This window comes from Panthera tigris, chromosome X (assembly GCF_018350195.1).
Source record: "Panthera tigris isolate Pti1 chromosome X, P.tigris_Pti1_mat1.1, whole genome shotgun sequence".
Lineage (NCBI taxonomy): Eukaryota > Metazoa > Chordata > Mammalia > Carnivora > Felidae > Panthera > Panthera tigris.
The window spans coordinates 99,279,069-99,351,157 of record NC_056677.1 but is presented as its reverse complement, the minus strand read 5'-3'; the positions used below and the strand labels follow the sequence as shown (position 1 = coordinate 99,351,157).

General features: G+C 35.7%; 1 protein-coding gene, 1 long non-coding RNA gene and 1 pseudogene across 2 annotated transcripts; 1 reads left to right on the top strand and 2 right to left on the bottom strand.

The window, feature by feature from the left end:
* The first annotated feature begins 19,415 nt into the window (after window positions 1-19,415).
* LOC107179061 lies at window positions 19,416-19,891 on the top strand (annotated as a pseudogene).
* Window positions 19,892-33,665: 13,774 nt separating this feature from the next.
* On the bottom strand, window positions 33,666-57,231 carry LOC122235444. Its single transcript, XR_006213524.1, has 3 exons — window positions 57,158-57,231; window positions 54,602-54,718; window positions 33,666-33,823 (listed from the first exon to the last, which is right to left on the bottom strand). It is a non-coding gene; the product is annotated as an uncharacterized LOC122235444 (long non-coding RNA).
* Window positions 48,423-49,595, bottom strand: LOC102963805 (39S ribosomal protein L20, mitochondrial). The gene is given in 4 exon segments (XM_007076235.1): window positions 48,423-48,484; window positions 49,222-49,314; window positions 49,317-49,359; window positions 49,362-49,595. Coding segments are annotated over 4 exon segments (432 nt in total).
* Window positions 57,232-72,089: the final 14,858 nt, after the last annotated feature.

Here is a 72,089-nt window from a genome sequence, read left to right as displayed (position 1 = left end):
ACCAGCCCTACAAGAGATCCTAAGGGGGATCCTGTGAGACAAAGTACCAGAGACATCACTACAAGCATAAAACATACAGACATCACAATGACTCTAAACCCGTATCTTTCTATAATAACACTGAATGTAAATGGATTAAATGCGCCAACTAAAAGACATAGGGTATCAGAATGGATAAAAAAACAAGACCCATCTATTTGCTGTCTACAAGAGACTCATTTTAGATCTGAGGACACCTTTAGATTGAGAGTGAGGGGATGGAGAACTATTTATCATGCTCCTGGAAGCCAAAAGAAAGCTGGAGTAGCCATACTTATATCAGACAAACTAGACTTTAAATTAAAGGCTGTAACAAGAGATGAAGAAGGGCATTATATAATAATCACAGGGTCTATCCACCAGGAAGAGCTAACTATTATAAATGTCTATGCGCCAAATACCCGAGCCCCCAGATATATAAAACAATTACTCACAAACATAAGCAACCTTATTGATAAGAATGTGGTCATTGCAGGGGACTTTAACACCCCACTTACAGAAATGGATAGATCATCTAGACACACAGTCAATAAAGAAACAAGGGCCCTGAATGATACACTGGATCAGATGGACTTGACAGATATATTTAGAACTCTGCATCCCAAAGCAACAGAATATACTTTCTTCTCGAGTGCACATGGAACATTCTCCAAGATAGATCATATACTGGGTCAAAAAACAGCCCTTCATAAGTTTACAAGAATTGAAATTATACCATGCATACTTTCAGACCACAATGCTATGAAGCTTGAAATCAACCACAGGAAAAAGTCTGGAAAACCTCCAAAAGCATGGAGGTTAAAGAACACCCTACTAACGAATGAGTGGGTCAACCAGGCAATTAGAGAAGAAATTAAGAAATATATGGAAACAAACGAAAATGAAAATACAACAATCCAAACGCTTTGGGACGCAGCGAAGGCAGTCCTGAGAGGAAAATACATTGCAATCCAGGCCTATCTCAAGAAACAAGAAAAATCCCAAATACAAAATCTAACAGCACACCTAAAGGAAATAGAAGCAGAACAGCAAAGGCAGCCTAAACCCAGCAGAAGAAGAGAAATAATAAAGATCAGAGCAGAAATAAACAATATAGAATCTAAAAAAACTGTAGAGCAGATCAATGAAACCAAGAGTTGGTTTTTTGAAAAAATAAACAAAATTGACAAACCTCTAGCCAGGCTTCTCAAAAAGAAAAGGGAGATGACCCAAATAGATAAAATCATGAATGAAAATGGAATGATTACAACCAATCCCTCAGAGATACAAACAATTATCAGGGAATACTATGAAAAATTATATGCCAGCAAATTGGACAACCTGGAAGAAATGGACAAATTTCTAAACACCACACTCTTCCAAAACTCAATCAGGAGGAAATAGAAAGCTTGAACAGACCCATAACCAGCGAAGAAATTGAATCGGTTATCAAAAATCTCCCAACAAATAAGAGTCCAGGACCAGATGGCTTCCCAGGGGAGTTCTACCAGACATTTAAAGCAGAGATAATACCTATCCTTCTCAAGCTATTCCAAGAAATAGAAAGGGAAGGAAAACTTCCAGACTCATTCTATGAAGCCAGTATTACTTTGATTCCTAAACCAGACAGAGACCCAGTAAAAAAAGAGAACTACAGGCCAATATCCCTGATGAATATGGATGCAAAAATTCTTAATAAGATACTAGCAAATCGAATTCAACAGCGTATAAAAAGAATTATTCACCATGATCAAGTGGGATTCATTCCTGGGATGCAGGGCTGGTTCAACATTCGCAAATCGATCAACGTGATACATCACATTAACAAAAAAAAAGAGAAGAACCATATGATCCTGTCAATCGATGCAGAAAAGGCCTTTGACAAAATCCAGCACCCTTTCTTAATAAAAACCCTTGAGAAAGTCGGGATAGAAGGAACATACTTAAAGATCATAAAGGCCATTTATGAAAAGCCCACAGCTAACATCATCCTCAACGGGGAAAAACTGAGAGCTTTTTCCCTGAGATCAGGAACACGACAGGGATGCCCACTGTCACCGCTGCTGTTTAATATAGTGCTGGAAGTTCTAGCATCAGCAATCAGACAACAAAAGGAAATCAAAGGCATCAAAATTGGCAAAGATGAAGTCAAGCTTTCGCTTTTTGCAGATGACATGATATTATACATGGAAAATCCGATAGACTCCACCAAAAGTCTGCTAGAACTGATACATGAATTCAGCAAAGTTGCAGGATACAAAATCAACGTGCAGAAATCAGTTGCATTCTTATACACTAACAATGAAGCAACAGAAAGACAAATGAAGAAACTGATCCCATTCACAATTGCACCAAGAAGCATAAAATACCTAGGAATAAATCTAACCAAAGATGTAAAAGATCTGTATGCTGAAAACTATAGAAAGCTTATGCAGGTAATTGAAGAAGATATAAAGAAATGGAAAGACATTCCCTGCTCATGGATTGGAAGAATAAATATTGTCAAAATGTCAATACTACCCAAAGCTATCTACACATTCAATGCAATCCCAATCAAAATTGCACCAGCATTCTTCTCAAAACTAGAACAAGCAATCCTAAAATTCATATGGAACCACAAAAGGCCCCGAATAGCCAAAGTAATTTTGAAGAAGAAGACCAAAGCAGGAGGCATCACAATCCCAGACTTTAGCCTCTACTACAAAGCTGTCATCATCAAGACAGCATGGTATTGGCATAAAAACAGACACATAGACCAATGGAATAGAATAGAAACCCCAGAACTAGACCCACAAACGTATGGCCAACTCATCTTTGACAAAGCAGGAAAGAACATCCAATGGAAAAAAGACAGTCTCTTTAACAAATGGTGCTGGGAGAACTGGACAGCAACATGCAGAAGGTTGAAACTAGACCACTTTCTCACACCATTCACAAAAATAAACTCAAAATGGATAAAGGACCTGAATGTGAGACAGGAAACCATCAAAACCTTAGAGGAGAAAGCAGGAAAAGACCTCTCTGACCTCAGCCGTAGCAATCTCTTACTCGGCACATCCCCAAAGGCAAGGGAATTAAAAGCAAAAGTGAATTACTGGGACCTTATGAAGATAAAAAGCTTCTGCACAGCAAAGGAAACAACCAACAAAACTAAAAGGCAACCAACGGAATGGGAAAAGATATTTGCAAATGACACATCGGACAAAGGGCTAGTATCCAAAATCTATAAAGAGCTCATCAAACTCCACACCCGAAAAACAAATAACCCAGTGAAGAAATGGGCAGAAAACATGAATAGACACTTCTCTAAAGAAGACATCCGGATGGCCAACAGGCACATGAAAAGATGTTCAACGTCGCTCCTTATCAGGGAAATACAAATCAAATCCACACTCAGATACCACCTCACGCCAGTCAGAGTGGCCAAAATGAAGAAATCAGGAGACTATAGATGCTGGAGAGGATGTGGAGAAACAGGAACCCTCTTGCACTGTTGGTGGGAATGCAAATTGGTGCAGCCGCTCTGGAAAGCAGTGTGGAGGTTCCTCAGAAAATTAAAAATAGACCTACCCTATGACCCAGCAATAGCACTGCTAGGAATTTATCCAAGGGATACAGGAGTACTGATGCATAGGGGCACCTGTACCCCAATGTTTATAGCGGCACTCTCAACAATAGCCAAATTATGGAAAGAGCCTAAATGTCCATCAACTGATGAATGGATAAAGAAATTGTGGTTTATATACACAATGGAATACTACGTGGCAATGAGAAAAAATGAAATATGGCCTTTTGTAGCAACATGGATGGAACTGGAGAGTGTGATGCTAAGTGAAATAAGCCATACAGAGAAAGACAGATACCATATGGTTTCACTCTTATGTGGATCCTGAGAAACATAACAGAAACCCATGGGGGAGGGGAAGGAAAAAAAAAAAAAAAAAAAGAGGTTAGAGTGGGAGAGAGCCAAAGCATTAGAGACTGTTAAAAACTGAGAACAAACTGAGGGTTGATGGGGGGTGGGAGGGAGGGCAGGGTGGGAGGGAGGGCAGGGTGGGTGATGGGTATTGAGGAGGGCACCTTTTGGGATGAGCACTGGGTGTTGTATGGAAACCAATTTGACAGTAAATTTCATATATTAAAAAATAAAAAAAATAAAAAAAAAAATAAAAAAAAAAAAAAGAAAGAAAACATATGGTATCTGTCTTTCTCAGTATGGCTTATTTCACTTAGCATCACACTCTCCGGTTCCATCCACGTTGCTACAAAAGGCCGTATTTCATTCTTTCTCATTGCCACATAGTATTCCATTGTGTATATAAACCACAATTTCTTTATCCATTCATCAGTTGATGGACATTTAGGCTCTTTCCACAATTTTGGCCTGAAGTTTTAAAATCAGTTAAGAAAATACCTAGAAGCATGACTGCTATATAAAAAGGTAAGAATATGCTTAGTTATGTAAGAAACTAACAAATTGTTTTCCAGTTGCTTTACCCTTTTCCATTCCCACCAGCAACGAATGATACTCCACATCCTCGCCATGCATTGGCATCATCAGTTATATTGTATTTTAGCCAATCTAACGCGTGTGTAGCTGAAATACGTGGCTGATTCAATTTTCATTCCCCTAATCACATAGAATGCAGAACATCATTTTATATGGTTACTTGTCTCTAGAAGTTATTTGGGGAGTAGTCTGGTAAGGTCTTTCATCAGTCTGTAAAACCTGGTTGGTTTTTTTACTGTTGAGTTGATCAATTGACAATGTTTGCAAATATCAAATGATTATGTTGTATACATGTAATTAGTATATATGTGAATAATACCCAAATAAAAAATAGTTCTTTGGTATGTGTTTGGTTAAGTCTTTTAGGGGTTATATGTTTTATAAATATCTTGTCCTGCTTAGTGGCTTGTCTTCTCATTTTTTAAACATTTTCCTTTACATAGAAGAAACTTTTCATTTCAATAAGATCCAAATTATAATCCTTTTTGTTCATGGATGATGCAGTTAGTATCGAAATCTCATCACCAAACTCAAGGTTACATAGATTTGCTCGTATGTTATCTTCTAGAAGTTTTATAGTTTTAGATTTTGGAGTTAAGTCTATGATCCATGTGTAGTTAATGTTTGTCAAAAGGTTAAGATCTATGTTTAGTTACATTTTTTGTGTGTATTGATATCAAATTGTTCCAGTACCATTTGTTGAAAAATCTACACTTTCTCCATTAAATAACTATGGTGTCTTTGTCAAATATAATTTCATTGTATTTGCTTGAATCTATTTTTAGATTTTCAACACTACTATGCTGATTTAAATGTCTTACTATTTTTCACCAAATCCATACTGTTTTGGTTATTTATTATTAAAGAAATCTTGAAATTTTATTGTGATATTCTTCCAATTTGGTTCTTTACTATTATACTGAATCTTCATTTTCCTTTTTATATAACTTTGAGAATCAGTCTTTCAGTATCTTCAAAATAGCTTGGTGTAATTTTATTTGGCTCTGCATTAAATCTATAAAATTGGGAAGAATTGACATTAACAATAATGAGTGTAACAATTCATGAATTGAGATTTATTTAAACGTCCTTTTTTTCTCTTTTCCCTGTTTTTTAGTTTTCTGCATACAAATCAAGTATACTGAACTAAATTTATATTCCAGTATTTATTTCTGGTGCCATTGTGAATGTTACTATTTTTTTTAACTCTAATTTCAAATGTTAATTGCTGGTATATAGATAAACAATTCACTTTTATATATTTATTCTATATCCTGAAAACTTGCTATATATGCTTATTAGCTCCAGCAGGGTTTAATTTGCTTTACTTATTAACTGAATCAGGAAATTTTGGGTAGTTTTTCAGGTGGAGTTTTCTACATAGACAATAATATATGGGAATAAAGGCTGTTTTATTCCACCCTTATAATGTGTAAAACATAAAAATGAAATCTTATTGTAATAGCTGAGCTTTTCATTATGAATCAGATAAAAGTGGTAAAGAAGAAAATCCATGAATTTTCTCCAATCATAAAAGTAAAGTGTCCAGTATATCAACATTTACAGTAATGTTAGATGCACATTTTTAGATGTCACTTATCAAGATGAGAACGTTCTTTTATTTCTATCTTGCTGAGAGTTTTATCATGAGTGAGCAAAATACTTTTCCTATATGAATTGATATGATTTTCCTTATTTAGCTTGCCATGATAGATTACACTCATTGAATTTTTAATGTTGGACCAGTCTTACATATCTGGAACACATCTGCTTATAATTTTTTAAACAATTTTTAGATTCAATTTACTAAAAATTTGTTGAGAATTTGTGCACCTAAGTTCATAAGAATTACTGGTCTGGAGTTTTCCTTTTCTGCAATATCTTTATTGGGTTTTATTAATCCTAGTTACACAGAATGTGCTAGAAGTGTTCTCTCTACTTCTGTTTCCTGGATAGATTGTATAAAATTGCTGTAGTTTCTTCCTTAAATCCCTTACAGATTAACCAAGAAAACATATATCACTTCCCTTCTGGAAGGTTATTAATTATTCACTCAAATGCTGTTATGTACTAACACTATTCATATTAGCAATTTCCCATCATGTGAATTATGGTAGTTGGCCTATCACATAATTGGTCCACTTCAGTAAGCTATCAAATTTGTGAGTTTTCTTCCAAACCCTGAGAATCTCTGTCTTCCACTGGTGCATGCAGATCATTCACATTTAAAGCCATGTGGATTATAATTACATTAATATTTACTATATTTATAATAGTTTTCTACTAAGTGCTTTTTAAAAATTTCTTTTTCCTTCATTTCCTGCCCTTTATATTTTCATTGAGCAATTTCTCTATTTTCACTTCATATCCTCCTTTTTAAAAGTTGTTTTCTCGGTTGCCCTAGAGTATACAATACAACTTATTAATAATACAAATCCACTTTCAGGGCACCTGGGTGGTTCAGTCAGTTAAGCGTCCGACACTTGTTTTTGGCTCAGGTCATGATCTCACGGTTTATGAGTTAGAGCTGTGCATCAGGCTCTGTGCTGACAGTGTGGAGCCTGCTTGGGATTCTCTCTCTCCCTCCTTCTCTGCCCCTCTCCTGCTCACTCGCTCTCTCTCTTAAAATAAATAAACTTAAAAAAAATTTAAAAGTATAAATCCACTTTCAAATAACATCATACCCACTTCATGTACAATACAGATACCCTATAATATTTTGCTAATTCCTCCTTTCTATTGTCACATTGCTGTCATTCATTCCACTTGTACATGCTATAATGACCCAATACATATTTTCTACATTAAGTAAACAGTCATCATTTAGGTCAACTAAGAAAAATATTTTAACTTCATTTATCTTTCTCTGATGCTCTACCCTTATTTAAGGAAATGCAAATCTAAACATCAAACAAATATGATTTTCCTTCTGCACAAGAAACTTCTTTTCATTTTTCCATCAGGAGAGATCTGATAATGAATATTCTCAGTTTTTGTCTGCTAATTTCTCGTTCTGCTTTGAATTAATTTCTCTGGATGTATATTGTTACATGTTTTATTTCTCTCAAGTCTTTACAGCACTCGATTAACTTGCTGCTTGAATAGTTCCAGAGGATAAGCCCACTGTATTTCTTCTGCTTGTTTTTTTAAATAATTTTCTTAATGTTTATTTACTTTCGAGGGAGAGAGAGAGCGCGCGCAAGCAGGGGCAGAGCAGAGAGGGAGGGAGTCACAGAATCCAAAGCAGGCTCCAGGCTCTGAGCTGTCAGCACAGAGCCTGATGTGGGGCTTGAACCCACGAGCCATGAGATCATGACCTAAGCTGAAGTCAGATGCTTAACCGACTGAGCCACCCAGGTGCCCCCTCTGCTTGTTTTTTTATAGGTATGATTTTTGGTGTATCATTTTTCTTTATTTTTATTATTTGTTTTTTACATTAACCCTTTTGTTATAGGCTAGCAATGCTCCAAATGGCAGAGCTTCTACTGGTCTTTCAACTCCTCAGTCTTCTGATGGCAGAGTTTATTGTGACAGCAGAAACGGGGGTGTAGGTTCACACACCACCAGCTATGATGTTCATACAGGAACCACAATACCAGATCACCATAGCTTGACTTTTCATCTTTGTTCTTCCATAGTAGGAGCAAGTCTACATGGCATGCTCAATTATTTTACTCCTCTTCCACATTTTCCTAAGGCAGCAATATAACAGGTCCTGCCTTTACCGAGGATTCTGACTTTCTTGGTGCGTTTACCCAGGTCACATGTTCTAAACTAGGTCTGAGCCCAGGCAGGAAGAGACACGGTGTCCGGTGTATCACGTTTTAAAGATTTTCTCTATTGTGATTTTTTTTTATGCAGTTGGAATATATATCTAGTTGTAGGTATGTTTTTTAAATAACACTTGGTATTTCTTGGAGTGCCTAGGCAGCTCAGTCAGTTAAGCATCTGACTCTTGGTTTCAGCTCAGGTCATGATCTCACAGTTTATTAGATCGAGCCCCACTTAGGATTTTCTTTTCCCTTCTCTCTGTGCCCCTCCCCCTCTCATGCACTCTCTCTCTAAACTTAAAATAATAATAATGATAATGATAATGATAATAATAATACTTGGTATTTCTGAGTATACTGGACCTGTAGTTCATTGTCTGCCATTAAATTTGGAAAGTTCTTATATATTACTGCTCCAAATATTTATTGTACTCATTATTTCTCCTCCTGGTATTCCAGTTATATGCATCTTACAACTCGTTATATTTTCCCTAGATGTTCTATTCTGTATATTCATGATTCTCTGTCCATGTGTTTCAGTTTGGGAAGATTCTATACACCCATCTTCAAAGTCAATGATTATTTCCTTTACCATATCCAGTCTATGTTGAGGCCACCAATGGCATTCTGAATCACAATGGTTATTTCTTACCAGCATTTCCTTTTGATTCTTAGAGTTTTTAACTGATTTTCTTTTTCATCTTTTCTTGTATCTTATCTACTGTTTCTATATTTCAGTCCATAACATAATCGTACTGATTTCAAACTGCCAGCCTGATAATTACAACATCTGTATCAAGTCTGAATCTGGTACATGGGCTATTTTCTCAATACATAAAATTCATATTGTGTTTTCTCATGTTTATAACACCCTTGTAAATTGTTCTTGAATACTGGAAATGCATCAGAAATATGAATGGAGATATATACTCCTTTCTAATTAGGCTTTATTTTACTCTTTCTATTGTGTTTTCCATATTCCCTTTCTATAAGTGACTGATGCTTCAAATTACTTGAATGTCCACTTTTGTTTCCTATCATCACAATGGGCTTCCTTTTGTTTCCCATCATCACAATGGGATTCCTTAAGTATTATAGTCAGAAAGAATCTGGTTCCTATAGCAATTTCAGGTTTAATCCATTTTTATTATACTGGTGCTCTATTGTTATGGTTGCAAACTGTAAAGCTGGGGAAAAAGTGTGAAGTTGGGGGGATTTGAAGAATCTTATGATTAAGGGGCACCTGGGAAGCATAGTTGGTTAAGTTCCTGGCTCTTAATTTCAGCTCAGGTAACGATGTCATAGTTCATGAGATTGAGCCCTGCATCAGGCTCTGTGTTGACAGGGTTGAACCTGCTTGGGATTCTCTCTCTACTTCTCTCTCTGCCCCTCTCCCACTCATGTGCATTCTCCCTCTCTCTCAAAATAAATGAATAAAATTAAAAAAAAGAATCTTATGATTGAATCTCCATCTTTTAGTGGGCCTATATTGAATTGCTTTGACATTCAAAACTGTTACTCCATTTGTGTAGCTTTTTTCCTCAGTTCATTTATTCTGCAATGCCTGGCTCCAGCATTCCAGTCAATTTCCTTGAATCCTTCAACTCTTTTGACTACATCTTTTGCCCACAGGTGAAACCAAAACACTAAAGGGATATGGAATCAACAAAATACCCTTCACACAAATGGACTAAATACCTGAAGGTCTTTAACCCTGGAGTATGATTTTGTTATGAAAAAGGCTCTTGATATATTTCACAATTATCACTCTTCCCTAATTTTTTCAGAGACGCGAGTGGACCTTCCTTGGATATGCATTATGAAAACCTGATGGGCTTCCTTTACATAAAACCATGAAAGCATGGGAAACTCCTGAAACACTGAAACACTCAGGAATTCTTTACTGTCATGATAGTTACAAATCGACCTCTAGCAATTCATCAAAATGATCATTTAAATTGTCCTTCTAATTTATGGCTTTAATGGCTTATGAGACAAATCAAGCTTAACAGTGACTCTTCAGAAACACACATCTGTCTAGGTTTGGGGATGTTTGTTTGCTCTATAACCTAAGTTATATAATTAGTCTAAGGAAAATCACAGATTTTAATTTAGTGTAATTTTCTTATACTAAATTTGGAAATGTTGGTTTTTAAACTCTACTTTTTGGGAGTTGAAAATGTAATTCCAAGTTGACATTAAATAAAATCCCAAAATAGAAATACAGTAGAAAAATAATGAAGCAATTCAAAAATATGAAAAATTATTCCAGAAAAGAAGCTTAAAAATAGTAGAGAAAAGTGAAACCATCATAAAAATAAATGCCATATTCAAAAAGGAAAAAAAACATGAGGAGCACCTGGGTAGCTTGGTCAGTTAAGCATCTGGCTCTTGATCTCAGCTCAGGTCATGATCTCACAGTTCATGGGATCAAGGCTTATGTCAGGCTCTGTGCTGCCAGTGCAGAGCCTGCTTAAGATTCTCTCTCTCCCTATCTCTGCCCCTCCCCAGCTCATGCTTTCTCTCTCTCTCAAAATAAATAAACTTAAAAATAAATAAATAATAAAAAATACAGAAAACAAGCCTCTGAAAAGTCAGCTGAAAATAGAGAGGAGAAATTAAGTAAAGTACTATCTAACATATGCAAAAAAAAATGTTCCTGAAGAAGATGAAAGAAATGCAAACATTTTATTCAGAAAATCATTCAGACTAAAAGATTTAGCTGTAAGATTGAAAGTTTCCTTTCACTCAGATGAAAAATTGGTACAAAAGAAAAACAAAGATAGCTTAAAATACTCCTAGTCTTTGAGATAAAGGACACTGTGCAGTGAAGCAAAAGATGAAACTTAGGCCCATAAAAAGAAAATATCAGTCTGGCTTCAAAAATCTTCACTGCAACAGTCACTGATAGAATACAGGGAGCAATGTTTACAGAAGAAAGTAACCTAACCATTTTATACCCAGATACAGTGTCACCTCGTTATAAAGCAATAGACAAAAAAAAAATTGAACTATGCAGATTCCCGGGAAGAATCAAAGTAGGCATGAAGTAATTCCTAATTCCTCAAGTGGAATATCAAGAGATTAAAAACTCTCACACCTCCCTTTTGGTAGATTACAGTTCTAAGAATCTTAGCAAGACAATGGCAAAATCAGTGTTGGGTTTGTGGTTTCCAAATACCATTATTTTCTAACTTAAAGGTACTATTAGGTGAATATTTTGGTACTTCATAAGACTTATAGTTGCATACAACATAGAATGGAGCATAGCCAACATCACCATGAGGTGGACTAATGGTGATTCTTTTCTCTGCCTTATTTTAAGTTGTAACTTCCACTCCACAATAAAAATACCATTTTCCAGGGTGACTAGGTGGCTCAGTCTGATAAGTAACTGACTCTTGGTTTCTGTTCGGGTCATGATCTTGCAGTTCATAGGATTGAGCCTCACACTGGACTCTGTGCTGACAGCAAGGAGTCTGCTTGGGATTCTCTCTTTCCCTCTCTCTCTGCCCTAAACCCTCTCACACTCTCTCAAAATAAATAAACTTTAAAAAAAAGAAAAATACCATCTTCCCATCTAGATTCTGGCAATCCATGCACTGATACGCAGTTACCCTTTACCTCCTACTACTCCATACAAACAACAAGGAGTTTTTCCTCCTTGGACATGGGTTAATGTGTTACGGAGGCAAATTTGACACCAACACTCATTCCTCACCTTGCCTTATCCCAAATTTAATTCCTGTGGACCTACCAATTTAGCCCCCAACGCTACAAGTCATCACCCCCCTCTCTTTTTTAGGACAGATCTCTTACATTCTTCTTTACTTTCCATCAACAGAGAACTCAGAGATACATTCATTATCTCCTGCAAGGTTGGGCTCCTCTCACCTTATTGACTTTAATCATCACCATCAATTTTCTAAGTTGGAGTCATATCTTAGAATGGGGTAGTTCTGCACCATCCCATGGACCTGGTATAGCTTGGGTTCCTACACACTGGGTGGTAATGGACAAAATGTGCTGCCCTTCCCCCTGTGGTCTGCTGTCGTTAAGTATGTGAAGTTTGGTAGCAAGATATATTACATTAACTCAAGTGAAGCAGACTTTTTGTTTTTTGCTTATCTCCTACAATTAGAACAAGAGGGTAAGCTCAGAAGGGCATTGGGTAGGGAAAAAGAATACTCATTTTATCAGAAAGGGGGACTTAATGAGAATGGGTTGAGGCTGAAGAGATGATATGTGCCAGGCAAGGACAGGGTGGAGTCTTGGAGGGGAGACAGGCAATGAAGAAGAGAAGATAGGATAGGATCATCTGACCTTGTTACCATGTCTGAATCTGAGTTTAAAGGTCTTCATATTCCTTTTGATGCTTGTGGATCTTAGTCTCCTAAGTACACTAGGATCCTCTATTTCATTGTCACTTTAGCCATGTTAAAACTTCAGAATTTCTACCAAAAAATATTGCCTTGTCCTTAGATACCATTCCATAGCACGCTAAAGACCACAGCCTTTCAACATTGTGGGGTCATCACAGTACTTTCCTTAGCCAATGGCAGCTATTAGAGATGAACAGCTCACAAGTCACCATTCTGACACCACCCTGGAAGGCACGGATTCTGGAGGGGAAAATGAAGTGTAGTTTGAAATAGGGGATGTTTCCTTAGCACCCCTAAAATGCCTTCCCAGTTGACCTCCCACTCTTTCTCATCTTGAAATGTCCACTTCTTATGGTACACAAGTCAAGGATGTTTCCTCTAAAGCATTAATCATGGCCACCATCCATATCCCTAGTTAATTTTCTCTCCCATCCTTCACTATCAAGTACTAGTTTGGAATACAAACTCATTGGATATAGGAGTCATCCCATTTCTCTCCAACTAATTCCTTTTATATGTTTTAAACATTGCTCATTTTGTGGGGCACCTGGGTGGCTCAATCAGTTGAGCATCCGACTTTGGCTCAGTTCATGATCTCACAGTCTGTGGGTTCAAGCCCTATGTTGGGCTCTGTGCTGACAGCTCAGAGCCTGGAACCTGCTTAGGATTCTGTGTCTCCCTCTCTCTCTGCCCCTCCCCCACTTGCACTCTGTCTCTCTCAAAAATAAATAAATTTTTTTTTAAATTTAAAGACTGTTCATTTCCTACTACCAGATAATTTTCTCATCCTTTCTTTCCACAGTGTCCACGTAGATCATATCCGTTTTCTGTTTTCCAGTGTGAACTCACTTCCCCAGACTATCAAGAATCTGATGGCAAATCTTGCTATATAGGTATTGTGGTGTCACTCCAAATATAGGGGTTCATGTTCACTTCAATAGCTATAGTAGCCAGATGTGCTTTGTACCACTGTGGGAGTACATACAAATATTTATCTGGTGGAAGGTGTTCTAGGTATTTGTATGCAGATAACAACAACATATGGATGACAAATACTCTCAGTGAAGAGTTTGGGCTAATCAGGCATGACATACATGAAAAACTTTGTAAATATATGTCAGCACTTAACAGTAACTTTTATAAACCTATTTTACTGCTGGTACTATTTCCATCCTATTTACCTTCACTCTTCTGGAGAAATGGGGCTTATCTTATGACTGGTGGCATTCAATTTTATGAATAGTGATAGCAAGCATCCAGCTTCCTAGAGGAGACAAGTCCTCCAAGATGAAGTTCTCTCCAATTAACTCCCTAGATAGAAGAGCTTTAATTCAGATTTTTGGCTCTGAAGGAAAACATATGATAAGGTTAGCTACAGGTCTATGATTCTAAATTACCAACTATATTCATATAGCTTGTGGCCATTACAACCTCTAGACCAAGCAGGGTTTTCCTGAGTTTCCCATGGGGCACTCAATTCCTGGTGGAACCCAAAAACGTTCATGACTTAATGCCCATGTACTGTTAAGTTACATGGTGACTGAGATTTAAGGCTACAAAAGAAATTAGGGCTGTTAATGAGTGGACCTTAAAATAGGGTGATTGTTCTGAATTATCTCTATGTGTTCATAAAAGTGCAAGAGGGGAAAAGAAGTCAAAGTAAAAAGTAAAAGGAACAATGAAATTAATGCAATGTGATACTAAAATTTGCTAGCTTTGAATATGAAAACAGGAGCCTATAAAAGAAATGAATATATTCTCAAGAAGGAAACACAAAGCAAGAAAACGGATTATACCCCAGAACCTCCAGAAAGGAATGCAGCCCTAAGGATACCTTGAATTCATCCCAGAGAGGCACACATTGGACTTATTCTCCCAAAAATCCTGTTATAATAAAATTGTGCATTTTTTATTGGTAAGTTTGTAGGACCTTGTTAAAGCCATAATACAAACATAGTACAGGTCACAAAGTATATTAACTCATTAACAATTTATTGATAACCTGCTTTGCATAAATACTGATAGGGGCATAGGATGACACACTACTGAAAAACACATGATCCCTAAACCCAAACAGGTTCTAGCTCAATAGAACAAAAAAGTCTTGAAGGAATATCTCAGGATCATAAGTCAGTTTCTGATGACCCCATTCTCCAAACTTCTATTCCTGTTATTGTTCCCTGGTCTCTGTTCTCAGGCCCTCTTCCTTCATTACTCTCATAACCATCCTGGGACATCATCACTTCTATTGAGAGCTATATATCTGCTTATTCTAGTGTTTCCTGTGAGGTTCTCCCCAAAGTTGGTATAGATCTTCATTGAGACAATCCCCTGATAGCAAAATCTTGGATTCTAAGACTGTCTCAAACCAGAAAACAACCTATTTGTTGATAGGATCTTGTCTTTTCTCTGTATGTCTCTATTATCTGCCAAGGATAATACTTCATCACTATAAATGCTCAATACATCTTAATTCAGTTAGCAAATGCCACCATTATTATTACTACAGAGTCAGTAGGTAGGTTCCAAGGACACAATGGTCACATTGATTTTGAGGTCAGAGAAACCCGGGCATAAGAGGAGAAACTTAAGCCAAAGCCTTATGATGACTTAAAATCTACAAAGCTTGAGGCTCGGTACACTTCTTGATGGATACAGGAAGGAACAACAGGTTTCACAGGTTATGTGAAAGGACACTGGTATAATTCAGAAGCAAACAAATTTAACTTGAGTTGTGGATCATCAGCGAATTTTGTAGAGCTAGGTCACAGATTAGTGAACATAGAATGTTCAAATGTATAGGGCACCTGTGTGGCTCAGTTGGTTGAGTGTCCAACTCTTCATTTTGGCTCAGGTCATAATCCTAGAGTCATGGATCAAGCCCCGTATTGAGCTCTACACTGAGCATGGAGCCTGCTTAAGATTCTCTCTCTCCCCCTCAGCCCCTCCCCAGCTAGCGCACATGCATTCTCTATCTTTCGCACTTAAAAAAAAAAAAAAAAGAAGAATGTTCAAATTTATTAAACAACCATTCTAGTAACTTCTCTGAAATCTGGTGAATCATATCCAACTCCTTCCCTCAGAAAAAATTCAGGGGTTAACACATATGTCCAAATAAGTGTGACAAATAATGTGTAATAAAACAGGAGACTCTGGTCAAGAGGTAAGGGGTTTTCTGAAATGAAGCCTCAAGAAGTGAATGCCATCCAGTGTGCAGAGAGCAGGTTTATAAACACATAAACTTTATTGTCACTTCTAGGTAAGCTTATATACTTACTTCTGAGCATCAGGTTTATAAAAACATAAATTTTATTGTCACTTCTAGGTAAGTTTATATACTTACTTCTGAGTATGCATCCAAGAGAAACACTCGTATAATATCCGAGCAAACGTAAAAGGCTAGTATTCACAGCAATTCTGAGAAAGTGAATATTTAGAGACTTGGTGTTCATCTATGGAGGTAGAATTAACTAAATGACTCACTCTGAAATACTAGCCAGTAATTCAAAGTAATGGACTAAACAACAGGCCACATACAGAGCACCATGGATATCACATTGACATAGACCCTGAATGAAATTAATAGTGAAAATGATATGGTGGCTGACTTTGCTTTACAAATACTCTAACAAAAATATAGAAATAGGTGGGAGTTGGATAAAATATAAATAATAAAGTATTTACAACTGTTGAAGTTAGATAATGCACACATTATTAGCATACAAAATCTTTTCAAGTCATTTGCCAATTTTTTATTGTACTAAAATACCTGTAAGATTGAATTCATCATTTGAACCATTTTTAAATTTAAGTATTCAGTGCCATCAAATATATTCACAAAGACATGCATTCATAATCACTATTTCTAGAATATATTCATTGCTCAAGCAAGAAAACCATAATGATTAAGTAGTGTGAATGCAAGCCAAGAAAATATCTTTAAAGTGCATAAAGGGAAAAGAAAAATGTCAACCAGGAATTCTACACCATTGACAATACTTCCAAAAGGAAGAAAAAATAAAAATTAAAAAATAAAGAAATTAAAAAATTAAAAACAAGTCATCACAAACAGACCTCCAATACAGGCCATGTAAAAGGAATTCCTTCAGCAAGAAAGAGATTTCCCATGGGAATATGTATCTACACAATACAGTGAAAACACTGTAAAATAGAAATATTTGGAAAAATATAAAAGGTTTTTCATAATTTTAAAAATCCCTTTGAAAAATAGTATTTTAAATGAAACAATCGTAACAACTTACTTTAGAATTTAATGCATATGTAAAAGTCAAATAAATAACAGTAGTACAAAAGTCATAAGGGGAGATAAACAGTAGTATATTGTTATAAAAATATTATTGATGAAGTGTTATCACATAAATGTGGACTTCCCGAAGCTATAGTTGGACAACCACTACAATATCAACATAAACAACTATAGCTAATCAGAACAAAAGATATAGGGGTGCCTGGGTGGTTCAGTTGGTTAAGCATCTAACTTGATTTTGGCTCAGGTCACGATCTCAGTGGGCTCAAGCCACACATTGGGCTCTGCACTGGCAGAGAAGAACCTGCTTGGGATTCTCTCTCTCCCTCTCTCTCTGCTCCTCCCCTGCTCACGTGCTCTCTCACTTTCTTTCAAAATAAATAAATAAACTTCAAAAAACAAAAGGAAAGGGGTGCCTGGATGGCTAAGTCAGTTAGGTGTCTGACCTCAGCTCAGGTCATGATCTCACGGCTTGTGGGTTCGAGCCTAGCTGACAGCTCAGAGCCTAGAGCCTGCTTTGGATTCTATGTCTCCCTCTCTCTCTGCCCCTCCCCTGCTCACACTCTGTCTCTCCTTCAAATAAACATAAGAAAGAAAGAAAGAAAGAAAGAAAGAAAGAAAGAAAGAAAGAAAGAAAGAAAGAAAGAAGGAAAGAAAAGTGGCACCTGGGTGGCTCGGTGGGTGAGTTGAGCATCTGACTTCGGCTCAGGTCATGATCTCACTGTTTGTGAGTTCGAGTCCCGAATCGGAATCTGTGCTGACAGCTCTGAGCCTGAAGCTGGCTTCAGATTCTGTGTCTCCCTCTCTCTCTGCCCCTCCCCAGCTCGCGCTTTGTCTTTCTCTCTCCCTCTCAAAAATAAACAAACATTAAAAACAAATAAATACATAACAAAAGAAAAAAGACATAAAGCAAATTAATGAATATAACTAACTTAAGAATTTAGAAAAAGAGAAAAAAGTAAACAAAGTACAATGTAACAAATTGAAAATGAATATAAAATGATAGATTTACAACTAATCTTATCACATTAAATGTTAATAGTATAAATATCCCAATTAAAGGCAGAGATTATAATAATAAATTAGTAAAGACAGGATGCAAATATATGAAGAAATAGAAAAAAAACACTTCAAATATAAACACAAAGATAGTTTTAAATTAAAGCATGGAAAAATAATGTGACAACATCAAGAAGAATCTGGAATAAGTGTATTAGTATAATACAAATTATATTTTGGTAAAAAGATTGCTATATATTAGTAATATTATGTAATATTACTAGAGATTAAAAAGGTCATTTTATATTACTAATTAAACCAGTTCATCAAGAGGACATAATCATAATATCTTAATCAACCAACAGAACTTCAAAATACATGAAACAAAAATTGATAGAAATATAATGAGAAATAAACACACAATTATAATCAAAGATTGAAATGCCATTCTTTCACTGAATTATTGAACAGACAGAAAATCAATAAAAATATAGACAACATAAAACACCATATGAATCAAATGGACATAACTAACATTTATAGAACACTCTTCCCAGCAAGAGCAGAATAATCTTTCCAAGTAAACTCAGAATATTTACCAAAATAGATCATATTCTGTGCCAAGGAAACAATTCTCAATAAATTCGAAAAAAAATTTTTAAGGTTTATTTATTTTTGAAGGAGAGAGAGACTGAGCGTGAGCAGGGGAGGGGCAGAGCGAGAGGGAGACACAGAGTCTGAAGCAGGTTCCAGGGTCTGAGCTGTCAGCACAGAGCCTGACACGGGGCTCAAACCAATGAACTGTGAGATCATGACCTGAGCTGAAGTTGGACGCTTAACCAGCTGAGCCACCCAGGCACCCCTCAATAAATTCTAAAAGATTCATCATATAATCATTAATATCCAGAATGGTATTAAATTAGATATCAATGACCAAGAGATGTTCATTTATCATTTATCTTGTCCATTAAGTTCAAAGTATTGAACCTCCCCTATTTAGATGATATGACTATATATATAGAAAACCACAAAATATCTAAAAATGTTCTGAGAAGTATCAAATATAGCTAGTTCAAAAGAAACAAAATCAACATGCAAAAATCAATTTTACTTCTCTATAATAGCAATGAAGAATGAGAAAATATTATTAAGTACCACTTGAAATAGATTCAAAAAATGAATTATTAGGAATAAATCTAAGTGAATAGATATAAGAAAAGTATGCAGAAACCTACAAAACAAACAGAAAGAAAATTTTAAAACCCTAAATAAATGTAAATACAGACATTTTATGTTTCTATAATATGAAAATTCATATAAGAACTCAATTTTCTTGACATAAACTTTCTCTATAAATTGATATATCGAATGCGATCCTAGCAAGGTTAATTTGTATCTGTAAAGACGCTTGAATGAAAATTTACAAGAGCTTCCTTTCATTTGGAACTTCCATCTTCCAGTAATTCGCCAAAATGAGCAACATAAAAGGAAAAAGGAGAGGTACCCACTGTATGTTCTCCAGGCCTTTTAGAAATGGTGGAGTTGTTCCTTTGGCTAATTACATGCAAATCTACAAAGAAGGTGATATTGTATATATCAAGGTAATGGACAATGTTCCAAAAGGAATGCCCCACAAAAGTTACCATGGCAAAACTACAAAGCTATGCAGCATGCTCTTGGCATTGTTGTGAACAAACTTGTGAAGGGCAAGATTCTTGCCAAGAAAATTAATATACACATTGAGCATATTAAACACTCAAAGAGCCAAGAGAGCTTCCTGAAGCTTGTGAAGGAAAATGATCAGAAGAACACGGAAACCAAAGAGAAAGTTACTTGGGTTCAACTAAAGCATCAGCCTGCCCCACCCAGAGAAGCACACATTATAAGAATCAGTGGGAAGGAGCCTGAGCTACTGGAACCCATTCACTATGAATTCATGGCATAATAGGTGTAAAAAAAAAGAAAGAAAGTCTTCAAAACTGTAAAAATTATACTCTTGAGTAGAACTGTGCTGTTCTCTCCCACAAAGAAATATTTAAAGCAAAAAAATTAAAAAATGAACATGAAATAGAAAAGGAGGTAGATTAGCCAAAAGAATTATTTAAAAGACTACAAAGCTAAAGTACATACATAATTTGAATTATTAACATAAAGCTGGAGAATTCAAGAAAGTTTAATATTAGAAAAGGGTTTAAAAACAGATAAATAAAAGTGAAGACACAGTCCAAAATTTGAAAAAAGACACATGTTGAATGATTTTTTTAAATGTGTAAACATAATAAAATGAAGAAAACTTGTTATTTACAATAAATGATGCTGTAATACCACTAAAGTAACCCACTAAACTGTTCAGTGTAACTATTGACCATATAAAAAAAAGCATGACCAATAAAAGAAAAGAATTGATAAATAGGAATTCATCAAATTAAAAAACTTTAGACATGTAGGGGCGCCTGGGTGGCTCAGTCCATTAAGCGTCAGACTCTTGATCTCAGCTCAGATAACAAGCTCTCAGTTTGTAGGGTCGAGCGCTGACAGTGCGGAACCGTCAGCACAGAGTCTGCTTGGGATTCTCTCTCTTTGCCTCTCTCTCTCTCTCTCTCTCTAAATAAAAGAATAAAATAAAATAAAAAATTTAAAAACTTTAGATATGCAAAACACACTAGAAAGGCAATGAAAAGTACATCATGGGGAATATAGTCAATATTATAATAACTTTGGTGACAGATGGTAACTACATTTAATCATAGGGATTATGTCATAATATATATAAGTGTCCAATCACAATGTCATACATCAGAAACTAATTTCATATATGTGAAGTGGACTTCAATAAAAAAAAGACTATATCCTCTGAAATAAAAAAGACTATATCCTCTGACACCAATAGAATTAATCTTTAAATTAATTTAAAAATGTTAAGTAGAACATACCTAAGGGGTTGGAAATTAAGAAACATGCTGCAAATAAGCCATGTGTTCAATGAAAAAAAAATTTTAATAATTTTAAGCAGGGTGCCTGGGTGTCTCAGTTAGCTGAGTGTCCAACTCTTGATTTTAGCTCAAGTCATGATCTCATGGTAGGTGGGTGTGAACCCTGCATCAGGCTCTTTGCTGAGCACGGAGCCTGCTTGTGATTTCTCTTTCTCCCTCTCTCTCTGCCCCTACCTTGCTTGTGACTCTCTCTCGCTCTCAAAATTAATAAAATGTAAAAACATAATAATTTTACCTAGACAATAATGAATATATCACATAGATCTTTCAAGATGTGGATAAAGTTGTACATAGGAAAACCCATAACCTTGAATGCATATTTAGGGAAAAAGGTAAGGCTGAAAAACAAGTATAGAAGTTTGCATCCGAGAACACCAGCAGGTTGATCCTAAGTAATACAAAAGAAGAAAATAATAAAGAGTAGAGTTGAAGTCAATAAAATAGAAAATAAAAACATTCTATGGCAAATAATGAAAAACTTGTTTATTGCAAAGATTAATAATATTAAAGCACTGATAAAATGATGAAGAAATGTCAATATATAGAGACTATATATGTATATACTTTATATATCAAAAACTAAAAAAAAGAATGTAAAACTTAGAAGTGATGCCATTTATAATAACATCATAGATATTATAAAATCAAAAGGCTGTTTAGAAACTCAAAATACTAGTAAGGAAAGATATGCAAGAACTTAACACAAAAAAATTACAAAACATTACTAGTAAGACCATCCCATCAGACACAAGAAAAATCGTTTGACAAAATTCAAAGCCCATTCTTGATAAATGATATCATAAAAGAAAGCAAAACATTAAATTTAACAAAAACACAAGCCCTGTACAAAGCCAACTAAAAATATTTTTAAGAGCAAGTATGAGAGAAATAGTCCAACTTCATGGATTACAGGAATTAATATTAGATAGTTCTCCTCAAATGTGTCTAATATATTCAATGCAATTCCCATAAAAGTCCCAGAGGTTGGTTTATAGCTATTGGGAAATGAATACTAAAAATTATATGAAATAGCTATTTGGAATAATCAAAACTATTAAAAAATAACAAAATGGGGAAGGTATAACACCTGATAACAATATTTATATCAGACTAATTGGAATTTTTTAAAAAGCCTGTAAAAACAGACAAAGAAGACATTATATAAACATAAAGGAGAGAATCCAACAAGAAGATATAACAATGGTAAATATTTATGCACCCAACATGGAAGAACCCAAATATATAAAACAATTAATAAAAACATAAAGGAACTCATTGATAATAATACAGTAATACTAAGGGACTTTAACATTCCCTTACATCAATAGATAGATCATCTAAAAAGAAAATCAACAAGGAAACAAGGGCTTTGAATGACACACTGGACAAAAATGGACGTAACAGATATATTCAGAACATTCCATCCTAAAACAGTGGGATACACATTCCTTTCAAGTGCACATGTGACATTCAACAAAACAGATCACATTTAAGATAACAAAACAGGTCTCAACCAATACAAAAAGACTGAAATCATATCATGCAACTTTTCTGATCACAACTCTATAAAACTAGAAGTCAGCCACAAGAAAAAATCTAGAAAGACCACAAATACATGCAAGATAAACAACATGCTACTAAACAATGAATGGGTCAACCAGGAAATCAAAGAAGAAATAAAAATACACAGGAAACAAATGAAAATGAAAACACATCAGTCCAAAACCTTTGGGATGCAGCAGAAGCAGCCCTACAAGGGAAGTATATAGCAATACAGGCTTACATTAAGAAGAAAAATCTCATATAAACAACCTAACCTTAAACCTAAAGGAGCTAGAAACAGAACAACAAATGAAGCCTAAATCCAGCAGAAGGAAGGAAATAATAAAGATTAGAGCAGAAATAAATGTGGGGCACCTGGGTGGCTCAGTTGGTTAAGCGGCCAACTTCAGCTCAGATCATGATCTCACGGTTCGTGAGTTCGAGCCCCTCATTGGGCTCTGGGCTGACAGCTCAGAGCATGGAGCCTGCTTCAGATTCTGTGTCTCCCTCTCTCTCTGCCCCTCCCCTGCTCTTGCTCTGTCTCTCTGTCTCTCAACAATAAATAAATGTTAAAAAAAGAGCAGAAATAAATGACACAGAAACTATAAAACAGAAAAGATCAATGAAGCCAGGTGTTGCTTCTTTGAAAAAATTAATAAAATTGTTAAACCCCAACCAGTCTTATCAAAAAGAAAAGAGAAAGGAACCAAATAAATAAAATCACAAATGAGAGAGGAGAGATAACAACCAACACCACAGAAATACAATTAAGAGAATATTATAGGAATAACAATGAAAAGAACCACTCTATGCCAACAAGTTGTACAACGTGGAAGACATGGATGAATTCCTAGAAACATGGAAAGTACCAAAAATGAAACAGGAAAAAATAGAAAATGTGACCAGACAGAAAAGCAGCAAATAAATTAAATCTGTAATCAAAAAACGCTCAACAAATATTAAATCCAGGGCCAGATGACTTCAAAGGTGAATTCCACCAAACATTTGAAGAAGAGTTAATACCATTTCATCTGAAACTATTCCAAAAAATAGAAAAGGAAGGGAATTTTCCAAATTTATTCAATGAGGCCAGCATCACCCTAACACCAAAACCAGATAAAGAAACCACTAAAAAAGAGAACTACAGGCCAAAATCCCTGCTGAACATGGATGCAAAAAATCTCAATAAAATATTAGAAAACCAAATCCAACAATATATTAAAATAATTATTCACAAGGATCAAGTAGGATTTATTCCTGGGTTGCAAGGGTGGTTCAAGATTCACAAATCAACAGTATTACTCCACACTAATAAAAAAAGGGTAAGAATCATATGATCATTTAATTAGATGCAAAAAAAGCATTTGACAAAGTAAAGCATCCATTTGTGAGAAAGGAAAACCTCAAGAAACTAGGTTTAGAGTAAACATACCTCAAAATCATAAAGGCCATGTATGAAATACTGAGAGCTAATATCATCCTCAATGGAAAAAAAGTGAGAGCTTTTCCTCTACGGTCAGGAACAAGTCAGTAACGTCCACCCTCACCACTGTTATTTAACATACTACTGGACATCCTAGCTACAGCAATCAGACAACAAAAAGAAATAAAAAGGAACCAAATTGGCAAGAAAGAAGTAAAACTTTCACTATTTGCAGACATCATGACACTCTGTACAGAAAACCTGAAAGACTCCACCAGAAAACTGCTAGAACTGATACACAAATTCAGTAAAGTCACAGGACACAAAATCAATGTACAGAAATCTGTTGCATTTCTATATACCAATGATGAAGCAACAGAATAGAAATTAAGGAATCAATCCCGTTTACAACTGCACCAGAAAACAAGATACCTAGGAGTAAACCTAATCAAAGAGGTAAAATACTTGTACTCTGATGAAAGAAAGTGAAGATGACATAAAGAAATAGAAAGACATTCCATGCTCATGGAATACCCAAAGCAATCCACACATTTAATGCACTCCTTACCAAAATGCTAACAGCATTTTTCACAGAACTAGAACAAACAATCCTAAAATTTGTATGGGAGCACAGAAGACCCTAAATAGCCACTGTGACCTTGAAAAAGAAAAGCAAAGCTGGAGGCATCACAATTCTGGGCTTCAAATTATATTACAAAGCTGTAATGATTAAAAACAGCATGGTACTGGTGCAAAAGTAGACATATAGATCAATGGAACAGAATAGAAAACCCAGAAATAAACCCACTATATGGTCAATTAAGTTTCGACAAAGCAGGAAAGAATATCCATTGGGGAAAAAAAGTCTCCTCGACAAATGCTACTGGCAAAACTGGACAAAAACATGCAAAAGAATGAAACTGGACTGCTTTCTTATACCATACCCCAAAATAAATTCAAAATGGATTAAAGAACTAAATTTGATTCAGGAAACCATCAAAATCCTAGAGGAGAACACTGGCAGGAACAACTTTGACATCGGTTGTAGCAACTTATTTCTACATACGTCTCTAGAGGCAGGGGAAACAAAAGCAAAAATAAACTATTGTGACCTCATCAAAATAAAAAGCTTCTGCACAACAAAGGAAACAATCCACAAAACTAAAGTGCAACCTACAGAATGGGAGAAGATATTTGCAAATGACATATCTGATAAAGGGTTAATATCCAAAATGTATAAATAAATTATAAAACTCAACACCCCAAAAAACAAATAATTCAATTAAAAAATGGGCAGAAGACATTAATAGATGTTTTTCCAAAGAAGATCTACAGGTAGCCAAGAGACACATGAAAAGATGCTCAACATCACTGATCAACAGGGAAGCATAAATCAAAACTACAATTACCTCACACCTGTCAGAATGGCTAAAATGAACAACACCAGAGACAACAGGTGTTGGCGAAGATGCAGAGAAAGGGGAACCATCATGCACTGTTGGTGGGAATGCATCGTGGTACAGACACTCTGGAAAACTGTACAGAAGTTCCTCACAAAGTTAAAAATAGAACTACCCTGAAATTTAGCAACTATACTCCTAGGTATTTACCCAAACAGTACAAATATAGTCATTCAAAGGAATACATGCACCCTCATGTTTATAGCAGCATTATCTACAATAGCCAAATTATGGAAAGAGCCCAAACGTCCATCAACTGATGAATGGATAAAGAAGATGTGGTATGTATGTATATATGTGTGTGTGTATATGTGTGTGTATATATATATATATATATATATATATATATTCTTAAAAAAATTAATGCCTTGAGCAAATGACAAGTGGAAGTCAGAATTAGGAAGTAAAGGGAAATGAACATATATTATGCTAGATGCATATGAATATACATGTATATGGCCTTAATTTAAATCTTGTACTAACCCTGCAAGGCAAATTTCTTTTTTTTTTTAATTTTTCTTATGTTTTATTTTATTTTTGAGAGAGAAAGAGTACGTGAGCTAGGTAAGAGCTGAGAGAGGGAGACAGAGGATCCGAAGAGGCCCCCATGCAGACAGCCGAGACCCAATGTAGGGCTTGAACTCGTGAACCGTGAAACCATGACCTGAGCCAAAGTCAGACACTTAACCAACTGAGCCATCCAGGTGCCCCGGCAATTTTCTATCATACAGTACATTATGCATTATACCACTTCAATTATTCGATTGAGGAAACTGAGGTTCTAAGAACTTAAGATTTTTTGCCAAAGTCACAGAGTAAATGGCAAAAGAGGATTTAAAGAAATTTGCAAATTTCTATTTCGTTATCAACCTAAAAAAATTATCTGGTTTTATGAAAGATAGTCCAAGTAGAAAGTGAATTGTCTGTGCAATCATCTCCAAATAATGAAGAAATTCTCAATAATTCCTTCAGTTTCAAATGCTGGTGAAACCTTTTTGTGAAGTACAAAGTGCGGCATTGGCCAGCTTGGCTACACTAAAGCCACACACAGTCAGCATTTCCATTCTTAATGCTGTAGGGGCACTCTGTAACTCAGCCATAATCAATCTATGTTGGGCTAAGGTTTGGCATTAAAGGTCATGACTGAAGAGCGCCTTTAAAATAAAAACTCCATTTAACCAACTTAAATAGGAATAGGGCACATGAACAGAGGCTGATTTTCCAAATGATTATAATTCACAGCCAGGTGTCAGATGTAAGTATTTGCTTTATGCTTTCCAGAAGATTGTTGCTGTTTATTTGCACCTGCAAAAAATAATCAAACAGCAGGAGAAAATAATTACAGGTACAGCTAAATCAGGCAATGCCCTTATCCAAAGATACTATGAACATTCACTTCCATTTTCAAAAGGCTTATCATACTAAAATCTCAAAACCACAAACATTGCAGATACCAGTGAAAGAAAATGAAGATGAGAACATAGGGCTAAAGTAAGTAAATATTCTGACCCGAAAGTTGAACATAACAACTTGACAGTGACTTGAGGAATGTAAGAACTCCATAATTGTCTAAAAAAAAAAAAAGGTATGAATATTAATGAAATGAAGTACTGGAAAAAATTCCAAAATTGCAACACATCCTGGAAGACTAGTCCTAATGTCATCTAATAAAGACGTTAGTATAATTAGGCAGATTCAAGCAAGTTGGCCATGAGCAGTGGTGTACGTGTAAAATAGCTCTCTACAAATAGACCCTTTCTTTGTATCCTTCGCTCATTTCTGTGGTAGAAATACCCAAAATACATGAATTTAAAGGTATGAATGTGACACCACTGCATGCAGGATTGAAAACAGATGTTTACCACGGGCTCTACTAATCAGATGTTAGCCACCTATGTCACACTGATGGCTCAAACCAATAATATAATCTTCTACCATAGGGTAGGATATTAATAAGAGCAAATTAAACCTAAAACATACAAAAGAAAGAAATTAATAAAGATTAGAAAGGAAATGTATACAATACTGAATAAAAACAACACAGAACAATCAATGTAACCAATGTTGGTTGATTTGTTGAAAAAAATCAACAAAATTGACAAGCAGTTGGCTGAATTAAAATGAAAAAAAGACAGAAGAGAAATCTTATTAAAATAAAAAGTATTGGGTGCTTGGGTGGCTCAGTCGGTTGAGCGTCTGACTTTGGCTCAGGTCATGATCTCACAGTCTGTGGGTTAGAGCCCTGCGTTGGGCTCTGTGCTGACATCTCAGAGCCTGGAGCTGCGTCGGATTCTGTGTCTCCCTCTTTCTCTCTTCCCTCCCCTGCTCATTCTCTCTCTCTCTCTCTCTCTCTCTCTCTCAAAAATAAACATTAAAAAAATTTTAATAAAAAGTATTATAAGGAAATATTATGAGTAACTACTTCCCAAAAGTAAAGGAAATGAATAAAGGAAATGCACAAGTTCCTGGAAAGACACAAACTAGTGAAAATGATTCAAAACGAAAGTGAAAACCTGAAAGAACCAATAAACAGCAAAGCTATTGAATCAGTAATTTTGTAAAAATTCCATACTAAAGAAAAGTTCAGGACCAGAAGGCTTCACTGGTAAATTCCTCCAAACATTTAAAGAAGAACTAATACTAATCCTTCATAAATTCTTCTAAAAAACAAGAAGAGAAGGGAACATTCCCAACACACTCTACAAGGTTAATGTTGCCCTTATACCAAAACCAGACAAACATATTAGAAAAAAATTACACAATAATATTTATAAATATTGACACAAGATTTTCAACAATATATTATCAAACCAATCTAGCAACTTATAAAAGGGATTATACTTCATGAACAAGTGGGATTTATTACAGGATTGCAAGACTGGTTCAACAATAAAAAGTCAAAGTAATACAACATACAACAGAATTAAGGGCAAAACCCACATCATCATATCAATGAGGGAAAGAAGAAGCATTTGAGAAGATCTGGTACTCTTACATGATAAAAACACTAAAAAATTAGCAACAGAATTGAACTTATCAGCCTGATAGAGGGCATCTACAAAAACCAACCTCTAGTCATGACATAACACAGAAATCATTCCCTTAAATTCAGGAAGAAGACAAATATATCTGCCTTCACCACTTCTATTTTCTTTCTTTCTTTCTTTCTTTCTTTCTTTCTTTCTTTCTTTCTTTCTTTCTTTCTCTCAAGAGTGTGCAAGTGAGAGAGGGGCAGAGAGAGAGGGAGAAAGAGAGAACTCTACAAGGAGCAGAGAGAAAGGGAGAGAGAATCCCACACAGGCTCCACACTGTCAGCACGGAGCCTGAAGCAGGGCTTGAGCTCACTCAATGCAAGGCTCCAACTCACAAACCCTGAGATCATGACCTGAACCAAAGTCAGATGTTTAATGGACTAAGGCACCCAGGCACCCCCTGCCTTCGTCTCTTCTATGTAAAATTACACTATAAACTCTGGCTAAGGCAACTAGGCAAGAAAAAAATAAAGACATCTAAATTGGAAAAGAAATAAAACTCCCTCTTTGCACATGATACAATCTTATATGTAGAAAATCATAAGGAAGCCACTAAAACAACTATCAGAATAAATGAGTTCATTAAGGATGCAGACTACAAAATTGACGTACACAAATTAACTGTTTCTATGTATTAGCGATGAAAAATCAAAAAAGAAATTATACAATTATGTAAATTTCATTTATAGTAGCATAAAAAATACTTAGGTGTATATTTGTCAAAAGAAGTAGAAGGTTTATATATTCAAAACTTCAAAACATCACTGAGAGAAATTAAGTAAGTACTACACAAATGGGAAGACATCTGTGATCATGAAGTGGAAGACTTAAGACCTTGTTAAAATTGCTATACTACATAACTGATGTACAGATTCAGCATAACCTCTATCAAAATAGCATCTAGCCTTTTAGAAGAAACAGAAAGATTATCCAAAATTTCATATGAAAATACAAGAGACCCAGAATATCCAAGAGAATTTTAAAAAAGAATGATCTTGGAAGAGACATATTTCTCTAAATCAAAACTTAGTACAAAGCTATAGCAATCGAGAAGAGTTTGGTACTTGCCAATAGAAAGACATATAGACCAAAGGAATGAAAATGAAATACAGAGATAAAGCCTGTATATTTATAATGCATTAATTTTTTATGTTTATTTATTTTAGAGAGAGAGACAGAGCATGTGGGAGGGGCAGAGAGGGCAGGAGACAGAGGATCTGAAGCAGGCTCTGCACTGACAGCAGAAAGTCCTATGGGGGGCTTGAACTAATGAATTGTGAGATCATGATCAAGCCAAAGTCAGACGCTTATCTGACCGAGCCACCCAGACACCCTATAATATATTGACTTTTGACAAGAATGCCTTGATGACTCATTGAAAAATAATAACCTTTTGAACAAATGATTCTAGAACAAATGAATATCCACTTGCAAAAGCATGAAGGTGGACCCCTACATCACACCACATTCAAAAAGTAACTCAAAATACATCACAGACCTATGTGTAAAATCTAAAACTATAAAATTCTTTGAAGGAAATCAAGGACTAAATACCCATGATTGTAGATTAAGCAATCATTTCATAGATATGGCTTCAAAAGCACAAATGACAAAAAAAAAAAAAGAGGATAAATTGGACTACATGAAAACTAAAATCACTTCTGCTTAAAGAACTACCATAAAGTGAAAAGATAATTCACAGAAAGGATGAGAATTTTTGCAAATCATATATGTGTCATAACAGAGTTCTATCAAGAATATATAAAGAACAATACTAACTTGATACTAAAAAGACAACTCATCAGATCAATGGGAAATTAGATTTAAAGGAAAACCTTTCTCTAAACACTTCTGACACCAAATGTTAGGTTTTTCCCCATACCAACTGATTTTCCAACTCCCTGGACACCAATAGGGTGCCCTATAATGAAATTCAACATTACTCCAGGTACTTAGTGTCAGACTCTAAAGGTTTAATGGCTCTGTTTCACCGGACTACCCTCACTTCAGATGCCAGCTGCACGTAATGGTCCCCAGGATATTCACATTTCTGTCCCACCCAACCAGAAACTTGAAGGTTCCCGTAACCTCCCTGCCTCAAGATTAATTATTTGTTAGAATGGCTCATAAAACTCAAGAGACATGTACTTATGTTTAGCAGTTCATTATAAAGGATATTATAAAAATATAGATAAACAGTAAGATGAAGAAGTACATAGGACAAGGTCTGGAAATGTCTGGAGTATAGGAGCTCGGGGTGCATCATCCTCCAAACACACGCATGCATCCCCAATCCTGAAATTTCTCTAAACAACATACTTTCAGAATTTTTATGAAGGCTTCATGACATAGGCATAAACAGGTATTCACTACATTAATCTAGACAGCTCTTCCCTCTCCTTCCTGTAGGATGTGGGTGGTACTGAATGTTCCAAGCTTCTAATCATGGCTTGGTCTTTCTGATAATTAGTCCCTGTGCTGAAGCTACTCAAAAGCCCACCAATAGTTGCCAGATTTGGACCAAAGACCCTCCTAACACCCAGGAAATTCTAAGGGGTTTGGAAGCCCTGTGCCAAAAACCAGGGATACATACCAAATATATATTTTGTATTATGTCACAAGATTTGGAGCAACTACACATAAAAAAATAGTCAAAATCATTAGTCATTTAGGAAATGTAAATCAAAACTACAATGAGAAAGCACTTCACACCTGCTAGGAGAGGTAACATTTAAAAAGAAACAAATACAACACCACACGACAAGTGTTAGGGAGAACGTAGAGCAGCTAGAACCCTCAGACATTGCTGGCGGGAATATAAAATGCTACAGTTGCTTTTGGTAACAGTTTGCCATTTCCACAAAATTTTTCAACATGGAGTTACATAGGACTGAGTAGGTATATACCCACTCCTGTGTATATACCCAAAAGAAATAAACATAGAAGTCTGAACAAAACTTGTACACAAATGTTCCTAGGAACATTGTCAATACTAGCCACATAGTAGAAACAACATTTATCAAATAATGATGGGCAAATAGCATGTGATATGTTGATGCAACGGAATATTACTCAATAGTAAAAAGAATTGCTGATGCATGCTATAACATGGATGAACCTCAACAGCATTATTCTATATTGTATGATTCCATTTATCTAGCTGTCTAGAATTGCAGAATCTGAAATATCATTTCCTAGAGCTGGAGGTGGGGGAAATGGGGAGTTAATGCCAATGGCAACATGTTTATTTCTAGGAGAATAAAAATGCTTTAAAATTAGATATGGTAATGGTTGTACGTGAATTTACCAAAAAGCCCTAAATTGTATATACTAAATGGGTGAATTTTATGGGAGTAAATTATAGTATCTCAGTAAAGCTTTATAAAAAAAAGTAAAATCAACTAACATTTACAGAGTATTTATTAAGGCCCAAGCACTATGCTATTTATTTTATACTTCTTATCTGACCAAATTCTAATGATAATGCTATGAGTTAGGTATTATCATTAAACTTGTTTAAAAGAAGGATAATCTAAGGATCAAAAAGTCAAGTATTCCTAGGTCTGACAGCTAGCAAGTAGTAAAACTGAATTTCAACCCAGGTTTGTTTTATTTCAAAGGCCATGCCTGCAATTTAACCACCGCCTGGTCATTGGGAAAGAGAGGGTCACTGAAGAATAAATGGACATCGTGAAAGTGTGTAGAAAGAGCAAGCAAGGGTCTATGGAGGGAACATTGGGAAACTATCGTTTGAGGGGCCAAATAGAGGAAACAAAACAGAGAGGATGAAAAAGATGAATAGAAAAGTGAGAGAAAAGTAGCTCAATGGAATGATATTAATTATATGTGCTTATCATATGTTAGCACACAGGTGCTGAGAATACAACAATAAATAAGACATAGTTACTGTCCCCAAAAGATACTAGAGAAAATAGATAATTATTTTCTTTAAAAGTCAGAGTCTAAATGGAGGTTTGACATAGCACCTGTAGACTTCTGCCGGATGCTATTCAAGGACGTATTCACATGGGCTTCAGGAAAGACAGCAGAGGCAAATTTCAGTTTAAATGGCTGTCTTCAGCATCACATTATTGATCCTTTTTGTATTACTCCATCTCACAAAACACCTTCCCTTAAGCTCCCTTACCTTTCCGATGCTTAGCAGTCTATTTTAATTTCTTCCCCTTGTTGTCTGCAAATAACCAGCTATCAGTCACTTAAACCACAGCGTGAATGAGTTAGTATTATGTGAAACTTTGGTAGAAATGAAGTGAAATAAATCACAGGTCTTATGAAAATTCTCCAAAATGTAAAGATGCAAAGTGCTCAGAATAATGTATTATTTAGTCTGTACCATTTATTGCATAATCTATATAAACATAATCTAAGTATCAAAAAGTTGATATATATATATATATATATATATATATATCATGTTTTTCAGAATATTCTATAAATACTTTGAGAGCAAGAACCATATTTTCTATATACCCTAGACATATACTTCGCAGAGTACCGATGCAGGAATAAATATATGCTCACGGCTTGTTTGACTGATTAGGAATTCTGTTAATTTTATCCAAATAATATTTCATGATATTTTCCAGGGAGTGAGAAATAGGTTTGATTTACTTATGCCCTTTACCAAAAACCAGAGGAAATTATAATTCCCTTCCCATAGTAATGATTTCTGAATTCACATTTTAATAATTGTAGGACTTTCCTTTTGATTATATCAATATTTTAACTCTAGTAAAAATAATGGACTTTCAAATGCACTACATCATTCTCTCTTCACAAAGAAGGGCTTCTTATATTTTTGAAATTCTAAGCTGTTGAACTAGACGAAATGAGTGATTTGTCCCTTAGAAAAGGCAGATGTCTGTAGGTACGTTGTTTAAGAAACCCCTTGGGGCAAGGCTGGAGGGAATATATGCTAACTTCAAACCTACATATCTTCAAAACTCTCTTGAATAAAGAATATCTATACACAGTAGGCCAAGTCCTACAGGTCTTTCTTAGGAAAAGTTCCCTTTGGACTCAGTAGGAGCTTTCTCTGCATAAGGATTTCTAGCTCAGTAGAGCCTGAACTGACAATAAAAAATCCTTCACCCCTGCAGGCAAATCCTCAGATTAAAGTATATAAAGAAAATTAGAAACAAGGAGTTTCTGGTGAAATATCCCCCTAATCAGGTTTGGAAGCTGCTGAAACCTATAGCCCCTTAAATTTGTACACAAAGAAAAAGTACTTAATTCAAAGCTTACCAGGAAGGCGAAAGGTCCTTGAACAAGAAATCATCTCTTGGAAAAGAAGAGCAGGTGCCCATCTTTACTGCCTAACTTGAAGATCATCAGTTGGAACTCTTCCCTCCATGACTATTTTCATCCCTGTTCTCTCTGGTTCTGAAATGCTGGCAACACTGGAGCCTTAGAAAGGAGAAATTGGTGATTAATATTAATTGCACATTTACCATGTTCAAGGCATCAGTACCTCAGTCCTTCTAACAACCTAATGAGTCAGGATTATTATTCCTATTTTTAAAATGAGTACACTGAGGTACAAGAAAGTTCAACAATTAGTCCAAGGCCACACAGCTAGCAAGTGGCAAGGACATTGAACACAAAGTATAATGCTCCAGGATCCAATACTCCGAATATGGAGATACCCACAGTCCTTCAGGCTAGTCATGAAGGTCACAGAGGAGAAACAGTGAATTCTCCAGTATGTTTAAAATGGCTGATTTGGCAGGTGAGAGTGGGAAAGTGAAATACCTATAACACACTTGAAAAAAAAAATTCCCGTTCGGGTGCCTGAACCTTAGAAGTTAATTTAATGTAACCTGTCTATAGGGGATTTTCTGTATGGCAAGAGTATTTATTCATATAACATCATGAGAATTTGTGCCTTCTGCAAATACTATAACCCCTGCTGGTATGTGAAGGAAATATTTATCTGATTTTCAACCTCGAATAAATATTGCTGTAAGAATCTTCTGGAGTGTTTTTTGAAAATAAGTCAGCAGCTAATACTAATTTTCCCTTAAAGTTCTATAAACTCATTGCAAAAAAGCCATTTTCAGGAAATTTGCCTGTTCACACTTGTGTAAATCTACAAGGCAGGTATTACTTCATATCCCATAAAATATAATATCAACTCAAGGCAGACAAATAACATTTATCATCCGTCAGTCAAGTGCTTTCATTTTGCAGTTTTATCTGCTATCCAAAAGCTACTTGTTTACTGGGCACTCTTATCTTTTCTCTGCATGAACTGCCCTTGCAATAAAGCAAGCCCAGGATTTTGACAATGCATGGAGATTTGGTTTTGATTTGAAACCAGGTCAAGATTTCACTTTGATTCCCTTCTCTTAGATGCTTGTATTTCATACAAAGCCATAATACCAAACCTGGCCTGAACTGTGAGCATCTCTCTCTATTATGGGAAGAAGGAGAAATATCTCCTGAGTAGCTCACCAACAACAAATTAATCTCTAGGTTTGTCAAGGGATTTTCTCAGAGTAATAAATGATCTGATACGATTGGAATTGCTGACATCTAGTCAAAGCAATATAAAAAGGGAACAGTCTATTGACTCTTCTAAGCATTTCACTTTAGAAATAACACTCAATAGGTGTCAAAGGGTAAAATGAAAGCATCATCTTTTTCAATTGCCAAATGACAAAGATGCTCTATTTAGGAGGAATTGAAAGGCCCATCTTGCCACAAATCTCTCCCCCACCAGGATATCGGGTTTCTTGAACATACTGCCATAACCATTTCTTCTCAGAGAACTGCTAGAGGGAGATGTAGTCATTTTACTCATTTAAGAGGCTGTATTAACAACAAATGTTAAGTATCTTTCTTCTATGTCACCATTATATACTATGCCAACCTCTCTCATCACATTTATCATTCTGCATCATGATTGCTTATATTCAGCCTCTCATATAATCTCTTATATCCTTGAGGAAAGGGACTGATTAGGCTAAAATTTCCAATGCCTAGAAGGATATCCAGTCTACTAAGTCATATCTCCATAGTAAATATTCTAGGAATGTATAAATGAATGGAGAGAGGAAGAAGTAATACAGACATGAATTAGAAATTGGAATGACAAATTTTATTATTAAACCATTATCAACCAGAGCACAAAGCAAACTCCCCCAAAAGAGGGTACAACCTGGTGGCTTTTCAAGTTACATGAAACCTATAGATGAGTTTTAGGTGATTCATACAGTATAATCAAGAAGTGTTTAAAAAAATTACTTTCATTATTGAACACCTAGGAGATTTCATATTATTTTAAAAAAATCAATTATGTCTGGCTCTTCATGCGAAGCTGGAAGATAGCTCGATCAGTCAATATAAGGGTCAATATTCCTATGGGGCAGTCATCTGCTGTCCCCATTAGATGGGGCTTGGACTTTCCTTTTCTTTACAGTCCCTAGATGATCCAGTTTTTTTCTTTATGTAAACTGCCTAGCCAGTATAACTCCTTGAGATCCTTCTAATTCAGAAGAACATGAGTAAATAAGGACCAAAATGAAAAGTACTAGCACTTCCTGAGCACACTGGCATCGTGGGGAAAGGCGCACCAGTACTAAACAAAACCTCGGCCTTGCCACATCAGTTTTTTAAAGAGTAAATCCTATAAACAGGAACAACCACAACTACAGAATGAAGTGTTATGACACCCTCATTCTTTATAGACCATAATGTAGCATTTTGGCTAACTGAAAACTTTAGACAACAAACACTATTTTCACTGAAGTGTTTCAGTTAATGTTGAGGCTGAAAATAAATGAAGAAAGTGGTTCAGATGGTGTTTGCTCAATTAAAGAGCCAATCAATAATTTCTTTTCATGAACCTTGGGATATAATTTTGCTTTCTTCCATTCACATGCAAATGCACTATTTCAAGTGAACAAAAGATGCCCAAAGAAAGAAAATCAAACATTATGTATCCTAATACTAGGGGTATAACATGCCAAGTCAATTTTTTTATAAAGCATTTTTTTCAGCTTTTGTACAATAGGGCAGCTGTTTCTATTCATCCAGAGTCTGTCTGTCTGTCTTTCTTTCCTTTTTCCCTTTCTTTCTTTTTTTCTTTCCTTTTGTCTTTCATTCATTTCCTTTCTGAGGAAACTGGTGAATATGATTACAGCAGAGTGGCTTCCTAAAATCATATTCAAAATGACAGCATTTTCTTTTTAAGTATCATTGACAAATGTAAAGTGTTTCTACAACAAAGCCAAATTATAAAAACCCAAATGTTTGTTAGCAGCAAGAGTCACTGCGGAAACCATTTCTATACATTGGTTTTTTTTTTAATTTTTGGGTAGAAAATTGTATAAAAAGATGGTAAACTAAAAATGTTAGAAAGAAAGTATGAAAATGTGCACCAATCAGACTTTGAGATGATTGCATCTACTATCAAAACCAGCAATATTTCTATTTACAAACTAAACGTACTACTTCCAATATAAAATAACTTGATAAATTTTCTCATTACTTTCAGTGGCTTTACAAAGCACGTAAGGTGAGGTAGGTTGATAAAAACACTTGAGAAAATAGATATTGATATGCAGAGAAAAATTCAGCTGAAATATGTAACTACAGAGAAAAATTCAACAGATGAAATTACTACTTTTTTGCTTCTATCAAAATAATTAATAAGCATTCTCTAAATCACTGACTAAACACTAGACTCCACAACTGTATTATTATGACTTGAATGAAGAAACGGGAACACCCTTTGACAATGTTATAATCATTTTAGGTTTTAATTTATAAGGAATAATTGATGTCTGTGAATGACATGCTACTTGTTGTTGAAGGAAGGTTCTTTTCCTAAACTTTTTCTTTAATGTTTATTTATTTATTTTGAGAGAGAGAGAGGGCAAGCAGGAGAGAGGCAGAGAGAGAGGGAGACAGAATCCCAAGCAGGATTCATGCTGTCGGCACGGAGTCCAATGTGGGGCTCCATATCAGAACCATGAGACCATCGCCTGAGCCGAAATCAAGAGCTGGGCACTTTAACCAACTGAGTCCCCCAGGGGCCCCTGAAGGAAGGTTCTTTTAAAACATCAGATGTTTTTATTCGCTAAACAAGAGAAGTAGTATTTATTGAGGATTATTTGTATACGGCTACACATGTGTTATCCATCTCAATATAGATATATATCTCAACATATATAGTCACATTTCATAAATATAAAATGAGTATAATAATATTTATTTCAGGGGCACCTGGCTGGCTCAGTCCATAGAGAATATGACTCTTGATCTCAGGGTCATGAGTTCGAGCCCCACATTGGATACAGATATTACTTACAAATATATTATTTATCACATAATGTAACTATATGTACCACACTTATATCTAAGAGAGAGAGAGACAATATGATGTAGACATGATTATTTTCCTCACTTTACATATTAAAAAACTGAGAGAAAGTGGTAAAGTAGCTAAATCAAGATCACATGACTAATCAATGGTAAAAATAGCATTCTGATCCATCTTTCCTAAACTCCAAAGTTCATCCACATTGCATTTGGTTACACAAACTTACACTATGGTCAATGATTCCCATATTTTAAATATTAAGGTATTCTTTTCCAGGTAGGAGACTGAATTTTCAGTAAGTTATACACTTTTTGCTTGATTTCCATTATAACAAAGAATACCAGAATCGCTACGGAAGAGAAACATGAGTCAACATTCACTACTGAATTGAGCGAGATGACCTGGATGAAAGCTGTTATCCATATCTTTCCAAGGCAAAGCAAAAAGAAAAGGATTAAAATGTGGCCTTTAAGCAGGCAGAAACTCCTGACACCAAAAAACTTCAACTGACAGTAATCTGGCCAAACCCCCAAGCAGAAGGTTGGCTTCAAGAAATGTGGTAAAGCTCAATTATTATTTGTTTGTTTTAATTTTTTTTTTTTTTATTTTTGGGACAGAGAGAGACAGAGCATGAATGGGGGAGGGGCAGAGAGAGAGGGAGACACAGAATCGGAAACAGGCTCCAGGCTCCGAGCCATCAGCCCAGAGCCCGACGCGGGGCTCGAACTCACGGACCGCGAGATCGTGACCTGGCTGAAGTCAGACGCTTAACCGACTGCGCCACCCAGGCGCCCCTTGTTTTAGTTTTTTAATGTTTATTTTTGAGAGAGACACACACAGAGTGCAAGTGGGGGAGGGGCAGAGAAAGAGGGAGACACAGAATCCGAAGCAGGCTCCAGGCTCCGAGCTGTCAGCACAGAGCCCGACACAGGGCTCGAAGCCACAGGCTGTAAGATCATGACCTGAGCTGAAGTCGGATGCTCAACCGACTAAGCCACCCAGGCATCCCAGCTCAATTGTGATTTGTAAAGAAAATATACCAAATTCTGCACAATGATACAGAAGTTGCCTTTTTTGTAGGCAGGCAGGGCCTAAAAGCTAATCTTCTTTGTCACAATTGAAGAAACAAATGTATGGTGACCAACGGGAAAAAATGAATTAAAATCACCTCAGATTCATTCAGAAAAAGAGATTTGATAAAAGCTTTTCTTCTGTTCTCATCTCATTCTAGAGAATATCAGTATCTTCCTTCAATTATGTTCTCTGATCTAAAACAACCCACTTCTAATTTAAAACAGTTTTACGGAGGTGGGGCAACTGGGGGGCTCAGTCAGTTAAGCATCCAATTCTTGATTTCAGCTCAGGTCATGATCTCTCAGTTCATGAGATCTAGCTCATGTCGGCTCTGTGCAGCATAGAGCCTGCTTGGGATTCTTTCTCCCCCATTCTCTCTACCCCTTCCCTGCTCACTTACTCACTCTCTTTCTCTCCCTCTCTCAAAATAAATAAAACTTTTTTTTAAAAAATAGAAGTTTTATTGAGGTATATTTACATACTATAAAATGCACCCATCATAAATTTACAATTCAATGATTCTAGTAAATGTATACTTGGCGCAATAATCACTACAATTCAGTTTCAGAATATTTACATAACTTCAAAAAGTTCCTTTGTGCCTATTTGCAGTTTCTGTTTCATCCCAGTACTAGGCAACTACTGATTTGCTTTCTGTTTCTATAAATTTCCTGTTCTGTAATTTCATATAAACAGACATACAATATGTAGTCTTTATGTGTGGCTTCTTTTTTTTAAACTTTTTTAAATTAATTTTTTAATGTTTGTTTGTTTGTTTGTTTTGAGAGACAGCATGAGCAGGGGAGGGGCAGAGAGAGAGGGAGAGAGAGAATCCCAAGCAGGCTCCCCACTGTCAGTGCAGAGCCTGATGTGGGGCTCAAATGCATGAACCATGAGATCATGACCTGAGCCAAAACCCAAAATTCGGACGCTTAACCAACTGAGCCACCCAGGCACCCCTGTGTGTGGGTTGTTTCACATAGCACCTTTTGGAGGTAAATTTATTCTGTAGCATTTTCTAAGAGTTTCTTCCTTTTTTGTTTGCGTAGAGTGACACACAACGTTACATTAGTTTCAGGTGTACAACTTAGTGATTTGACAATTTTATGCATTACATTCTGTTCACAAGTGTAGCTACCATCTGTCACATTACATCACTTTAACATATCATTCACTGTATTCCTTATCTTGTGCCTTTTATTCACGTGACTTATTCATTCCAAGCCTGGGAGCCTGTATCTCCCTCTTCCCACTTCCCTTCACCAATATACTACACACACACACACACACACACACACAGGAATATTATGCATCCATAAAAAAGAATAACATTGTGCCATCTGAGTCAAAATGGGTGGATATCGAGGGTATTATGTTAAGTGAAATAAGTAAGATATCTATAAACTGCATTCCCTTGGGGTAAGTGGCTGGCTCAGTCAGTAAAGCGTGTGACTTTTGATCTTGGAGTTCTGAGTTTGAGCCCCACACTGGGTGTAGAGATTACTTAAAAAAAAAACTGCATTCCCTCAATTTGACAGGTGATGTGATGAATAAACATATCCTTTAGAGCCTACCAAAATAAGTTTAAATTCTGCCCATTGCTTGAAACTCACAGCTCACAATTTCATCAATTCTAAAATGAACATTATACTAACTTCATGGGGAAGTTATGAGAAGTAAATAAGATATGGAGTGATTTGCAAGTATTTCTAAAAAGCCTCAGAAACTTTTATTCAAATTAAATCTTGGGAAGCCCATCACATACAACAGATAAATGCACAGCTAATAATGACGCCACCGGGATAGAGAAGGAATTCAAGAAATTTGGAAACGATTGTGATTATGTATACAAAGATTTTAGTGCTTGCCATAAAAGAGCAGAAAATAAATGGCAGCAATTAATATTACATAACCACTGTTCTTTAAATCAGCACTTGAAAAGAAACTTTAGTCATGGACCACTGGGAATAAGGTTGGAAGCAAAAGATATTTTGGCCCATTTATTTCACTTTAACAAGTTTGTTACAGGGAATGTTGCTTTCGAACTTAACAACAATTCCAAATCAAATTACAATGTAAATGCACTATAGCAGTTGGTCACTTAACAGACTTTGTTCCTAAATTTAGCATCTACACAAATAATTATTTCTAGCATAGTTTCTGTGTTGAAGAAACCATGAGGCATAAGAGAGCACACTGAACCTCACGGTAAGAGACCTAATTTCTAATTTGAATTCTAATACAAACTACATAAAAAAATTTACAACCTTTAAGTTTACTGATTTTCTTCTAGCATGGAGGTCAGCACACCTTTTCTGTAAAAGGCTAGACACTAAATATTTTATGCTTTCTGAGCCACAGATCTCTATTTTAATGACTCAATTCAGCTGCTAAGGCCCAGAATCATTGATAGTCAATACATTAACAAATGGTTACAGCTGAGTCTCAATGAAATTTTATTTACAAAAACAGATGGGGGACAGGATCTGGCCCCCTGGCCATAGATTTTCAAACTCTGCCAAAAAAAATACCAGAGTTGGACCAAACTATTAATTTCCAACCTAGCTATGCATCGTGATAATTTGGAGTAGCTTTCATAAAATACAGATTTCTGGCCCCAATCACAACTCACTGAATCAAAATACCAAGAGTAACATTCAACAATCTCTAAAACTCAGGCTCCCTAAGTAATTTAAATGCAGGTTCACATACAATATTTATCAATTCCTGAACTACATGATTTCTAAGGCCTCTTCCAACCCTAATGTTCTTTGATGCATAGGTATTTTCCACAGTCATTTTGATCAATATTTAACATACTTATAAATACATGATATATTGAAATAATTTCATATCTTTTGGTGAAAGAAACTGGGAAAAACTTACGTAGAATATATGAGTATATTAATTTACATAACAAAATGTGTATAAAACATGGACATGCTATAAATATTACTACTCTTAAAAAAAACCCAGAAGTCCTTGGATTTCACATTCTGACGCATTTCTCTTAGAACAATGATTCTCTATTTGGTCTTTAGGAAGCCTTAACACTCACTGTTTATTTGTTGAGAACCTTAAAGAGATTTTCCTAATAAGGATGTAGGCAAAGTTTGAGCATATCTCTTTATATTTTTTATATTTCAAATTAAAACTGACAAAAATTGTAAATTAGCTATTATTGTAATAATACGAAACCTTTAGGAATGTCTGGGTGGCTCAGCCGGTTAAGCATCCAACTTCAGCTCAGGTTGCGGTTGGTGGGTTCAAGCCCTGTGTTGGGCTCTGTGCTGACAGCTCAGAGCCTGGAGCCTGCTTCAGATTCTGGGTCTCCCTCTCTGTTTGTTCCTCCCCTGCTCACATTCTGTATCTCTCTCAAAAACAAATAAAATATTTAAAAAATAATAATAAAACTTTACATGTTAATATAATTTTTAAAAACTATACTTTAAAAAATCTGGAGAAAAGTAGCATCGTTTTGCAGTTTTTCGTCTTTTTAAGATCTGGTTTAACAGGGGGCACCTGGGTGGCTCAGTGGGTTAAGTGACTTCGGCTCAAGTCATGATCTCACAGTTCATGAGTTGGGCTCTATGCTGACAGCTCAGAGCCTGCAGCCTGCTTCAGATTCTGTCTCCCTCTCTCTCAGCCCCTCCCTCACTCACACTATGTTTCTCTCAAAAATAAACATTAAAAAAATTTTTTTTAAAGATCTGGTTTAATAGAAGAGAGTTAAGTTTTCCTATCTGCCTCTGCATTCAGTCTGTTGCTATACATCGTATTGGTTGAAGTATATGATGAAAATTGAGCCAAACATCGACATGTAATTGGAAACTAGATATTTTAAAACCATTTTCAGATACATGTAGATATTCTCATTTGATACTACACCAAAATTGAACAACTATCATTTCAAGGTTAATTGAAACGTGGAAAGTAAAATTTTAACAATATATTTTTTGGTTGGCTACATTCAAATTCATTGGTTTATCTTGCCCTCTGAATGCACCTTTTACTCCATGCTTAATTTTGTAACATCAAACATTGGTCATCTGAAAACTACTGGTCAGATTTTCCAAATGCTAACACCTTTCATTATATAATATCCCAAAATAGTATGTATTAATATGACCACCAATCTCATAAGAAAAGCTATTAATTATTGGGTAACAGTCACAAATTTTCCAAGATATTAATTTTTACCCCAAATCACAAAATTTAACATTGGTAACTCTCTGTTGTCTTCTATGAAGTGGCAAGCTGGCTTGATTAATTAAAAAAAAATCTTTAAACACCTAAATGTGATTAATCATATTTTGTAGGTCTGTCGAGTACAAATGGTGTTCCATGGAAAACTGGTCACTTCACCTAATATTTTAAACAACGACACAAATGAATTTCAAAAAAATCACACTTGGAAAATTAAAAAAATACTTTAATTACCCAAAACTGGGATTAGATTGCAAGACTTGAAGGATAAACACGCTGGCACAATCATCAAAATGGGCCTGCTGACTAGAAACTGAAATTAATTCAGGACAAACTGATAAAAAGAAACAAAAGTCTATTTTTTTTTAATTTACAGTCATCTAAGCTATTTGGGAGAGAAAACAGCCACAAGTACTATTAACACAAAAGATTATGCGATCTTCATGTAACTCATTAATAGGGTATATTTCAGCAACTAATGGGTGGAAATTCAAGGAACCGAACAAAACTTCTGTCAAATCTATAGCAAAGCAACAGTGGTGTAGCCCTAAATACTTGTTATCAGCCTACACAAATATCAAAGTCTTTCTTTTAGGGATGAATTATTCTATTTTCAATCAAAATTGAAAAATGGACACTAAGAATTTGTTGTGGTCAGGGGGGCCTGGGTGGCTCAGTTGGTTGGACATCCGACTTCAACTCAGGTCCTGATCTCGCAGCTCGGGAGTTGCAGCTCCGGAGTTGGAGCCACACATCTGGCTGTCCGCTGTCAGCACAGAACCCGCTTTGCATCCTCTGTCTCCTTCTCTCTCTGCCCCTCCCCTGCTCATGCTCTCTCTCTCAAAAATAAATAAAAATTTAAAAAAATGTATATACAAAAAAAGAATTTATTGTGATCAAGACATTGTATTAAGCACTACTTAAAAATGAAGGTATAAAAATATGGCTTCAGACATAATAAACGACATGCCTTTCCCATTACTCAAAAGGCTGTTCCTCTCTCTCTGCCCCTCCCCCACTCATGCTCTGTCTCTCAAAAATGAATAAACGTTAAAAAAAACTTTAAAGGCTGCTCCATTCTTTTTTGCCTTTATTCTCAATATTCTGCCTACAATGTTCTCTCCCCAAATGTCTATGTCAAACAAGAAAATACCCTGCTATTAAAGGAAAATCTTACACTTGCAACTAATGCACATACCCCATAGTAACACTTTCAACTTTCTGTCTCCAGAAATAAGCATTACCCGGTGTGTTCACTGTGTGTCATATACCTTTGTGGGAGGCAGCCTCTAAGATGGTCCCAATGAGTCCTACTTCCTGGTATTCATGCCCGACGGTAATCTTTCCCCATCATTACGAAATAGAGACATGCTTCTAACAAATAGAATATGGCCAAAGTGATGAGAAGTCACCTCTGAGGTCAGGTTACAAAATGATTGTGCCTTCGATCCTGAGCCCTCACTCTCATTCTTTGCTTACCTTCCCTCGAGAATCCAGCTGCCATAACCTCGAAGGAAGGGCCCCCCTATCATGGTAAGGAATGGAGTCCCCAAGACATGAAGAGCCTGTGAGAAAATAACATTTGGCAACCCCCACATGAGCCAGTTTAGAAGTGCATCTCTTAGCCCCAGTAGAGTCTCGAGATGAGTGCAATCCCTGCTGACAGCTTGACTACAACCTCAAGAAAAACCTTGAAATAGAGGCAACAACTGAGTTGCACGTGGATTCCTGAACCACAGAAACTGTAGGATAATAAATATTTGCTATTTTGGGTACTGAAGCTTCAGTGCAATTTGGTACACAGGAATACATAACTAATACATCCACTATGTTTTCTAATTTTTACTATATTTGTATGTATACATTAACAATAAATAGTTTTATTTATGGGTTTTAAAACATATTGTACAAACTCATTTCCACCTTTTTAATTTCACAGTATTTCTGAGCTTTGTCCATGCTCTTATATGAATAGGTTTACATTACTCATTTTAACTGCTGCCTGGTATTCTGTATCATAATGAAATCATTTATTTTTTCAACCACTCTTTGGGGTAAAGATGGATTGTTTATACACCATCACCATAATAAACATTATGGCAAGGAGCCATGAGTACACATGAATCCCTCTGCACACGCTTAAAAATTTCTTCTTGAAACAGTATTGCTGTGTTATAGGATATATGCATTCCAACTTTATGGCTACTACCCAACTGTTCTCACAAGTAATTTTATCAACACAATTTTCACCACAGATGTGAAAAACTTCCTTTCCCCACATCTCTACAAATATTATCAGAAGAATCAGTGCTCCAGAAACAGATGGGCAGTCAAATGATGATAAATAAAGGATGATTTAATAAAAGAATTAATCTTAAGTGGTGTGGGCAGGTTGCAGGGAAAAGACGTGGGATTGTGTGGCATCCCAGAGCTGTGACCATTACTGGCTCATAAGTGATGAGGAGTGGGAGGGCGTACTAGAGCAAGGAAGGAAGTCTCATAAGTCCCCTTCAGAGAGGGTAGGAACTTCAGACAAAAGACATAGCTCAGCCACTGTCCAATCCTGCAAGGAGTGCGTCTGGGAAATCAATGTCTGTATGCTACTCTTTTACACTGCTCTGATCTCTTCTCAAGGCTCCTTACTGATGCACATTAAAAAGCATTGGAAAGGACACCCACCAATGTACTCCATACATGTCGCCACCTGGAGCAAGACTGAAAGTGTATCTCAAGGGAAAAACAGAAATATGATGAAATTCCATTCCTTACCTCGCAGCGTTATCTATTCTTGTCCTTCATCTAGATGAGAAATATAGATCTATAAACACAGGGAACACAACAAGTCCATCATATAAATTAAGAAGCATGGTGTGCTATTAGTGTTATATTCTGACTTAGAACCAAAAACTGTACCTACCATCTATGTAAGATATTGAAGGTGATTTGTGTACCTGTGATGTCACAAAATACCAATGATTATACAGGTAACACTTCTCAACAATGAAATTTTCCTTCCATTCCATGAATATGTGAATAATTCAATTGCAACACATATTTTGAGACTGGGTCTTAGATCCACTTCTAGTACCATTTATTGTCTCACTCGAGGGGTACCACAAAACAGATGGCACCCAAAAATTAGAATGAAGGAAATTATTTACAAATAATAGGCATAGAGCAGTGTAAAAAAAGGGATGGTGCAGTATCCCAGGACTGTTACAACTTCTGCATCCCAAATGGATAAGGATAGAGAGAGTAGTAACAGGAAAGCATTAAAAGATAGAAAGTTGTCTTGGAAATATTTTTGGACTTTTATTCAAGGGATGAGATGACCCAGAGACCAGTCCACAGGAAGGCAACCAGAATAATTTCCCTGAAATCACTCTCTCCTTACACTCTGATATACTCCTTAATCCAACCAGATGATGGAGGAAAAGGAAACTCAAGTGATGTGCTCCTTACAGGTCAGTTTCCTGAACAAAGAAACAAGAGTGTATTAAGAGGGGACAGACTGAAACTACTGGGCTCATCAGGTTTTTTAAGATTTGGCAATCAAAAAAGTTTGACATCATATTTTTGCTTTAATTAATAACCTTATTGTGCAGTAAATCATACAGAAGATTATCACACGTTTTATAAGCATTCAAGTTTGCTCATCCAGTATTTTTTCTATTTCCTTCATTCACTTTCACAATGTTTTCTTTTTCTTATTAATATCACACTTTCACAACTCAGATAATGTATAACTTTTTAAGTCTTCCTGATTTCTTATGTGCCCCAGAAGTAATTCCCTACATGATTTATAGTTTACTGTGACATGTCAACAAAAACAATAACTAAGAACCAGTATGATTTGATTGAACATATTGGCTGGAATCTCTGTCTACTGAAACTCTTACTTATACAGTACCTATAACTTAATAGGTAGTCAATAAATGTTTCAATAAATGAATAGTACTCAAATACTATCAGGGTATTTATATTTCTGGTTCCCTAGAGCTCAGAACTGAGGTTAGATTTAGAGAGAAAGATTTTGTGGGCACTTGGGTGGCTCAGTTGGTTAAGCATCCAATTTCAGCTCAGGTCATCATCTCACAGTTCATGAGTTCAAGGCCCGCATAGGGCTCTCTGCTGTCAGCACAGAGCCTGCTTTGGATCCTTGTCCCCCTCTCTCTTTGCCCCTCCCCTGCTCATGCTCTCTTGCTCATTCTCTTTCTCTCTCTCAAAAATAAACATTTAAAAAATAACAGATTTTGGAGTCCAGCTGTGTTTCAGTCATAGTTAAATTTGTGAAGATTAAAACAAGTAAAGAGAGTTAAGGTCAAAAATTGGGAAATACCTATACCACACTGGTAATAAGAAAAGGAATGAATAAAAGGAAGAAAAAGATGAGAGGATAAGAAGAAAAGCAGAGGGTACAATCATGGAAGCCCTATGACAAAGGAATAGTAGAAGAAGGAAAAGAAGAAGAAAGAGGAGGGGGGTGGTAAAAATCAGAAGGAGGAAGTTGACAAGGTAAAATACTACAGTATCCATGAGTCATTCAGATGACTTGATTTTAGACACACACACACACACACACACACACACACACACACACACATATATATATATAGTTAGAGAGAGTGAATGCAAGTCGGGGGAGAGGAGAAGAAGGAGCCTTAAGCCCCAATGTGGGGCTTGATCCCACAACCCTGGGATCATGACCTGAACCAAAATCAAGAGTCAGATGCTCAACCGACTGAACCACCCAGGCACCCCTAGATACATTTATTTATTTATGACTTGTAAAACCTTATTATCACTGTACAGGGATGTAATGATATCCCCTATCATAATTGTGAACTTCTTTTGTAAGTTGTGGTTCTCTAAATTTTTGCTTTATATATTTTAAGTGGACATAATCAGGTATTATAGGATACTCTATTGTAACTTTCTAAGTGAAAACAAGAATGTATCTAAATATAATTTTTATCCCTTTATATACTTATAATATTAAAATATAATGACATAAACTATCTGATTAATATTTATATGTTTTAAACTACTCCATCCTTGTACATCAATCTGTTTGCACACTTACATTTTATGAGTGTATCTGTTATAAACTGCATACTGTTGATCTTTTTTTCTTCAATACCACATGAGCTTTATTCACAGAATCTGTGCAAGAGATTTCTGAATCTGTTCCAATGAGGGAAGAAACCCTTCTCTAAAACCAGTTACTAAAATGTAAATTAATATGATTGCCTACCGAACATATACACTGTTTACAAGAGAACATATACACTGTTTACAGGTAATTTTTAGCCTCTATTTTAGTTAGAGTGATCATCAGGGAGAAAAAAATCTTTTCCTAAGACACTCAGCTGCAAATGGCAGGCAGTGTTGGACTCCCCCTCAGTGATACTGCACCACTCTGGAAAATAGACCTTCAGGCTCATTCCTGGTGCCAAAGGCAGTAGCAATGATGAGGGAGCTTGGGGCAAGCTGAGGGCAAAATATAGGATGGCACGCTCACACCCCCGTCCCGGGTGGAATATGTGTGATATTCCTCAGACACTCCTGGCTGGCTACCCAAGAATAAAAGAAAGGGGTATAAGTGCTTGCCATGGTAATGTGGGAAACTAAGGCAAATGAAAAATGAAATTCCCTTACTGCCTTTAGCCCACTGACAAGTCCTTGAGACCAGCAGAGTGATGTCACTCTAGGAGCTCCACTGTCTCAAGGATGACACTTTGCTGGGGTCAAAAGAGAACGTTGGCTTAAGATTAATCCCAACTTCGAGGATCCTGTAGGTCTACTTCCTTTATCTCAACTGCCCTAAGATATATGCTGGCAATCATTCTGCAAGTGTATGACCCATCAATATACATCTTAAGGGTCTCATGACTGTGGCTTTATTAAACAGTAATAAATGGTGCTTCCCTAGCAACAGCTGCCCTTCAAGCTCCTGAAAACCTTGCTTCCAAAATTCCTTAGAGACATACTCTATCCCTGACCCCCTCCCAGCCTGAGGGTATATAATCAGTTACCCCTCACAACCCCAGTGCAGCTCTTCCTGCCCACGGGTCCTGCCTCCGTGCTTTAATAAAATCACCTTTTATTTTCACCTTTTTACACCAATGACGTCTTCAAGAATTCTTTCTTGGCCATCAGCTCTGGACCCCATGAGCCCCCCATCACTCCAAAACTTCATCAGCAAATCCTTCCTGTTGCCTTCTGATGGCCAAAGCAGTCAAAGATTTAAAAGTCTTTGGTTCATAGATGGCAAGACCTTCAAGTACTTTCCGTTGACCTCCACCTGGCACTTAATTAAATTGACAATGAAAGCTGGGTGTACTGCAGGTTGTATTCCTGGGATGCAGGCATAATTCTATTAATCCAGAGTGTCCTCATGCTCCTCTTCAGTCTTCGCACTTTTTTACATTTCACAAAAGTTCTGGTGACAGCTCCGACCACCAGTCTGTAGCGCTGATTCTTCCTTCCCTGGAAATGCCCTGCGAGTTGAAGCACCTCTTAGACTCTCCAGTACCTCTCAGGGAGGCAAAGCTGTGTGGTGACGAAGACCATAGTGCCTGCGGGCCAGCCTTGCTAACCATTTTGAATCCTTTCTAAGAAAGTTGGTCTTTTAATGGAAACAATGAGTCCACTTGTAAGTAATGTACATTTAATTTATATTTAACGCCTATAGGATTTATTCACACCATTTATTTTGTCCCAAAATAATCTTTGATTCCTTTTTCCTTCCTTTGAAACTGATTTTTCAATCTTGCCGCATTATTCTTTCCATTAATTTAAAATATATACATTCCATTTCTATTCTTTTAGTGCTTTCTCTGGAAATTTGTGCATGCATATTTAAGTTAATTCTAAAGTGGACCAATACATTTTCTCTCTTCCTAGATCATATACGTATCGTGGAACACATTAATTCTTTTACCATCCATTCAGTTTTAGATCCTCCTTCAGCTGTGAATAACATTTTCATTGAATGCATTATCCTACGTTGCGCTTTAGGGGTTTTTTTTGGCAAAAGTATAATATTCTGCTGGCCTTTGGCTTCCATCACTGCTGTTGACAAGTCAACAGTAAATTCACTGGTTGCTCATCTCTTAAGTATATTTTCTCTTCGAAGATATCCTACATGACCTCACTTTTAAATATCAATAATTTCATCAACATGGCCTACTGTACAATTTCCTTTTATTTCTCTTACTTGGAATATTTAGGGTTTCTTCAATCTTTTGGACAATGTCCTTCGTTGTTTTGTTTTTTTTTTTTATGTAATCCCTATGCCCAACATGGACTCACCCTTACAACACCAAGATCAAGAATTGCACACTCTACAGTCTAAGCCAGCCAGGTGCCCTCCTTTAATTATTTTTAAAGTATCTCTGCTAGTATGTCCTTTTATTCTGCTTCTGCTCTATCTCTTCCTATTCTGTTAGTCTGATTAAAGGATAACACCCCTATTCCAAACATGGAATGAACAGCATTATTCCTGTTACCTCTTAATGAATTACCCTTAAAATGTAAAACAAAAACAAAAACAAAAACAAGAAAACACTTATTATGGAAGAATAAAACAGAAAAAAACCCAATTATGTTGACATGTGATTATCCACCTTCATTTAGTTCTGATGAAAGGAAACGAATCCTGGTACAAAAAGAAACAAACACAAAAATGTCCAAAGCTTCATTCAACCCTAATACATTATGGAGAAGGCCAATGGTGGAGAAGATAGGTGATCATTTTTGTGGCTGCTCGGGTTAAGAGTGTGGTGAGAGGAGTGCCTGGGTGGCTCAGTTGGTTAAGTGGCTGATTCTTGATTTTGGCTCAAGTCATGATCTCCCAGTTTGTGAGTTCAAGTCCTGCTTCAGGATCTGTACTGACAGCGCAGATCCTGTTTGGGATTCTCTCTCTCTCCCTCTCTCTCTCTCTCTCTCTCTCTAAATGCCCCTACCTGGCTCATATTCTCTCTACCTCTCTAAAAAATAAATATATTTTTTTTTAAAAAGAGCATGGTTAGAAACAGAGCCATACATTGTCTACTCAAAGGAGGAACAGCATTACAACATCATAAAGGCCACATATGATAATCCCATAACAAAGATTATATTCAATGATGAAAAACTGAAAACTTTTCATCTAAGAAAGACAAGTATGGCCATTCTAGCAACTTGTGAAACTACCTGACCTATTCAGAACAATTAGGGAAGAAAAACAAACAAATATAAGTCATCCATAAAGAATTAAAATTTTCTGTCTCCAGGTAACACCATCCAGTATATAGAAAACATTAAAGATTCAACAACAGCAAAAAACTGTTAGAATAAACAAGTACAATAAATTTCCTTTCAACACAATAAACATTGAGAAAAAAATTGCATGTCTATACACTACCAAAATCCACGTGAAAGGAAATTAAGAAAACAATCCGATTTACAATAAAAAAACAAAAAAGCATTTATACCCCAAACAGAAGAAAAATCCTACAAATAAATGTAATCAAATAGGTGAAAGATCTGTAGACCAAAAGCTATGAAACACTGATAAAAGAAACTGAATGGGCAAAAAAATTAATTAATTAAAGAAAGAAAGAAAGAAAGAAAGAAAGAAAGAAAGAAAGAAAGAAATGTTCATGAATTAGAACACTTAATAAAAAAGTGTCCATATTTCCCAAAGTGATGCATATAGATTCAAGGCTATCTTCTCAAAATACTTATGGCAATTTTTTATAAAAGTATCAAAAACAATCTCAAAATCTATATGGAACACAAAACAGAAATAACCAAAATAATACTGAGATATAAGAACAAAGATAAAAGCTTCATACTTCCTGATTTCAAAATGTATTACACAGAGTAATCAAAACATTAAAAAAAACTTATTACAAAAGAAATATAAAGACCAATAGAACAGAATAAAAAGCCCAGAAATAAAACCATGCACACACAATCAAGTGATATTCCATAAAGGTGTCAAGAATACACAATGTGGAAAGTCTCCTCAATAAGTCATGTGGGAAAATTAGATATCCCCATGCAAATGAATGAAATTGGACCTTTATTGTATGTATACCATACACAAAAATTAACTCAAAATGAATTAAAACCTTAAATATAAAACCTTTTGAAATGGTATAACTCTTAGAAAAAACAGAGGTGAAAGCTTCATGACATTGGTTTTTAACCATCATTCCTTACACAGGACACAAAAAACAAAAGCATCGAGAACAAAAATACACAAGTGGGACTGTATCAAGCAGAAAATTTTCTGCACCAGAAAGGGAATGGTGACAGAGTGAAAAGGAAATCTAAGGAATGAAAGAAAATATTTGTAAACTATATATTTGAGAACAGTTAGTACCCAATATATTCTAGGAACTCCTACATCTCAGTAGCAAAACACTGATAATCTGATTACAAAATGGGTGAATATTTTGGATAGACATTTTTCAAAGAAATGTCTTCAAAGAAAGACATTCAAATGGCCAATAGGCATACGAAAAGATGCTCAACATTTCCAGTCACCACCAAAATGCAAATGAAAACTACATTGAGCTATCCCCTCACACATGATAAGATGGCTAATATTGAAAATAGAAGAGATAACAAATGCTAGTGGCAGTACAGTGAAAAAGGAAGCCTGGTACACTGTTCCTGTTGCTGTAGACTAGTACAGACATGATGGAAAGCAGCATAGGTGTGCCACAAAAAAATATTCTAATACTATATGATCCAAAATTTCCACTTCAGGATATTTATCCAAAAGAATGGATATTAGGATCTCAAGAAGGTAGTTTTACTTCCAAATTCATTCCAGCATTTTTTATAGAGGTTCCAACAACCTAAATTTCCATTGATAGGTGAATGAATAGGAAATGGTGGTAAACAAATAAAATGGGATATTATTTAGTTATGTAAATGAAGAAAATCCTGTCATATGTGATAACTTCTTAAGAACATAAGTGAAATAAGCCAGTCACAAAAGGAAAATTACTGCATGGTTCTAGTTCTATGAGGCATCTACAGTAATCAAACTTACAAAGGCAGAAGGTAGAATGGTGGTTGATAAGCACTGAGGAAAAGGGAAAATAAAGAGCTGCCATTAAATGAGTGTAAAATTTTAGTTACGAAAGATAAAAAAGCTCTTGAGAGATACTGTCCAATATTCTGCTTATAGTTAAAAATGCTGTACTGTCCACTGAATTTTTTAAAAGGGCTGATTCCATGTGATGTGTTTTTCAGTATGACAAAAAATTACTCAACAAAAATGGTACATGTAATAGATAAAGAACATGTATACAAGATGTTTCATAGAGTGCCAGTTATTCATTTCATCACGGTATTGTTATTACGGTAACTAAATGTCTTCACCACATTGTGCTGCATATAATACACTCAGAAAACACATACATATTGGATACATTTAAAGAGTGTAAACTTTTCGTTGCATCCAGGTATTCTTATTTCAATGGATGAAATAGGTACAAGTTTGTATATAATAGTCTATGAAAATACACGTTTATAAAAGATGTTTCAGAGAATGCTACCCATTCCTTGCATCAAGACAGTGTGGTTTCAGTGAATAAATGTGTTTATCACACTATAGTATACGTAATATAGTTTATCACAAAATACGTATATAGCTTTTTCTCAGAATGCTACTTGGGTTAGTAAATCAGAACAGTGATATTTCAATGAAAGACTGTGCTGACCACACTATGGTATATGGAATAAACTATAAAAATAAACATGTATAAAATATGATATTTGTAACAAGTATACACAGAACCAATAAGAAAAGACAATGGATTAAAGACACCTGTTAAAAATCACAGTTTATCAGCTTAGATTGAAAAAAACCTAAAAACCACTTGTCTAATAGTTGTCTATAGTAGCAAATTTTGATATCTAGATGTCCCTCAATAAATGAGTGGATAAACACATTATCATATATACTATCAAATAAGGAATGAACTAGAACCCATGAGTAACAAGAAAAAAATGACCAGATAATTAAAGCATAATAAAGAATAACTGTAAGTGTGTGTATGCACATGATTATAAACATACAAATTCATGAAAAACCAGATGAAAGCTGAACTTCTATGAAGAGAAGAGGGAAATTAAATAGGTTGGGGTTGGTCGGACTTCCCCTTTTCACTCTAATTTTTCTACATTTTAATTTTTATCAAGAAAATATACTGAGCCTGGGTGGCTCAGTTGGGTAAGCATCCAACTCTTGATTTAAGCTCATGTTACCATCTCATGGCTTCTGAGTTTGAGCCCCATATCAGGCTCTGCTCTGACAGTGCGGGGTCAGCTTGGGATTCGTTCTCTCTCTCTCTCTCTCTCTCTCTCTCTGCCACTCCCTTACTTGCTCTCTCTCTCTCTCTCTCTCTCTCAAAATAAAGAAATAAATTTTTAAAAATGAAAGAAAATATACATACATGTTAACAAAAAAGAAAGCACTTCAAAAGGCAATATTACACTCTCCTCCTTTCAGGATTTCGCAGAAACTAGTTTTTTCTCTCCTCAAATTTAATTCGTCCAGACTAAATAATCCTTACCTTACAACTCTGCTTTCACACTTCAGCCTGCTGACCTTTCAGATTCTTTTATTCATATGATAGCTTCTGTTTCCCAAGATGATTATGAAGCATTAGAAAGTGCAGAAAAGAATACAACTGAAACGACAAATAACATGAATATCTCAGTAATTGTTCTAATTCTACTTTCAACCTATTTCTTCAATCCAAACTAGTCTTCTATGGCTTGAAGTGTGAGTATAGATAAAATATATGCACAGTACTATGTGTTGATGTTTTATTTTAGAAAGGCGTAAGGAACAGTCTCTATTTTTTAATGTTTTTTTTTTGGTTTTTACTTTTAAAAGAGAGAGAGAAAGACAGAGTGTGAGTGGGGGAGGGGCAGAGAAAGAGGGAGGGAGACACAGAATCTGAAGCAGAATCCAGGCTCTGAGCTGTTAGCACAGAGTCTGACTTGGGGCCCAAACTCATGGACAGTGAGATCACGACTTGAGCTGAAGTCAGATGCTTAACCACTGAGCCACCCAGGTGCCCTTCAAGTTTTATTTTGAAGTGCCGTTTCACATACATATGTTTAATGGACATATAAAACATACAAAGAATATGTTAAGTAATATAGGAGCCTAGACAGAGTAGTCTTTCAAGTAAAAGGGCCACTTTGGGGTGGACATAATTACTTTACAGAGGCACAAGCAAATATTCCTTACTTTTTCCATTATAAAAAGCCATTATACAAAAATAAGGATGTCACTGAAAATGTACTAGAAAGATATTAGGTAGGACAAACATACAAGTACTAGAGTAACAATGAGGAACACAGCAATTACACATGGAAACTAGCAGAAAACCAGAGGTTAAATTACAAAAAGAATGAAATTATGTTCTAACATATCATATTGTCATTATTACAAATGTTACGGGGCACCTGGATGGCTCAGTCTGTTGAGCGTCCCACTTCGGCTCAGGTCATGATCTCACATTTCGTGAGTTCAAGCCGCACTTCGGGTTCTGTGCTGACAGCTCAGAGCCTGGAGCCTGCTTTAGATTCTGTGTCTCCCTCTCTCTCTGTCCCTCCCCTGCTCGTGCTCTGACTCTGTCCCTCTCTCTCAAAAATAAAGATAAAAAAAATTTAAAATGCCACAACACCTATTGGTTTTGTGACGTTTCCTATTTGTATTGTAGTTATTGAGTATTCACAAAATTGGACATGTTTTATATTGATTTGGGTATCTTTTACAATAAATGTCAGGGTCATATATACCACGAGTAAATGTTGATCATTAAAATACAAATTAGCTCCTTCTTAACAAAAATTGCAGAAGCTGAAAAAAAATTCAATAACTTCATCTGGGTATCTTTTATCTTTTTTGATGGGGTTTTGGAGTGATGTGGGTATGGAGCTGATGTCCAAGAAAGAATTCTTGACATGCCTTTGGTGCAAAAAGGTGATTTTATTAAGGCATGGGGACAGGACCCCTAGGCAGAAAGAGCTACACTGGGGTAGAAGACTGACTGGTTATATACTATGGAGTTGGGGGAGGTAAAGACAAGAGCAAGTTTCCAAAGCTGTTTTCATATGCTAAAGAAGACTCACAGTTATTATCAAGCTAAGGTTGTTTTCCCTTTGGTAAGGCATTAACATTAGGGGGATAGGGGGTTCCTGGAGAAATGTTATACTCTGTATTTGCCTCAAGTATTTGTCAATGGGCTGCAGGTTACAAGGAATTTTAATTTTACCTGCCATTTCCTTCTTGCCTTTGTCCCCCCATCACTATGGAGGAAAAGGTGCTGTTGGGGATCCAGGAAGCAAAGTCTATAGGTTTCCGGACATTAGGCTATTGATGAGATTGCCTTTTTCTTGTAATTGACTAAGATATTCGTAAACTGATGGAGACTCCTGTCCTGCAGGACTGTGATCTCTATCAGTTAACCATTTGTTTTCTTTCCTTTCCTTTATTCTTGGGCATCCAGGAGTGCCTGAGGAATATCACACAGATCTTATGGGGTGGGGGGAGGCAGTGTTTGCGGGGTGTCAGCTTGTCTTATGCTCCCTCATGACTTTTCAGTAGCATGTTTCTATGATAATATATTCTAATATTAGTCTCAGTCCTCAAATGAGTATGTGATTGTGAAATTCGCTCTTTAAATAATTATATATACACACCTTATACCTCCACTTAAAGATATTATTTCTTCATGTACTAATACTAACTTTCACACATAGATGCATTGTTTTTTGGAATTGGAATTTTATTGATATTCTCAATAAACTGAAATAATAGATTTTTAGGAAAAACTCATTATTGGAATAGATTTTAGAATTCATTTAATTCAAAACTTCATTACAGACCACAAAGGATATTTTCAGTGGTACCCTTGAAAGATGACCTAAGAAAGTGCTTATTTGACAAAGTGACTTGTCCTACCTTTGAAGAAACTCTAATTGTTGCAAATTTATTGTTTCTATTAGAAAAAGAGCTTCTTCCCTCTTCTTCATACAATAGTTTTCTCAAAATGAGGTTACCACAGAGTATGTATGACATGATTAATTGAAATAAACTACTAAAACATATATACCTTTTAAAAACACCAGAAAATGACAGATTACCACTGGGAATAGCAGATTAAGGACCTTGCAAAATCATCACCTGAATAAAATAAAAAATAACACTGACATAATTGTCATAGTAAATTTGTTGAGAACTATAGAAATAAAACAAAGCCTTGCAACAATTCGAGAGAATATATTAATGAAATAGCTGCATCTCAGTAATAATGGGAAAATTTTTGGCAATATAACTTGCTCTATTCTCATCTCCCGTACCCCAAACGTGTGTTAACCTTGAAAATAAACAACCTTTCACTATGAAAACAAGTAGCTTGATAACTAATTGAATGGGAACTGAGATGGAGCTCTTTCAAAAGTGCATTACTAGAGAATGATCATTACTTAACCAATCTGGTGGTTTCCTAGAAGACCTGATTCCAAGGCCTCATTTTCTTTGACCTGAATCAAGTTTTGCCAGGTGAGAACAACTGTTACCTAGGATCATTTGTAAAATATAATGAGTAGCAATGTTTTGTTACCACAGCAGCCTCAGGCAGAGGATAAGAATTGTTGCAAACAGGCTAAACAAAAAGCTTAAAATGAAGCCCTGGGGAAAGAGATGTCCATAGGGGACTTATTGTTAGGAATATAAGACATTTGCCAGCAACAAAGCCAGCTGAAAAGAATGAAATGGGAGAAAAAGGCAGAAAAAAAAACACAATTAGGAAAATTCAGTAACTAGTAAAAACAGAAAAAATAACAACGAATCCTGGAGAGAAAAAATAATTTTATTTCTAGAATTGCTGAATTATATTAAATGTCTGGTTTTGGACAATAAGACTAATATGCAAATGAACAAGATGGTACATAGTATAAAAAATTTTAAGAAAACTGTCCCTGAGGAAGACAATCCATTGGGATTACTAGACAAAAACTAAATCAGCTACTTTAAATTCAATCAAAGAACTATTGGGAAGCAAGATTAAAGAACTAATGAAAAGTATGAAAAGTTTGTCTTACCAAACAGAATATCAATAAAATGTACACGTAGTTATTTTTAAAAGACTCAAAGAGAGGTGCCTGGGTGGCTCAGTCAGTTAAACGCCTGCCTCTTGGTTTTGGCTCGGATCATGATCTCATGGTTCGTGAGTTCAAGCCCCGCATCAGGCTCTGTGCTGACAGCATGGAGCCTGCCTGGGATTCTCTCCCTCCCTCTCTCTCTGCCCCTCCCTTGCTCTTCCCCTGTCTCTCAAAATAAATAAACAAGCTTAAAAAATAAAAGACTCAAAAAGAAATCCTGGAGTTGATACGAACAATAACAAATGAAAAATCACTAGAAGTGCTTGACAACAGAATTCAGCAGGCAAAAGAAAGAAAAGGTGAATTTGAGGGTAGGTCAGTAGAGTTCACTGCATCTTAACAGAAAGAGGGGGAAAAAACAATATTGATGAGCTTAAAAGATCTGTGACACAAACAAGCATTCTGAAATAGGCACAACTGGAGACTCAGGAGTAGAATAAGACAAGGGGGAAAAATGTATATTTGGAGAAATGATAACCAAAATCCTTCCAGATGTGATTAAATACATGTATTTACTGATCTAAGCAGCTCAACAAAATACAAGTCGAATGAATTGAAACACATCCTCACAGTCACATATTAGAATCAAACCGATGAAGGATGAAGAGAGAATCTTGAAATCAGCATGAAAAGAGTGACTCATCATGTACAAAGGATACTCAATGAGATTAACAGCTGATTTTTCATCAGAACCCGTAAGGACCGTAATGTAGGGATACAACAGTTTCAAAGTTTTAAAGAAAAGGACTTTAATTCCGGAATTCCATATGGAGTAAAACTATCCTTAAAAATGAAGGGAAAAAAAAAGATATTTGTAGATGAAAGAATTTGTCACTAACAGACTTTGCCTAAATGAAATACTAAAAGGAGTCCATCAGGCTGAAGTAAGTAGACATTGGACAGTAACTTGAATACACATGAAAAATTAAGAGCACTGGGGCACCTGGGTGGCTCAGTGGGTTAAGCATCCGACTTCAGCTCAGGTCATGGTCTCTTGGTCTGTGAGTTTGAGCCCTGTGTCGGGCTCTGTGCTGAAAGCTCAGAGCCTGGAACCTGCTTCAGATTCTGTCTCCCTCTCTCTCTGCCCATCCCCTGCTCACGCTCTGTCTCTCGAAAATAAATAAACGTTAAAAAAATTTTTTTTTAATTAAGAGCACTAATAAAGGTGACTACAGGCATATATCTCTTAGATCTTGTGGTTTATATTCTAAAATCCTCAATGAAGCTAATATCACAATAAACTGAGTCAAATGAATTTTTTTTTGTATTCCAGTGCATATAAAAGATATTTTAACACTAATACCATACCCTGTTAGGTGTGCAATAGTATTACATCATAAATGAACAAAGTACGATACACCCTTGAACAACACGGATTGGAAATGTCTATTCTGGCTTATCTGCAGAAGTTTTTCAATAAATACAGTAATGTCAATATTTACTCATCATCATTATTTTCATAATAACATTTTGTTTTTTCTAGCTTACTTTACAATAAGCATATGTTATACATATACAAAATATATGTTAACTGACTGTTAATGTTATTGGTAAGACCTCCAATAAAACTAGGTTATTAATTATGTATTTGAGGAGTCAAAAGTTATACATGGGTTTTTGAATGTGCAGGAGGTCTGTGACCCTAACCTCAGTGTTGAATAAATGTGTAGTGTACATACCTTGATTAAAAACTAATTTATTACAAAAAAACAGTACCAATAATAATTTATTACTAAAAACTGCTAACCATAATCTGAGCTTTCAGAAAGTTATCATAGATAACAGATCACCATAAATCTAATGAAAAAGCTTAAAATATTTCAAAAATTACCAAAATGTGACAAAGAAACACACAGTCAGCTAATGCTGTTGGAAAAATGATGCCAACAGACTTGTTCAACACAACTGCAACGTGGAATAAAACAATGCAAGCCTGTATATAAGTAAAAACAATAGACACTATAAATGTAGTTTTTACCTTATACCTATTATCTTCCATCTAATTTGAAAGGCAACAGACTAAAGCAGCAATTATATCTGTGTTTATGAGCATACCACATACATAGTTTAGTCATTTATATGAAAATAACATCACAAAGTGAGGATAAATGGAAGGTCTATAAAAACTAAAGATTTTATACAATTAATACTGCATCATTATCATTATCTGAACTAGACTGTTATAAATTATGGTGTTACTTGTGACCCCCAGGGACCACTAAGAAAGTAACTCAAAAACATAGTAAAATAAATGAAAAAATATGTGATGGTTAACTTTACGTTGAATTTCAGTGGACCACAAAGTGCTCAGATTATTTGTTCAAACATTATCCTGGGGGTTTCTGCTTAGGAGGGTATTTTTCAAAGAGATTAGCATTTAAATTAGACAACATAAAGCAGACTGGCCTACCTAATATGAGTTGGCATCATCCAACAGCTGAAAGTCTAAATAAAACTAAAGACTGACATACCCTTGAGTAAGATAGAATTCTTCCTACATGATACCTTTTAGACTCCAAATGAAACATTAAATCTTCCAGGGTCTCAAGTTTGTTGACCTTTGCACTGGAAATTCACAATTGGCTCTTCAAGGTCTCTACAATGCCAATTCACCCTAAGATCTTAGGACTTGCCAGCTTCCATAACAGTATGAGTCAAATCATTATAATAAATCTCTGGATAACCTTAACTAATCTAAATTAAACTGCTATATTAGAAAATATCTATTTAAACCAAAGAAGCATTAAGGGAGAAACAGATGAATAAAAAATGAGATGACATATAGAAAAACAAAGAAATCAGCAGATATAATACCTATTTATAATCAGTAATTACATTAACTAAAATGAATTGAAAACTCCAACCAAAGGATGGAGATTGACAGAATAGATATAAAATATGATTCAACTGTACTATCTTAAGAACAGACACAAAGTAGATTCAAAGACAAACAGGTTAAGTGTAAAACTACAGAAATAGATATACCATGCAAACAGCAACCAAAGGTTGGCTTGAGTGACTAATGTAAAACTGAATAGATTTGAATACCAAAACTGTTACTAGTGACAAAGAACATTTTGTAAGGATAAAGTGTCAAGTGGTGCCTGACTGGCTCAGTTAGTAGAGCATGCAACTCTTGAACTTAGGAACATGAGTTCAAGACCCAGGTTGGGCCTAGAGCTTACTTAAAAGAATAAATAAAATAAAATAAAATTAAATTAAATTAAAATAAAAGGTGTGGTTCTGTACATGTCAGATTTGGTGTAGAGAAAATAAATGTGCTAAAAAAAGAATAAAAGTGTCAAAAATAAGGAATATATAAAAATTATAAGTCTAGGGGAGCCTGGGTGGCTCAGTCGGTTAAGTGTCCGACTTCAACTCAGGTCACGATCTCGCGGTCCGTGAGTTCGAGCCCTGTGTCGGGCTCTGGGCTGATGGCTCAGAGCTTGGAGCCTGCTTCCAATTCTGTGTCTCCCTCTCTCTCTGCCCCTCCCCCGTTCATGCTCTGTCTCTCTCTGTCTCAAAAATAAATAAACGTTAAAAAAAAATTTTTTTTTTAATTATAAGTCTATACTCACCTAACAAGAAATTTACAAAATACATGATGCAAAGATTGATAGAATTTAAGAGGAAAATATACAAATGAACAGTACTAATTGGATAGGCTGGAGGCTTTTGGAGGTAGCTTGGGATTATGGAGATTTAATATATTCCTTACATATAACAGATATAAATCAACACAATAAAAACAAAGTTACTGTTTCACCAACAGGGATTTATTTTTAACATTTTTAAAAGTTTATTTATTTATAGTGAGTGGGGAGGGACAGAGAGAGAGAGGGCGAGAGAGAATCCCAAGGAGGCTAGACACAGGGCTTGATCTCAAGACCTTGAGATTGTGAATGAAACCAAGAGTTAGACACATAACTGACAGAGCCACCCAGGTGCCCCTCCAACAGGGATTTAAAAAACTGTTTTCAGCTTTACTTCTACATACAGGTTTCTTTTTCTATGTTTTTTTAAAAATTATTTTCCTGACCAATTTCTCTTAACATATATTGTAAATGTTTATGCTAATAAAAAATGTACATTTACAAATTGTTCGATTTTTAAGAGACAAAAACAACAATAGTTGGAGACTTCAATAATAACTAACACTGGATACAACTAAGCAGAAGAAAATGAAAGAATGGAACAATACTTTAAATAAACTAGAACTAACAGACATCTAATGAAGACTGGATGTCACAACAGAAATGTACAAATTATTTTATGACCTAGCAATTGTTTATTATGAAAACTATTCCATGCATTTTGATAAGAATGAAATAATCTATATTAAAAATGAAAATAAATGTCAAATAAATAACCTAATCTTCCAAAATAAAACTAGGAAAATAAAAGCCTACTACAGTCAAAGCTAAAACAAAAAGGGAAATACTAGAAATGAGAGTGGGAATAAATAAAATAAAGTTGGTTCTTTGAAACAAATAAAAATATTAGCAAACCTATGCCTAAACAAGAAAAAAAAGAATCAAATTCAATAATTCAGAAATGAAATACGGGGACTGCCTGGGTGTCACAGTTGGTTAAGCATCCAACTTCAGCTCAGGTCATGGTCTCATGGTTTGTGAGTTCGAGGCCCATTTCAGGTGAGCTCAAGCCCCACTTTGGGCTCTGCACTCGCTATCTCCCTCTATCTCTGCCCCTTGCTTACTTACACATGCTTTCTCTGTCTCAAAAGTGAATGAATGAATAAATGAAAAAAACAAATGAAACATGGAACAATATTACTTATCATATAAAAGTAAAAATAATTTTTAAAAAGTACTATGAGCAATTTTACACCAACAAATTATATAACCTGAATAAACTGCCATATTCCCCAAAAGACAACATTGACTTACTTCAAAAGAAAGAGAAACTCTTCATAGATCTAGAAGTAAAAGATTTAATTTGTAACCAAAAAGCTTCCTACAAAAGAAACTCTCAGACCAGATGACTAACCTGGCAAATACTAGGAATTATTTAGAGAATTATTCACAAAATTCTTCACAAACTTTTCCAAAACGACAGAGAATACATTTCCCAAGTCACCTGTGAGGCCTGTATTAGCCTAATAAAACCAAGAGACAAAGAAATAACAACAAAGAAATTATAACCAAATTTCCTTCTGAAAAAAAGATAACAAAATACTCATCAATATATTAGCAAACCTAATGCCATAGCTTAGTAAAAGGATTATACTCCAAAACCAAATGGGATTAACCCAGGAGTAAAAGGTTGCATCAACATCCATACCCTATTAATGGAATAAAGGAAAAAATCCACATGATATTTCCATGGGTGGAAAAAAAGAGAACTACACAAAACTCAACACCATTTAATGATTAAAAGAGAAACTCAAAAAACTTAGGATAGAAGGAATTTTCTTAATCTGATATAGGGTATCTATTAAAAAAACAGAGCAAACAAGATTGAGGCTAAAAGCTTTCCCCATAATAATAGAAACAAGATCAGCATATCTATAATTGCTTCTTCTACCCAATGTTCTAGAAGAGGTCCTAATTACCAAGGCAATTAGGTAAGAAAAAAAGAAGTAAAATAAAAGGCATCCACATTGAAAAAGAAGAAATGAAACTATCTGTATTTGCAAATGAGATCATCTTTTATAGAGAAAATCCTAGGGAATTGAAAAGAAATCTAATAGTACCCATATTAAATAATTTCAGCAAAGGTGCAGGATATAATAGCAATATAAAACAATTTCTTTTTTTAATTTTTTTAATGTTTACTTATTTTTGAGAGAGAGAAAGAGAGCCAATATGACTGGGGGAGGAGCAAAGAGAGAGGGGGACAGAGGATCCGAGGTGGGCTCTGCACTGACAGCAGAGAGCCTGATGCGGGGCTCGATCTCATGAACCATGAGATCATGACCTGAGCTGAAGTTTGACACTTGACAGAATGAGCCACCCAGGTGTCCCAAACAATTTCATTTCTACACACTAGCAGTAAATAATATGAAAAGAAAACTAAGGAAACAATTTCACTTATAATAGTAACAAAAAAGAATAAGACAGGAAAAATGAACAAAAGAAGAAGACTATGTTCACACAGAAAACTATAAAACATGGTAAAAAGAGATTAAAGAAGACCTAAACAAATAAAAGGTGCCCAGTGTTCAGGGATTAGAAGATTAATATTGATAAGATAGCAATACTCCAAAATTATATATATTTAAATAAATCCCTGCCAGCAGCTAAGGGGAAAGAGTAATAGGGAAGACTGGTAACAGGTAGAAAGTTTCACTTCAGGGATGATGAAAATGTTCTGGATTTAGAGAGTAGATGTGGTAGTACACCTCAGGGATTATATTAAAAATCAGTGAATTATACACTTCAAAGGGGTCAATATTATGCTACGTGCATCAGATCTTAAAAAAATTAAACTTTATTCACATGCCACACATAAATATAATTTACATGTTCAAGCTATTTTTACAGCAATTAAAAAATATTTTACTGTAGCCATACTTTATCAGTAGTGCACAATTAACTTCGACAACACTTGCCATCATCTCCCCAATCTTCTCTACCTTTTCCACCACCATCAATACCAGAAGAGGTCTATGTATATAGATGGTAGCAATTTGGTTATTCACTATTAAGATACTTGTGCAAAACTAAAAGGAAACAAAATGAAACAAAATTTCCTTCTTATGATGAGTAGGCAACTAGACAAATCAGAAACCAAAGTGCTAACTGGTATTGTACTGAAGACACATTAACATTTGTGGCAAAAATTCCAAACCCTTTGCATCTAAGTGGAGCCATTTGACTACTACTTGCCATTAAAAGTTAGGCAAAAATAATACATAATAATACTCTGAAGGCCTGGTTGTTAAACTGTTCTCTGTGATCTTTCAAGCTCTTTCATTACATTCACGTATGGACAAATGTAGAAGATCCAGCAAAGTACACCAAGACCCTAGGGAATGTTGAGCTATTAGATGGAAGTAATCAAGATACCTCACTTTTATTGACTGAATGTTTGTGTGCCCCCCAAATTCATCTGCTGAAGTCCTAAAACATAATGTAATGGTATTACAAGTAGGTCTTTTAGGAGCTAACTAGCTTTGAGTGTGGAGTCCTTATGAATGGGATTAATGCCCCTATATAAAAGATTGAAAATGGTTCTCTCGCTACCTGGATGGTGTGAGAATATGCTAGAACAGTCGTCCCCAATGTGGAAGAGAGTCTTACAAGAACCCTACCATGGGGCACTCTGATCCAGATTTGCAGCCTTCTAAACTGCGAGAAATCAATTTATATTGTTCATAGGCAACATAGTCTATGGTATTTAACAGCACTGCAAACTAAGAAACTAAGTTATTAATGGAGAGAAACAGATGAGAGACACATAAACTAAAATTTCCACATTTGACTCCTCATGAATAAGACATAAACATTTATTGTGTCAAAGTGCTGAAGTGTGGTTATTACAGTTATTGGTATAAGTTGCCTTGATTAAATATATCATTTCCCTGAAAAATTGTATGAAGAAGTTATGGACTTTTCAAACCTCATCCAATCAACCAGCATGAAGCTTTTAAGCAGAAGAATAAGAAATAAATGTACATTTATAGCTGTGAAACATTTCTGACCCCGTCAAACTTTACAAATTTAGTCGTGAAGCTGTTTTCTACTTAAACTAGAGAAATGAGCCAATGCTGTATTTAAGTGACTAAGAAGGGAAAAATGGTGCAAGTTGCTGAGAAAGGGAACTTGTATCTAAATATTTATTTATTTATTTTTAATTTTTTAATGTTTATTTTCGAGACAGAGACAGACAGAGCATGAGCGGGAGAGGGGTAGAGAGAAAGAGGGAGACACAGAATCCGAAGCAGGCTCCAGGCTCCGAGCTGTCAGCACAGAGCCCAGTGTGGGACTTGAACTCACGAACCGTGAGATCATGACCTGAGCTGAAGTTGGATGCTTAACCGACTGAGCTGCCCAGGCGCCCCAATATTTATTTCTTTAAAACTATAACAAGTATGCTTAATATCTTAAGAAATGATTGTATTAAAAAATTAAGGTCAAATAAAAGAATACACTGACATTTATCCTCAATTATTCACATATGGAAAAGACCTGGCCAGCTAATACACATAAAGCCATAACTAAGCATCCAAATTCACCTTGTGGCTCTTATTTACCTTTCAGGTATGAATCTTAAGGAATAAAAAGCCCTAGATTTATAGGTAAAAAGGTATATAAAGAGAATTGGGGTTTTGCCAGATTGGTAGAGGAACAGCACACTTAAAAATCAATTACAAGGTTTTTATAACAATCAAAATAGGTGGCTTGTCCTCTACTGGAAAGGTAACCGGGAATACAAAATAAAGAGTGGGCAGAACTTAATCATGGACTAGATGAATATCATAAAAGAATAATGTACGTTATTTCCAGTAGATTCACATTGAGACTAGAAGAATCATAAGCAGGAAAAAAAGCATTTGAAAATAAAAAAGGGAAGACATAGTCGTGGGAGCCATGATAACGAATTTGGAAACCATTCACATAGAAATGATATTCAAAGTTATAAGCACAGGTGAGCTTTTTGAAAAAAAATCAAAATGCAAAACTGAACATACAATTACCCCCAAGAAGCTGGCAAGCAAAACGTCAGTAATGAATACAGAAAAATGCCAATAGGAGAAAAAGATGAATCGAGGAAGTAAGTCTCTAGGAAGCAAAGAGAAAAAAGTATTAGGGAATTAATGTAAGAGGTTGTTTAAGCCTTAAGAGATACCTAGTAGCTACTAAATGCACATGCCTATTCTATCAGTTTTCTTCAGGATTCCTTTTACAAATGAGGATAGGAGATTAAATACTGACCGCGTTCTAAGAACAAGAATGTGCCAACGCCAGTGCTGCCATAAACGGACACGAATGCTTGGTTACAGGCAGTTAAAGACATATGGAAAAAGGGTAAACGTTAATTCACAATTCTTCAGCAGCTAATATAAAGTCTCAAAGTGTATAAAGTCAGCCCAGGGGAGTCACCTGGAAGTTGAATTCTTTTTTTTTAATATTTATTTCTTTTTGAGAGAGAAAGAGAGTACAAGTAGGGGAGTGGCAGATAGACAGGGAAACAGAAAATCCGAAGCAGACTCCTCACTGTCAGCACAAAGCTCAACCTGTGGCTCAAACCCACAAACTGTGAGATCATTACCTGAGCAGAAGTCAGACACTCAACCAACTGAGCCACCCAGGTGCCCCTGAATTTAATTTCTTAATAATGAATAGAATAAAGTATGCAAGCCACTGTAATTGGATACTACTATACTAGGTCAAGATTCTGACAAATGATAACTTTAATTGGTAACATTTAAAAATGGCATCCTATCAGCCAATGAAAATGAACACACAACAGCCCAAAACCTCTGGGATGCAGCAAAGGCAGTCATAACAGGGAAGTATATAGCAATCCAGGCCTTCCTAAAGAAGGAAGAAAAGTCTCGCATACACAACCTAACCTTACAACCAAAAGAGCTGGAAAAGGAACAGCAAACAAGGCCCAAAACCAGCAGAAGAAAAGAAATAATAAAGATTAGAGCAGAAATCAATGATATCGAAATTAAAAAAAAAAACAACAACTGAGATCAATGAAACCAGGAGCTGGTACTTGGAAAGAAATAACAAAATTGATAAACCCCCAGGCAGACTGATCAAAAAGAAAAAGTAAAGGACCCAAATAAATAAAATCAGAATGAAAGAGGAGAGTGACAACCAATACTTCAGAAATACAAACAATAATAAGAGAATATTTTGAGCAATTATATGCCACAAAATTGGGCAATCTGGAAGGAATGGACAAATTCCTAGAAACATATAAACTACCAAAACTGAAACAGGAAGAAATAGAAAATTTGAACAGACCCATAACCAGTAAAGAAATTGAATCAGTAATCAAAAATCTGCCAACAAACGAGTCCAGGGCTGAATGGCTCTCCAGGGGAATTCTACCAAACATTTAAATAAGAGTTAACACCTATTCTTTTGAAGCTGTTCCAAAAAATATAAATGGAAGGAAAAACTTCCAAATTCAATCTATGAGGCCAGTATTACCTTGATTCCAAAAGTCCCCAATAAAAAGGAGAACTACAAGACCAATTTCCCCGACAAACATGGATGCAACAATGCTCAACAAGATACTAGCAAACCAGATCCAACAATACATTAAAAGAATAATTCACCACAATCAAGTGGGATTTATTCCTGGGATGCAGGGCTGGTTCAATATCTGCAAATCAATCAACGTGATATATCACATTAATAATACAAGAAAAGATAAGAGCCACATGATCCTCTCAATAGATGCAGAAAAAGCATTTGACAAAATGCAGCATCCTTTCTTGATAAAAACCCTCAAGAAACTAGGGTAAGAAGGATCATACCTCAAGATCAGAAAGACCATGTATGAAAGACCCACAGCTAATAGTATCCTCAATGGAGAAAAACTGAGAGCTTTCCACCTAAGGTCAGAAACAAGACGAGGATGTCCATTCTCACTGCTGTTATTCAACATAGTGTTGGAAGTCCTATCCTCAGCAATCAGCACAAAGAAATAAATGGTATCCAAATTGGCAAGGAGGAGGTCAAACTTTCACTCTTCACAGACGACATGATACTCTATGTGGAAAACCAAAAGGATTCCACCAAAAACATGCTAGAAGTGATATACGAATTCAGAAGAGTTGCAGGATATAAAATCAATGTACAGAAATCAGTTGCATTTCTATACACCAATAATGAAGCAGCAGAAAGAGAAATCATGGAATCGATCCCATTTACAATTGCACCAAAAACCATTAAATACATGGGAACAAACCCAACCAAAGAGGTGAAAAATCTGTACACTGAAAACTATAGAAAGCTTATGAAAGAAATTGAAGAAGACACAAAGAAATGGAAAAAAATTCCATGCTCCTAGATTGGAAGAACAAATATTGTTAAACCGTCAATACTACCTAAAGCAGTCTACATATTCAATGAAATCCCTATCAAAATACCACCAGCATTTTTCACAGAGCTAGAACACACAATCCTAAAATTTGTATGGAACCACAGAAGATCCCAAATAGCCAAAGCAATCTTGATAAAGAAAACCAAAGCTGGAGTCATCACAATTCCAGACTTGAAGCTATATTACAAAGCTGTAATCATCAAGACAGTATGGTACTGGCACAAAAACAGACATAGAGATCAATGGAACAGAATAGAGAACCCAGAAATGGACCCACAAATGTATGGCCAACTAATCTTTGACAAAGCAGGAAAGCATATTCAATGGAAAAAATCTCTTCAACAAATGGTGCTAGGAAAACTGGACAGTGACATGCAGATGAATGAACCTGGACCACTTTCATACACCATACACAAAAATAAACTCAAAATGGATGAAAGACCTAAACGTAAGATAGGAAGCCATCAAAATCCTCAAGGAGAAAGCAGGCAGAAACCTCTTTCACCTTGGCCACAGGAACTTCTTACTTGACATGTCTCTGGAGGCAAGGGAAACAAAAGCAAAAATGAACTATTGGGACCTCATTAAGATAAAAAGCTTCTGCACAGCGAAGGAATGATCAGCAAAACTAAAAGGCAACTGACAGAATGGGAGAAGATATTTGCAAATGACAGATCAGATCAAGGGTTAGTATCCAAAATCTATAAAGAACTTATCCAACTCAACACTCACAAAACAAATAATCCAGTAAAGAAATGGGCAAAAGACATGAATAGACAGTTTTCCAAGGAAGACATCCAGATGGCTAACAGACACAGGAAAAGATGCTCAACATCACTCATCATCAGGGAAATACAAATCAAAACCACCATAAGATACCACCTCATACCTGTCAGAATTGTTAAAGTTAACAACTCAGACAACAACAGATGTTGGTGAGGATGCAGAGAAAGAGGAACCCTTTTGCACTGTTGGTGGGAATATAAACTGGTACAGCCACCCTGGAAAAGAGTATGGAAGTTCCCCCCAAAATTACAAAAAAACTACCCTATGACCCAGCAATTGCACTACTAGGTATTTATCCAAAGGAGACAGGAGTGCTGATTCAAAGGAGCACATGCACCCCCATGTTTCTAGCAGCACTATCAACAATAGCCAAAGTATGGAAAGAGCCCAAATGTCTACCAACTGATGAATGGATAAAGAAGATGTGGTATTTATATACAATGGAATACTACTCAGCGGCCAAAAAGAATGAAATCTTGCCATTTGCAACAACATGGATGGAACTAGAGGATATCATGCTAAGCGAAATAAGTCAGAGAAAGACAAATACCATGTGATTTCACTCATATGTGGAATTTAAGAAATGAAACAGATGAACATAAGGGAAGGGAAGCAAAAATAATACGAAAACAGAGAAGGAGGCAAACCATGAGACTCTTAAATATAGAGAACAAACTGAGGGTTGCTGGAGGGGTGATGGGTGGGGGAAAGTGCTAACTAAATGGGTGATGGGCATTAAGGAGAATACTTGTCGGGATGAGCACTGAGTGTTATATGTAAGTAATGAATCACTAGATTCTATTCCTGAAATCATTATTATACTGTATGTTAACTAACTTGGATTTAAATTAAATAAATAAATAACATCAATAAATCAACAAATCAATAAATAAAATAAAAATAGCATCCCATCATACTACTTCAAGTTTGTTGCAAAATGTATACTCATAAAACAGAGAAAGCACGCCCAAGCCATATGTCTCTCAAGGACAGGTTAAATAGATAATGACATTTTATCACTGTTTTGTTCTTTTAACTGCTGCATTTTATTAATAATAACAGCAATAGTAATTATGAATGAAACATGAGTGAGAGCAAAGTATTTGGAAAACAAAATTAAAGTTGCTTTTTGAGAAGTAAATGAAAAAACATTCGCATTAAATGAATGAAATTGGCCTTCTATTATTTATGGTATTAAACTACTGTTTTCAGCTGAAACTTAATTGAGCCACTTCTCCTGTCTAATTCCTATTTTTCAGGTTCTGTGCCACTTCTGAACTTTTGGAGATTGGTAGGGAAGAGTAACAGAAGATATTGTCAAAGCTTAGCTAGTTCCAAGGCAGGTGAATCCCTAGTGAACAGCCCTCTGTTTAGCAGAGCACATTGAGTCTTTGAATATATAAAGATATCCATGAGCCAATAGAAAACAAAACTATATATTGTTCTGCGTAATATGGAGAATGGGGTTAGTTTTATTTTTCTAAACATGGGTCATATTAAGATAAATTAAAGAAGCTTGACACAGCATGATCACGGACATGTCAAGAGACTGAGGGAATAAGCAAGAAGAGAATATTGTACTGAGAAAGAAAATGCAAGGTGACATAACCATTAGTACACTGGTATGGACTTCCAGAAAGAAGGAAGTTTGATATTCAAATCTAAGTTATTAGCATGGCAACAAAGAAAAATTCCTGTTCCTTCGATGAAACTTTTCAAACAGTCTGCGACTCATACAAAAAAGTGTATGCGTCCATGTTTACACATGACTAAGTGTGACATTTAGGTGAGCACAGCATTATGAATACAGGATATGCAGGGCCACCTGGGTGGCTCAGTTGGTTAAGCATCCGACCTCGGCTCAGGTCATGATCTCACAGTTCGTAGGTTCAAGGCTCACATTGGGCTCTGTGCTGACAGCTCAGAGCCTGGAGCCTGCTTCAGATTCTGTGTCTCCCTCTCTCTCTGCCCCTCCCCTGCTCATTCTCTGTCTCTGTCTCTGTCTCTCTCTCTCTTTCTCTCTCTCTCAAAAATAAACATTAAAAAAAATTTTAAGAATACAGGACA